Below are 72089 nucleotides of genomic sequence, written 5' to 3'. Positions count from 1 at the left end.
ACTTAAAATGTTGATCTGAATCCGACTAAAATCTGAAAGTAATCCAACTAAACAAATCTGAATCTGATATGAAAGCACATTTTGGATTTTATTTAATGGATCCAAATTCAGAAATAAATTTTGGACTCAGATAGAATACCCAACATATCCAATCCATTTGCAGTCCTAGTTAGTGCCATGCTTAGGGGTGCAATTGGGTCAGTTCGGGCAGAGTTTGGTTTGGGTCTTATCGGACCCGATTCTAAATCGAGTTTAAAAGTTAGACCCAAAACCGTTCCAATCTAATTTGGGTCTGGGTTCAGGTATGTGTGGAAATTATGGACTTATATGGGTTAACGGGTTCGAGTATGTGTGAGGTCGGGTCTTATATAAACCTGTTTTTTAATTGGGTAAGAAACTTAGACTCAGATCTGGCTCAATTTTATTCATGCTGGGTTTGGGTCTGGGTATGGCTGAAAACTGTAGACCCATGTACGTTAAGGGATTTGGATATGATCAATTCAAGTTTCAACTGGGGTCTCGATATGATTAGTATTTTAGACCTAATTTCCCGCCAATCAAAAAATATATAAATTAATGAAATCAACTGTTCATTAAGAAAACTATATGTTAACAAATGAGAAGCTTATTAACTATTCTAAACAATAGTAGGTCGGGTTTCAACGAGTTCGGTTCAGGTCGGTTCACGTGTAAAATGGGTTTAGGTACATAATTGGTTCAGGTTCGGGTGGATCGATTCATATACGAAGCAGGTTTGGGTTTGGCTTTGGTTCAGTTTGGTTTAGTTATAAAACAGGTTTGGCTATATAATTGGTTCGGGTTTGGTCCATTTGGTTTTACATTATGTGAAATCATTTGTGTGGGGTATAAAACTCGGGTCGGATCCAAGCGAGTTCGAGTCTTCATTTATAATACCCAAGATCCAATCTCTTTTTGTTACTGGTCTATATTTTATACCCGACTCAAATCCATGGGTCAAACAAAATCAGGTCGGTCGGGTATAATCAGATCAGAAAGTTGGGTCAAATCGGGTATACCCAACCCCGTTACACTCCTAGCCATTCTTAAGGAAGATCAGATGACATGATCTACCAATTCACCGACAAAGGGTGATTTGGTAGTCACCAACCGTTCTTTCCATTGCCCTGTCAATTGTGCAATAGGGCACACGATAACAGAGTGCATGATGTCATGGATCCACTGATGGCTGTTGATCACCACTATCAACGGTGATAATGGCGAATCACTTCAGTCAGTGATTTGACAGATCACCTGATCTGTTTTCTGCTTGGGGTGTTTGATTGTGCTCTTAAAACCATAGTTAGCAAAACTCTGTTTAAAACACTTGAACCTTCTGGTAAGAACAGTTTGTGCAAGTCACCATGTGATAGAACTTTGCAAGTTCAAACCCCACTGGTATACGAGTTGTTGAATAGCTGCCTGGTAGTATGAACATTTGGGTGGGCTCCTAATTCTTCCAGCTCTGTTATGGGAAAAAAATCCGTTAAAAACATGCTAGTTTCAATCAAACTTTGAAAAAAAAATTTGAAACTGTCTGCTTTAAAAAATCGGCAAAAAATGTATTCTAGAACATGAAAACTTTTACAAAAAAAACTTTTGAAAAAACTTCAATTACAAATCCAATTGGATTGGATCTTGGATTCAGATCATAATGATTAATTCTTGATCTAAATCTCATTGTTTGTATATCCTACCATTGGGATTTGAACTGGTATTCAGTTGCTTGTGTTGCTCAATGTAAACTGGTATTCAGTTTTCCCTTGGAATGCACGGCAGGTATCTCCTCCATGTGGACAATAGCACATCCCTTCACAAACAGAAAAAAATAAAAATAAAATTTCGTGCAAAAAAAATGTAGTTTATATTGTTTCTTACAATGACTTGCATGTGGACGTTGCAAGTTCGAACCCCTATGGTATAGTTGTACAACTGGTAGGGGTCTGCCTAACCCCAGCTTTTTGTGTCTAAAAATAAAGAAAACATAAAAGGTAATTTAAGGCCATATGAAAGATACTGCTCTCTCTCACTCTCTCATGATGAAAAAGCCCTAGTTACAGATTTTGAGTTATTGGGATATTTTCAAAACACAGTATAATCCCTAAAAACTGATATTTTCAAAATATCACCTGTTTTAGAAATATATATTTTTATGTTTTATTCTTTTTTACGTGCTTTTATATATCTCTAAAGTTTAAACATACCAATATTTTCTTGAGTTTTTTTCAAGAAAAACCAACACTTTTTTTAATAAATATTGCAAGATTATACCTTGTCGAAAAATCCCGACTCTGGTGCATGTGATTACAGAAAAACCTAGAGAGTATCAGGCTCAAGGAACCTTGGACAGAAAACTGTGCAAGACTCCTTAGATGCCATTGATCATGGAGATCGGCAGCACCAAGGACTCATTTAAAAGAATGGTGTTTACCTAGGCGGGCTCTACTGTTGGGTTTCTCTTCTTTTGTGGGATTCATTGGTTCGATGCACATTCAATATCGCTGCAGAATTCCAAGCACGATGCTTGATCTTCTTGAAGACAATGTTCGTATTTGCTGGATAACGATTTGTAGAAGTCCTCTCAGCTGAGTGACGATTCATCTGTTCAGAGTTTGAGGATCAGCGATTTGTGGATAACGATTTGGCGAAGAGTGCTTTAACCTGAATATCGATTTGCAGCATCGCTGGATAGCGATTTGTGATATCACTGCATAGCGATTTGTAGTATCGCTGGATAACGATTTGTGGTATCGCTGCATAGCGATTAGTAGTAGTCGTTGGATAGCGATTTGTGGCTTCAGGTGGATAGTGATTTGTGCTAATGTTCTTCAGGCGCATTGTAAGTTGTGTAAGATGTTTACTCTTCCACATTAAATGTGGGTCTCATCCTCTATTTAAGGGATAGATGAGAGAGTGAAAAAAGAAAAAGAGAGAAAAAAGCAGAAAAGAGCGAAAAAGAGTGAAAAACTCTTTTAGGGCACCGAAAGGGTGTGGAGTGAACAAAAGTAAGAAGTGCTGCTACACTTCTTTCAGGACAACTTCGTCAAGCTGGTTTTTCAGATCATTTGTTCTTTGTTCCTCAGTGAAGTATATCCACTTGTTCTTTTCGTTACACCTTGTGTGTTTGTAAGGCTTATGCCTTTTGGCCACTCTGTAATCTTTGTTTGAAAAAGTGAAAATTGTTGACCTATTAGTCGCCGTGGACGTACCTTAGTTGAGAGGGAACCACGTAAATCGTTGTGTGCTGTTTTGTTTTCGTTGTTGGTTTGTTTTGGTTTTATTTCTTCCACTGCCATTGCATTATTGTTTCCATCGATTCACACTTGTGGGGGGACCTGTTACGTCCGTTTTAACCCCATCATCCATAAAAAAATTTTATGCCAGTCACTAGACAGATAAACATCATCAATGGCCCAAAAATAGATGGCTAGAAATCGTCCAAAAACAACAGGCATTGAGTAGGTTTTTAGTGCTATTCATTTCCATGATGAATGGCATCAAGGTTCCTTGGATGGTGTCAGACTATTCCAGATGGATTCAAGATCTAAGTAGACCAGCCACTTAGTAAAACCCAAGATGACCCCTCACCTACGTGACAGTAGTCGATCACATGAGGGCATTGCATGGCACGTGCCCACAGCAACAAATTGCATGCCCCCACATAGAATGATGTGATGTATATAATTGGCTGTGTCACATTAGGGATGGCAGTGGAGCGGGGGATGGAGAACATGAAATGGGGATGGAAGCGGGGATGAAGGTTAAGATCAAAGTCCATGCGCGGATGGAGGCTAGGATGGACTTACGCTTTCCTCTGTCTTGCCCAGGCCCCATCCTTAATCCCTGCCTTGCCCTGTCCCCGATCCTTCTTTAGAGATGGCAGTGGATCGAGAGGAAACGGGGCCCCACCTTGCCTCGCCTTGTTTGGACCGGGAATGGAGGCGGGTATGGAGGTTAAAATCAAAACTTGTGTGGGTATGGAAGGTAGGATTTTGAGAAGGGGTGGGGGTGGAGACCTTGTCCTCCACCCCCGCAGTCCACTGCCATCCCTATGTCACATAGAAAGGCACTTAAATACTCCTTTATTTCTCTCTCACTAGGAATATGCTCTTACCCAATCAATACTATGTTTGGGAGCCTTGCAATGGGATGAAAACATGGTTTGAGTGTTTTGCCAAAATATCGTTTCACCAGTGTATGATGTTGAGAGATGGAGTTGCCAAAAACATCCTCTTGAAAGGTGTTGAAATGTGGTGTTGAGCCAGACAACACTAAGTATCGTGAATTGGTTCAGCAGCACCATTGCTCCCAAACAGCAAGAGAGTATGGAAGCATGGCGAACACCACAACACAACCTCTCATTCAATGCTTCCAAACATAATCTAATATATAGGGCTAAAACAATTTACTGAATATTAATAAAGCACAATAGACAAACTCAACAATTCATCTGTTCAACAACACCATTGTTCCCAAACATACCCATATTATCATGCTTATTTTACATGCTATGCATCTAAACATAGATATGCATCAAATTAGTCTTTATGTGTGTGCAACCAAGGGTCTGCATATAGGCTTTATGTGTGTGCAACCAAGGGTCGTCCCCTCTCTCCTTGAGTAACTGCCCAGAGAGAACTTGTGGATGTTGAATCTCTTGCCAGGTGTTCAGTTGATGATGAGGATGGACCAAGTCTAGTTCACACTGAGTTTAGCTATCCCACTGAAAATGGCGTGGGAGATTTTGGGGACATAGATGGATCCTCATGGGTGGCAAACGATTTGGATGCTACAGTAGGCAATGGTGGTGTCATAGCATGCCCTGTAGTTACTAAGAAACCAAAAGCTAAGAATCTGAAACTGTCGTTTGCAAATATTGCTGCATTAGATCTGTACATAGAGAACTATTTTTGTTCATATGGCTCTTTTGGCATCCACAGGGAGATGCTCAGTGAAAAGGTAGTGTACTATAATTTATTTTGGTTTTTGAGTTTTAATAGGCTTATAGTTTCCTATCAAGTTCCATTCATGATGACCTGCTAGTTTTTGAATTGAAAGTATTTGAACATTTAAATCGGTCTCTAATTTGTTTCATTTATCTTCAAGTTGTTTCCTTGGTATCTAGAAAGAGACTGCATCAACAGTTAAAGTACTTGTAGTTATTATAGACAATGTGTACAACAACAACAACAACAACTACGCCTTCATCCCAAAACATTTGGGGTCGGCGATATGAACCAAAAAAGAAAATCATTTTGGGTCTTCCACATGAATCCTTCTCCTCCAATCATTTCTATCCAATGCCATGTCCTCGGTGAGGTTCAAAGCATTCACATCCTTTCCTATCACCTCCATCCATGTCTTCCTAGGCCTACCCCGACCTCTTTTAACTAATATATTTTCCCATTTCTCCATCCTTCTAACTGGAGCATCATTAGGCCTTCGCCGAATATGTCCAAACCACCGTAAACGATTCTCTCTCATCTTATTTTTAATGGGTGCAACGCCTACCTTCTTACGTATCTCCTCGTTCTGAATCTTATCTTTTATTGTATTTCCACACATCCATCTCAGCATACGCATCTCAGCTACACTCATTTTTTGAATATGATGTCTCTTGGCAGCCCAACATTCTGTACCATATAGTAAAGCGGGCCTAATAGTCATCCTATAAAACTTTCCCTTCAACCGCAATGGCATTCTACGATCGCACAACACTCCAGTTGCACTTTTTCATTTCCTCCACCCAACCTTTATCCTATGATTTACATCTCCATCAATTTCTCCATACTTTTGAATGATAGATCCCAAATATTTGAAACAATCATCCACCGATATTTCTTGCTCACCAAGCTTCACTACACTCCCATCACTACTTCGTTGCTTACTAAACCGACATTCCATGTATTCTGTCTTACTCTTACTCAACTTAAAACCTCTTGCTTCCAATGTCTGTCTCCATAATTCTAACTTAGCATTAACCCCAACTCTAGACTCATCAATCAAAACAATATCATCAGCAAACAACATACACCACGGCACATTTTCTTGAATTGATCTCGTAAGCTCATCCATCACTATAGCAAATAGGAAAGGGCTTAAAGCAGATCCTTGATGTAACCCAACCGTTATAGGAAAATTGGTTGTTACCCCTCCACAAGTGCGGACATTGGTTACTACTCCTTCATACATATCTTTAATTATACTAATGTACTTAAGAGAAACACCTTTCTTCACCATTGTCCACCAGAGAACGTCCCTAGGTACTCTATCGTATGTATTCTCCAAATCAATAAAAACCATATGCAAATCTTTGTTCCTCTCTCTATTTCTCTCAATAAGTTGTCTAAGAAGATATATAGCTTCCATAGTTGATCTTCCAGGCATAAAACCAAATTGATTCTCCGATATCATGACAACCTTTCTCAACCTAGACTCAATCACCCTCTCCCAAAGTTTCATAGTATGACTCTTGAGTTTTATACCACGATAGTTTGTGCAATCTTGTATATCACCTTTATTCTTATATAGAGGCACCAAAGTACTCTTCCTCCACTCATTAGGCATCTTATTTGTCCGCCAAATCTTGTTAAAAAGATTTGTCAACCATTCTAAACCTTTCTCTCCCAAGCATTTTCAAGCCTCGATATGTATACCATCTCGGCCAACTGCCCTTCTTGATTTCATTTTCTTCAAAGCCTCTGCAATTTCTTTCTTTTGAATCTTGCGCATGAAGTCACGATTCATCTCATGAAAAGGAATGGACAAGTCTTCAAAATCCTGAGCATGCCTTTCATTAAATAGCTTATCAAACTAATCTTTCCATCTCTCCTTAATCTCCTCATCTTTGACTAAAACCCTTTGTGTTTCATCTTTGATACATCTAACCATACCCAGATCCCTCGATTTCCTATCTCTCATCTTTGCAAGCCTATATATATCCTTCTCGCCCTCTTTGGTATCCAACTTATCATAAACCTCCTTATATACCTTATCCCTCGCGTTTCGAACTACTTTTTTAGCTTCCTTCTTTGCTATTATATACTTCTCCAAATTCTCATTATCACGACTCTTACTTAGATTTCTATAACACTCTCTTTTAACCTTAATAGCTAATTTGACATCCTCGTTCCACCACAATGTATCCTTACCTAGCGGTGCACCGCCTTTAGACTCACCTAATACCTCCTTAGCCACCTTTCTCATGCCACCCGCTATCTGATTCCACATTGATTCTGAATCCTCCTCGAGACACCAATCAACTTCCTTAACTACCCGCTCTACAAACATTCCTTGTTTAGCTCCTTTCAGTGTCCACCACTTAATTCTAGAATCTATCCTATGTCTATCCCTTTTGTGACCTTGTCTAATTCTAAGATCTAAAATTAAGACTCTATGTTGTGTAGCTACACTTTCTCCCGGTATAACCTTTCAATCGATGCAACAACCCCCATCTCTCTTTCTAAGTAGGAAAAAATTTATTTGACTCGTATTAACCCCACTTTTAAATGTTACTAGGTGAGACTCCCTTTTCCTAAACCAAGTGTTTGCTAAGATCATATCATAGGATAAACCAAAATCTAAAATTCTTTCTCCACTTTCGTTTCTTTCTCCTATACCATAGCCTCCATGGATACTCTCAAATCCATCCCTACCAATGCCTACATGCCCATTATAGACAATGTGTAACTTATCAAAATTTATCAAATTTTTTTCTATGTTTTTGCTTACTTGGAGTGGCTTGAAGGATTTTAAATGTTATGTCGTAGGTCACAATGGATGCGTATAGAGGAGCAAATTTATGTAACCATTCTCTCTTTCCGTCAGGCAACTATTATGGATGGTTGTGGCACTGTACTCGGGTGTGATTTTATATTATTCTCAATCTTCGAGCTTTGTAGCTTCAAGTCCAGCTGCAAGTTATTGAACATTCAACTAGATAGGGTCCATATAGGGTCTGACTCATGAGTTTCATGTTTGGATAAATGTCAGTTGCTAGATATTTGATTGGAATTCTTGAACTACTGGAACTTTGTAGAGCTTGTTGAGATATTGGTAAGTTGCATACTCTTGTTTGCTTTGATACACAATTTCTCTTGTTAACATACTTATATGTTCAATTATTCATTTTTTAAAACTTTGAGATATGATCAATGTGACAAATATCGCAATAATATTGTGAGAAATTGCTTGAAAGTTTAAAACGGCGATTTCTTGCGAGATTTTCAAAATATCATGAGATTTATGAAAGAAACATAAATACCATGATTTAAATGCAATATTTATGTTTTAAACAACTATTTAGTGCAAAAAAAATCATGTATTTTTATTTTTAAATAAATTTTATTAATATTTTCTTATAAAAAGTATTTTTTAATTTATTTTTTTATTGCCAAGATTTTGCTGAAAAAATGCAAGATTTATGATTTTTTTTCAATTTCTTGCGAGTTTTTAAAAAATGAGAAATTGCTGATAAAAACGTTTGTCACATTGATATGATTTCTCCTGTTAGGTAGCCTCTAAATATGTTATTTAATTTATATTATAGCTACTTTGTAAAGGTAGTCCTACATCTTTCAACTACACATGTAAAATACAAGAGGGGTTTGAGCTCGTGTTTCGGCTGCTCAAAGATGATGGTGGCTAGATTCAACCACTATATAGAACGACCCCTTTCTTTGGCTTTCTAGGCATGATGACCACACTCGTCCTCTCTTGCAAGGGGATGGTGTACAACACAACCAAGATCAATGTCGGTGAGGTGTCAAAGAGGGTGATACGGCCAGAGCTCATCATGCAATCGATCATCCCCATTGTACCCCATTGTAAGAGTGATCTCTTGTCCTTCGACCTCGTCGGCCTTTCCAATAGCATGGCGATCGGGATTGTCAGTGACACCGACTTCAGGTATGTGTTTCTGCGATTGATGGGCAATAAGCTTGCTTCTTGATCTCTTTTTTTTTTTTGACATCGCTTGAGAGATCAGAGCACTTGTCTCTTGCGAGTGCCAGCAAGGGGCACACGAGTCGCCCCTCTCCGTTGGTCTTTGTTGTTGGCCGAAAGCCTCCCCGTGTAATGCCCCAAAAATTTTAACCTGAAAAACACAATAAATTTTTTTAAATACTTTTAAAAGCATTAACAACGAAAATCAGTTACGAGCAAAATCAGTTAAAGAAATTAGCAGGGTTACACATCTATCAAACCATACACCAAATTAAATTGAATTTATCAATCACATAAATAATTTAATTCAGTCCCATAAGTTTAAAATAACATTAGAGTTAAATTTAATGTCAATTCTAACAAAATCCCCGATAAAGAAAAATGATTGGCTATCGACTTGTCGCAACATCTCACCATCGCAAGACCTCCTCAATCGGTACCTATATGAAAATTTAGGTCAGACTCATTGAACCCTAGTAAAAGGTACTAAATCAACAGAGATAAACTAAAACCAATATACATGAAACATACTCCAATGAATTCAAACATCATATTGAAATGTGCATATGAATGTTACTAAATTATGTTTATGCATAATATTGTGGTATGCTTGGCATGCATATTATTAATGCAATGAAATCATGCATGATTGTGCCCAAATTGGAGGCATGTAACCTTTAAATTGATTAAATAAGTTTATATATGATTGGTAATAGAATTAATGAATTAAAGATTGAACGTGTATATTAATGCTATTGATAATTATAATGAGAGGGTAAGCGATACTTCTGACTTTGTGAAAAGTTTATTTAAAGCACAAAAGGTTGCTTCTCCCCCACCATGAAGATAGGAGAATTGAGCTTCAGTGCAGCCATAGTGTAAGACCCACAAAATTTCAGGTATTCTTATTATTTTTCTTTCAATTATAATTCAGGTTTTTAAGATCTAGAATAAGAAACTGATAGAACTAATTAAACGCAGAATGATTAGTCAAAAATGGTTTTTTAGGAAAATATAGCCTTATATTTAAATTTAGGAAAAATATAACCTTGTATTTAAATTTTGGAAAAATATAGCCTTGTATGGGAATTTTGAAAAAATATAACATTTTATATAAATTTTGGAAAAATATAACCTTGTATTTGAATATTTGAAAAGTATGACCTTGTAAATGAATTTTTGAAAGTATAGCATTATAATTAAATTTTTAAAAAATATGAGATTCAATATGAGATTTTCATAAAGTAAGCAAGAATATTCCAAGGAATAAAAAGTACATAGTTAGAGTAAATGAAAATGACAACTAAATTGTTAGAATCTAACTACAAAAAATAATATAAAAATTAAAGTAACTAAAAAGTAACTAAGAAGTACACATTAGGTAGAAACTACCAATTAGATTCAAACTAAGTAAGTACACTAATGATTAGATTGATTTTTCTAAAAATCAATGAAATATCTACCAAATCTAAAAATATCTCCACCAAAGCTAGAAAAGCTAGCTTAATAGGTCTTCCTAATAGGGTCAAGGGTTATGCTTGAGAGAAAAATGTTGAAAAAGTAAGATGAGTTAATCTCCATCATTGATTCCTTGAAATTCATCTCAACCCTCCATTTCAAAAGTAATCATGACTCCTATAAATACCCCCTTAATTGGAGAGTTTCATGCATCCAAGAGCTCCTCTCTTCCTTCTCTCCTTTTTGTTTTAGTTTTAGTTTTTGAGTTCGCTTTTTTCTTCACTTAAGAATAGTGAAGGGTGTCTCTCTAGGAACTCTTCCATATTCTCATAGTGTTTTGAAAGAGTCCAAGCAAGAGGAGGTTCAAGCCTAGGTCTCAAGTAAAGGTAGGTGAAATTATCCCTTATGCATCTTGATATTATTCAATTTCTATTCTCTTCCCTAATTCCTATTTTCATCCATATAGGCAAGTGTTTCTATAACACATGTAGGGTTATGAAATGAGTTTTTATTATGCTTTTGATTTTGTCTTTGTTATTATCCCTATTCAAGATATATGATTTTCTTTATGATGCTTCTATAAAATAAGGAATGAATTTCATGTCCTAAGGATAGTCCATCACCATGAAGATGCTTAATTAGTATTACGAAACAATTTCTTGATATATGCATTCATACATTTTAGAATTTTGCAAGTTATGTTTCATTCAAGCTTTTAAAAGATTTTTTTTAAAAATTCATGAGTTAATGACAAGAGATAAATTATACTCTTGGAAATTTGTATGAAAGGATAAGTCATGATCCTAATTCAATTTTTTAATTTGATTCATGTGAATATGGGAGAATGAATGCTCAAAATTCTTGTGATATGAAAATTTGATTTTTTGAGAAATCCGTACAACCATGATCTCTAGAGTCATGCCCAAGCAAAATAATTTGGATAGTTGTGGTTCATTCTAATTAAAAACAAGATTCATGATCTCATCCAATAAAAACCAGATTATTGGAATGACTATTGGGTTTTTGAACTAATAAATTTATGGATCTTAATTGGATCTTGGATTAATCTCAAGAATTTGGATTTCAAAATTTGGATCTTGGATCTTTCTCAAGTATATTTGGTTTTGGATCTTCCTAATTGATTTTGGATATTCCTAATTGGATTTTGATATTATTAATTGGATCTTGGATCTTTCTCAAATGGATTTGGTTTTAGATATTCCAAATTGGATTTGGATATTCTTAAATGGATTTGGATTTCAAAATTTGGATCTTGGATCTTTCTCAAATGGATTTGGTTTTGGATCTTTTTATTTGGATTTGGATATTCTTAATTGGATCTTGGATCCATCTCAAATGGATTCGGATTTCTAAATTTGGATCTTGGATCCATCTCAAGTAGATTTGGATTTCTAAAATTGAATCTTGGACCCATCTCAAATGGATTTGGATTTCTAAATTTGGATCTTGGATCCATCTCAAATGGACTTGGATTTGGATTTCTAAATTTGGATCTTGGATCCATCTTAAATGGATTTGGATTTCTAAATTTGGATCTTGGATCCATCTAAAGTGGATTTGGATTTCTAAATTTGGATTTCAAAAATTGGATCTTGGATCCATCTTAAATGAATTTGGATTTGCATTTCAAAATTTGGATCTTGGATCCATCTTAAATGGATTTGGATTTTCTCAATTGGATCTTGGATCCTTCTCAAATGGATTTGAATTTGGATTTTTCTAAATAAGATCTTGGATCCATCTCAAATGGATTTGAATTTGGATTTTTCTAAATAAGATCTTGGATCCTTCTTAACTGGATCTAGAATTTGAATCAACTCAGATGAAGTTGGATTTATCTAAGAAAATCTTTGTAAATTGACATTTACTTAATGAATTTTAAAGAGTTCGTATTCACCCAACCACACTTTGGAAAAATGTAAAAAATATTCTACCAAAGAAATCTTAAGGTAATATGAGTCTTATGCAAATCCTTAGAAAGGATTCAATGCAATACCACTCACCTTGAGGGTGCAATACTCAAAGAATTGAGGCTACCAAGAAGCCTACTTGGAAGTTATTACGATTTCAATCACCATATGATTTGCGAATATCATTGTCTGGAGAAGGCTAAGGCTTGTCTATACTTAGACTATAGCCAAATGTTGAAAGAAGTTTATGTATGCAAAGATACACTATGAACTCAAGCCTAAGGGCCAATATAACAAAGTTGCATATAAAACATACATACGTGTGCTTATAAATGTGATAAAGGTGCATTGACTTAGACATAAAACTTATACTTGAATTACATGCTTGTCTATATATTGAAGTCAAATATCATGTGATAATGTATGATGCCTACAAACATAAAAGAGTTAGGCAAGCAAAGGTGCACATGACACATGAAATATACAAGTAGCATATGTTGCATATAGGCTAGTGATATGGATGTTCATACTCTCATACATGATGCCTTTGTAAGATGAATTATTGTTGCACTTAATATAACATGCTAATTATTATTGCATTGAGGCATGATGAACATCTCATATGTGTGGAATGAATTAAATTTCAAATGACAATAGTGCTCTATTGAGAGCTGGGTGTCTGCACCCCGTGAGATGAAGTCTTACTACTTGTACTAACTCCCACACATGAAATCTGATATTATCGTCGTCACTGGCAAGATGCCTTTTCCAAGGGGGCACGTGATTTGGGCTGGGCATAAACCCTGTCATGACATACTACCCTGCGGGGAGTATGGGGTTATTAAGCCTTTAAACCTCGTATGGCACGAGAGCATGACTACTAACACCAATAATGAAGATTGAGCTGCCCAAGTCACCCATTCACAAACAGGTTCACCAAGAGAAGGTGGATGGTACACCTCAAGTGACAAATGTCGCATGTAGAGTTTTATAACTACATGTCATACCGACTTGAAAAATGAAGAGCAAAGCATCCTCAGACCTCCGTCACTCGAGGCGTGGAGGTTCAATCACCTGAGGGTATACCTTAGATGCTACAACAGTAGGGATTGCAATCTAATTTGCCCATGAACCGGTTATCTCTCTCGATCCTAGGAGGTCGCGACATGGAAACAGGGATCTGGGCAGCAAAAGCTATGGCAAATTCATCTATTGCATAATAAACATCGTAGTAACTCTCATTGTCGCGATGACCACCTCTGCGTACCCGGAGGAGTAAAACTATCAAAACTTAATACTAACATTACTCACATACTGACATAACTAGCTGCAATTTATTTGATTATATTGTTGAAATCATGATGTTCTTATTATTGTCTTATTATCATCTTGCTATTGTTGTCAATTCATGATAATTACATATGACTCTAGCATGTTACATACTGCATAATAGATATTGATGTCTTATCATAATGCATGATGTTTAATTTTACTTACCTGCTCGCAAGAGTTTGACCTCGTTTGATATGGAGCACAGGTAATGAAGAATGAGGCAGTGCAAGAGCTGGATGTGCGGCGGGACCCTGAACCAAACCTGCCTAACTAAGTTCCGATCTTAGAACCAACTTTTGTTTATCTCATTCTTACGGGATATTTTGATTAAACCTTTATGATGTATAAACTTTAATAACTTATTTTATTTACAATGCATGGAATGTCTTTCATGATTATGCAACTCCATTTCAAACATCTTTCTCATCTCTGTAGCACTGCCGAAATTGTCCGACTCTTTCAAAACCCAAACTATTTTCGTTGTGCTATTTAAAAAAAATTGGGGTTAAATTCTAAGTTTTTAAGTTGAAAATTTTGGAGCGTTACACATAGGGTGGCAGGTATGTAAGTCATGAGTGAAATCTAATATATCAGGTTAGAGGTATTGAGAGCTCTCTCTAAAAAATGATCATCCCTCACTCAATACTGATGAATGATGCACGACTAGGGTTAAGCCACAAACTATTTGAATATACCTAATCATGAGTTGTTGCCCTAATCTAGGTAATAGATCTGTGTTAGTACCACATATAATGGATATTGAAACAATGATTGATTATGCATTTAATTTAAGAATTACATGCATCACTTAAGCAAGAAAACTTAAATAAAAGGATGTTAAAGTCACCCATGAATGAATGAGATATCTGATTCATACTAGTAAGTACATGCATTATTTTAACTGTTTATACATAGTTATTTTAATTGAATTGTGACATGCACTTATACTTGATATCATGTCCTCAATGAGATAACTGCTTAAGTGTTTTAAAATTGATATCATATTTTAATAATTGTTTAGTTTTTACATATATGAATATATGCATGTTCTATATATGTGTGGTTCTATTCATATGTACTGTGCTTTTGTATTTTCTAATGAGACTCGACGAGTCTGACCCCACTTATGAATATGTAGGTACTTATTGAGAGGCCCTTATGATGATGGAATATTGCGACGATATCGAGCGCCAATTATTTTTCTTTTTTGAGATTATTTTTGAAAAACATTGATTGATTATTTTGGGACTTTACTCTGAATAAACTGTTAATTTAATTAGGACTGAATTAAATTTTAATGATGAATGTTATTCATATTTTAATTCAGTTAAGTAATTTTGTTGAGATGTTTGTATGATCTGTAACTCGCATAAAGTTTTAACCAAAAGCAAAAATATTATTTTCGTTGTTTCTAAAAAATGATGTATTTTTCAAATTAGAATTTTGGGGCATCAAAAACTGTCCCTATAGCCTCGTATAAATGCCACTGAAGCAAACAATGGCAGTTCACCAATGACATTGTAGGTGTTGTCTTTGTTTGGTAACAATGACATTTTTTTGATCTATAGCAGCAATTATAATTGTCGTTGCAGGTTACCTATAATTAACAACATTAAGTAATTGCCTTTGTTACCACTACAAGAAAATTGCCAATTAGCGACGGATATTTACGACAGATTTTTTTGTCGCAACATTGCGGTGGATTAACGAGAGAAACTAATTCGTTGCTAAGATTTGTAATATTTATAAAACTATCGATGAAAAAACTTTCGTCGCTACCTCCGTTGCTAGTTAGCGATGGCTTAACGATAATAGGTTTTTGTCGCAACACACACGATGGTTAGCGACAGAAGTTTTTCTGTCGCTATGTAGCGATAGAAATCTTCCGTCGCTAACTGGTCATGTAAATTTACGATGGAGTTGCAACGGAATTAGGCCGTCGCCAAATCCGTCGCTAATTTTCCCGTAAATCCCTAATCAGAGCCCTTTTTTCTCTTTCCTGTTTCGTCTCTCCCGCCCACCCGACGCACTCCTCCGCCGCCTGACGCACTCCCTGGCCTGTCCGTCTGTAAGACCCGCAATTTTTTAGAAAATATCTGAATAAAATTCATGAGGCATTTACCGGTAAAAATAGCATTTCTTCTCAGAATGCAAAACGAATCAATTCCTGCGAGCCAGTTATACTTAGGATATTCGTCGAATCGCGAATATATGCTCAAACACTCTGGAAGCCATAACTTCCTACCTGAATGAAATCAAAGGATTCCTACGAGCCAACTTTCTTAGTTACGTCAATACGAAGAAAATGGCGTACTCAGAATTTTTTCGGAAAAAATCGCCGGAAACCCGAAATTCTTGCGGGACCCACGGAAATATTGGTGGGACCCACAGAAATATTCCTCAGAAAATATCTGGTGGGACCCACAAAAATATCCCATGGAATATCCAAGTGGGCCCCACACCAAGGAACCTCTTGGAATTAAAAAGAAGCCAAGGGGGTAGAAGGGGCATGAGAAAATCCAAGAGGAGGTGGGATTGGGCTATAAATAGCCCTCCCCACTCTCTCTCTTCTCATAAAAATCGACCCCCTCTCTCTCTTGCCTTCTCTCTCTCTCCTAAACCTCCCCTACCTAGCCTAGCCCACCTGAGCCTGCCTGACCTGGTCCTAACCCACCTGACCTGGGTCTGAACCCACTTGACCTGGTCCAAACCCAGTTGACTTGACTTGAACCTAGTTGGGTTTAAAGTCAAAGTCAAAGTCCTTTTTGGTCCAGATTCCGGTTTGGATTTCTGAACCCAGACTTAGCCTACTTGAGCTGAGTTCGAACCTGCTGAACCCAGTTGACTTGGATCGAACCCTGTTTGGTTCAAACCACTTAGGTTGAGTAGCTTGACCTACTCTACCTCTTTCTCAACTAAGTCAGCTTCATCTGACTTAGTCTGACCTCTCGAAGGAAGGCTCGAAGCCAAAGAAGCAACCCGGAGCCGTTTCTTCCACGATTTGAAGTAAGTTCGCTTCGTTGATCCATCTCTCTCAAGTATTTGATTGTTTGTATATAGAATATACTTTCTGAAGTAGTATCTTGCTTTAGTTCTTGATTGAGCCCTTTTTGGATACTTCGGTGTTCACCCGCTCGTCTCGTAACTATCGTCGGATATATCTATGTTCAAACACGCAGTATATGCGTTCTTCAAAATGGTATCTCGCTTTAGTTCTTGGTTGAGCCCTTTAGGACACTTCGGTGTTCACCCGCTCACCTCGTAACTATCGTTGGATGCGGATCTAGGTGTATATCTGCTGATTCTGCCGACGCGTCTTATATCGCACAGGCTATGTAATTTACCTTTGCCGTCGCGTCGTATGATGCCAAGGCTCCCTGCTTTCCGCACTTCCGATTACTGCACTTCCGATTATGCATTTACTTACGCCGTCGCGTCGAACGATGCCAAGGCTTCTGCTTTGTTATATATGTAGAATATTTCGTTCAGTTACACACCCTGAACAATAGTATATGCATTTCTTTACGCCGCCGCTGTATAAAGCACATGCTTCTGCTTATACTACATATATAGCGCATAAATGAGCGTTCAAATGAAGATCAACTCTAAATCGCCCATGCGATTCCTTGACCGCTCCTCGTTCAAGATTCTGCTTGACGAATGAAGCCCCTATTGGAAAGGCTTCGGTTTTTGGCAAAATGCTCTTTACGTAATGACTAAGTCAATTTCGTATGGCCTGACTATGGCCAAGGGTTTCTGCAACCTTGATGGATGCAAAGTTCACACAACGGTGTACATCCATTTCCCGAATTAAGCGTGGCGATTTCCTACCAAAGAGGGGAGATGCCGCTGAAATGGATAAAAGAAACGCACGCTTTCTCCGTAAAAGAGAGGAAGTGCTGCTGAAATTTCTGAAGAAGCTATGAATAGCTCAGAAAGAATGTAGCAGGATACTCTGACATATAGCAGAGTGCTACCCAGTTCATGGTTTGCCCTCTACAACGTAGAAGGGTTCGTCGCACCACTGCCGGTAGAGCAGGGGAGGTGCTGACGAAATGGTTGGCAGAAGAGCTGCCGGAACCAATGGAACGACATAATGATGTCCGTTGATGGAACGATGCCAGATCGGCTCGTATCCTTATGCCTGCAAGGGCACCTTGCTCGTAAGGGCCGCTGAGCCGGAGTAGAGGTTGCGCCTTGGCTAGGTTTGGACTCGTTGCGTAAAAATACGCCGAGTAGCCGATCTATTTAGATCGAGTCATATGCATGCTCATTGAGAACGGTTACACAACCAGACTCGTAAGGGTCGAAGAGCCAGAGTGTGTTGTTTCCACCCAAAGAGGTGTGATGCTCGTGGTGGCCGAAGTGCCAAAGAGCGGTGTTCTGCATGCATATGAATAAGACTTAAGGTCGCACATACCCCGCGGTTGAAAATCGTGTTAGGGGTACCTCCTCAGTAATGACTGTGTTGGGGAAGACTGAATGGGGTCGGGTACATACTCCCGTAGTGCTGAAAGCACGGGCTGCCTAAATGGCATGCAGATTCTGTCCAAGTAATTGTAAGACTGGCAGACCCCTTCAGGAATTATGCTCACTGTGGAATGACAGTGATGGTACAGCCTTGAGTGACATGTATTTTACTTTGGACCTGATAGAGTCCACGATGGCCTCAGTCACTCATGGGTTTTGGGGTCGTGGTTATCCTTAAGATCTAAGGATTGAACCCAACTACTGCAAGTAGAGGATGCATCCGAATATGGGCCTAGTAGGATTCTCCCAGTTGAAACACACTGCCCTACTATGGATAGGGTCAACAGGCCTCTGGGGTATCTAAAATACATAGAATAATCAACCCCCAGAACGTCGCGTTGATGCCCGGACAATAGCTCTACCTGCGTACCAAAGGCGGGAGCGGTTAATTATCAAACAATGCATTAGTTCTAGGTACAGCGATGCTTTGAATGTATGAGTGGATGACGTGTTGAGTCAGTCCTGCATAACCTTTGTGAAGGTGTCATGTTCGGTATACTACTGGACCGACTGGGCAAAGACCCGTGTTGTATCCGCACGACTAAGCGAAGCTCGAGGAGTTGTCCTTAGATGCGTGGGATACAGATGTGCCAAGTATGAAGACTTGAGCTAGACATCACTTTGAGACCCGGAAGAGGTCATGGCTAAGTCGTGGAGACTTATGCGGCTATTCAAATCACAACCCTGAAAAGGCTTGCTCTAAGTCATGAAGACTCGAGCGGATGTTCAACTCATAGCCCTGAGGAGGCTCCTGCGATATACGCTAAGTCTTGGAGGCTTGAGCGTCGTTATTGCGCATTGCGACCCTGAGTGGTCATTATCGTGCTTGAGTTGAATGGTTACATGATTGCATGCTTACCAGACCATCAGTGGTTCTGACCCCGTTTTATGGGGATTTCAGGTGTTGGACCTGCGTGGCGATATGCGGAGCAAGGCGGCATCGAGTTCCAGGGTTTCTCTAGACAGAGTTGTACTGCTTCCTTTTATTGAACCTACACTGCTTTTCTAAGCAGTAGTGTTGTAATAAACATGAGTTTTCGATAAAATGGAACACTTTGGTGGTCAATGAGTTGCTTGGCCACATACCTGCAACGTGCTCGGAGTTTTCTAAAACTGACGACTCATTATCGTCTGATTCCGCTGCTAAAAGCTTTTCTAAGTTCCGCTGCAAAGAAAAAAAAAAGAAATTCATGAAAATTTTAACTTAGCTTTGTTTTGGAAATCCGGGGCGTTACAGAATTGGTATCAAAGCATGAGTCTGAGAAACCTGGTTCAAGATCCGTCATGGTCCCGATATCGCACTGTAAGTATATGTTTTTATACTTTGGTTCTGATCTGGGTGCATCTTTGTATAGATGGCAACTCATGACTCGCGTGGATATTGCTATCGCTGCAAGGTCATGCACGATGAGTGAACATGCTCGTATGAAGTCCAAGACTGCCAATATTGTGGCGAAGATGGGCATTCCGCCAACGAATGCCAAAGGAAATATACCGCCGATATGGGTCGGCGGGCTTCAAAGGGTCTCAGGGATGAGACTTCGCGTGTCAGTGGACCGCATCACTCTAGTGTTGGGAGCAACCATACCCCAACATCTTTTGATGAATTACCAAGGCTGAGGGATTTTGATTTGAACTTCCCTGCAGAAGTCTATCACTCGCCAAGCTACCATCCGGCATCACATATGCCGAGCGTAAATGGCAGGAACAAAAGAGGGGATTCTTTCTGTTCGCCAATCATTATTCCAGACTCCCAGAGTCTTGATCTTGCTGACTGGGAAAGTGGACTGGAGTCTCTCATATATCCCCAGTATTCGCTTGCTAGTGCGGAAGTGCCGCCCAAGCCAAAGCTAGTAGTACCTGCACCAAGGCCATGTGGCAATAGATGGACCTTATGGAGTTCGTCTTCATCAAAGAAATCCAAGTCATAAAGAGACTGGTGATGCTTTGGAGTCAGTAGACTCATGTATATAGTTTCTCAACGCCTAAAGTCTGCCAGTGCGGCATGACGTTTTGTTTAAGGCGATGCTTGTGTAAATGTGATGTATATTAAGTAAATAAAGCTTTTACTTCCTCATATACATCGAGAAACTAAAAACAAGTGCTTGTGTGTGCATAGATAAATGGCTCCTACGACGAGGAGAACCATACCAAGCGAGGAGTCCCATACGCAAGGATTCCTGTTCATAAAATGTGGCTAAATGGGCTTTAGGGTTGCCAGTCCCGTCAAATTTGAGAAACTTGCGGGGAAGATTCTCCAGGTTATCATCCCCATCTAGACCATCGTAAAAATCCTCGCCGGTGTAAGTCTGCTTGCCCTTACCCTTGGCTTGAATGTCTTTAATAGCTCGATTCATCTCCTTCATCTGTTTACTCATCAGGTCCTCTGCTGGAGCCCCAGACTTGGGCTTGTTGACGGATTCAGGCTCTTCTGCAGCTATTTTTATGGACTGTCTTGGAGGATTCTGCTTGTAGACAATCTGCTCTTCTTCTTCTGATTCTTCCTCGACTGACTCAGATTCTTCCGAAGTAGTGTCCGGTTGTACCTTCTTCCTGATGATTCTGACTTGCTTCTTTGCAGGCTTCTTCCTCAGCTTGCTTTTAGGAACTGCCTCTTTCAGCTTGGCCTCGGCTTGCTCTGACATCATCCTTGCCATCATCTTTTGGAACATGTCATACATAGCGGGGTCGATGTCATCCTTCTTGTTCTGACTCTGTCCCCTGACTGATTTAGGAGAGCTTATCTCTTCCGCCTCACTATCGCTGAGTTGAGGAACTGTTTCTTTTCCCCCTCTCGTCGTGACCATTTTCGGATATCAGTGATCTCTCTGTAGAGGAAAGAGGAGGTTTTTAGATCAGAGAAACTTTTTTGGAAAAATTTTGACAAGAGGAAAGATTTAGGTTTGAAATCTAAACAATTGTGTCCCATTACTAGGGATTGAGTCGCCACAAAATTTGTGACAATTGCGCTGTTTACTCTACGAGGGAGAGTAACCAACTAAAAATATGAAGAAAATATTATTTTGAAAAGGATATCTCTTGACGGAAAGAGATTTTTATGAAAATATAAACAAGAATATAAAATCAAAAGAAAATAAAAGAATAAATGAAATTTGAGAACAAATGGTAAAGATTTAAAATTTTAAGAACTTGCAGGCAGGATCAGAAGAATTTTTTTTTGAAGAATTTTTAGAAGAAGAAGAAAAAGAAGAGAAAGAAAAATACACCTGGGTTTTAAAAGTAAAGGAGAAATTTTGAAGATATATACCCAGGTTTTTGGAAAATATAAGGAAGATATAAAATATCATACAACCACAGATATACAAGCAAGGATGCGCAAACAACATTCCCTAAAGCTGACTCTATATGCAATATTTGAAATGGCACATAGGATCGTAATCCTAACTCTAAGACTTAGATCACCTGATTCCAATCAAGGTACGCCGATATACTCAAGCCGAAGCTCGAAGTACGTGGCATATAAGATATCTCTTCGGTTCTAAGGTAATGGCTTCCCAACATCCTTGAGCACCTACCGATATACCTCAGACTATGGCCCTTAGGTACGTGGTAGGGGGGCACGAACCCAAATAAGTGGTCCAGTTGTGAGGCTCTCTCCCGAACTATGGTTCAGTGAGACAGCCCAGCAACGTGAAGACCGGGTCAATGTAGGTAGGGATGTTTTCAAAATATGATCAACATGCAATAAAATCAGAAGGCTCTAATGCAAGTCCTAAAGAGATAGATTTAAATAAAGAGAAGCATACACTTGCATACATTGTTTTGCATTCAATCCCTAAAATTGAGGAGAGTTGTATTTAAGGCCTAGATCTAATGTGAACATGGATATAATCTCCTCAATATGGTCCTACCAAACCATACTTAGATCCTATATGCAATGATGTCAGCTTAGGACAGAGTCTAGGCTCCTAAGGTTTGCATGGAAAATTTAGCTGACATAGAAGAATAAAGACTTTGTTTATATAAAAGCAAAGCAAAGGCATAGATTCAACCGGACGAAGACGAGTCCCATCACGGTCGCCAAAACTGTGTTCATTGCAAAAAAATTTCCTCTCTTGTGGTTTCTCTCTCTTCCTTCTCTTTTCCTTTTCTAACCTCTATTTTCCTCCTTTTTGAAGGGAGAAGAATAAAAGAAAGAAAAGAAAGAGAGACGAGAAAAGAAAGAAAGAAAGAGAGAAGGGGAACTCTTTTGCGCAGTCTCACTTGACCTTGATTTGAAAAATATTTAGAAATTTAACTCGCCTCCGTTTTGAAAATTTGCGGGAAAATGGAGAGACGGGATTCGCCCGTCGGTACGAGGTTCGACCGTTCCTGGCGCCTTTACCAGGGGTAATCGAACCAAGGATCGAATCTATGCCTTTTGCTTTGCCTAAATATAATCTAAGAATTTATCCTAAATCTAAAATGCACAGAGAATCATGCTTGTGCAATGCAAGGATGTATGCTCTTTTGAAAATTGATTTAGAAATTTCCAAGTATTCTGAGATGAACTTGGTAAAGGAGTGAAGAAATGTTTTAATCTAACTTAGAACTTGAGATAGATCAGAGGAGTTCTAAGTTTTTGAAGTAAATCAGGATTGGAAGAGTAAATGAGAAAAGATGATTTGAAGCTTTGAAATGAAAGGAAATGAAGTTTCGAAGTCGAAATGGACTTTGAATTTGAATTTGAATTTAGGAAAGGAAATGAATATTTGAGATGGAATTGAATTTGGATTTCTGAAGTTTTGAAATTTAGAATGGATTTGAGAAATCAAATGGTATTTAAGAATAGAAATGGATTTAAGAGATTTAGATTAGATGACATTGAAATCTAGAATTGGAATTGGATTCCGGATCCTAGGCAGAATGGGATCCGAGATTTAGAAATCAAGATGGACTTGGGTTCTGGATCCTAAAATTGAGTGGATCTTAAGTCTGAGATCCAAATGTAGAATTGGGTTCTGGATCCTAAGATAGATTTGGATCTGAAGTCTGAGATCCAACGTAGAGCTGGACTCTGGATCCTAAGATGGATTTGGATCTGAAATCTGAGATCCAAATGTAGGATTGGGTTCTGGATCCTAAAATGGAAAATTGGGTCCGAAGTAAAAAAAAATCCAAAGTGAAATTGGTTCTGGATCCTACAAGGAAATTGGATCTGAAGTCTAAGATCCGAAATGAAATTGGAGTCTGGATCCTAAAGAGGAATTGGATCTGAAGTCTGAGATCCAAAAGTGGAATTGGACTCTGGATCCTAAAGAGGAATTGGATCTGGAGTTTGAGATCCAATATGAGTGTTGAATCCTGGATCCTAAAGAGGAATTGGATCTGAAGTATGAGATCCAATATGAGTGTTGAATCCTGGATCCTAAAATGGATTTGGAGTTAAATTCAGAAGATGAATAAAAAACTTCCAAGTTTAATTTGAACTTGGAAATGAATTTTAGAAATCGAATCTTGAATATACAAATAAATTTAAAAGTTGAATTGGATTTTAAATTTAAGATAGAATTTGGAATTTGAAATACAAGATGATTCTGAAGTTTCAAAGTCAAATGGGACTTTGAAATTGAATTCTTGAATCCTTTTGAGAAATAGAATTAAATTTGAATTTATAAATAGGATTTGATCTGAGAAAGGAAAGAATTACTTGGATTTTATGAAAAAGAATTTAGAAATATGATGCAAATCTATCTAAATGATGAATGAATTTAAATTTTTGATTTTGAATTTTTGAAAAGCTATTCCATTCTTTAAATGAATTAAAAATAAGATTGAAAATATAATACATCCTTGACTATGGTCATTGAATGTATTATATAATAATCTATATTTAAATTTAGGTGAAGAATGAAACACATTTGGTGCTTTTATAGAATTTGAAATGAAATTAACTCTCAATATACCCTGACTATGGCCATTGGTATATATTTTGAGTTAATTTTAAGTTAAATTCTGATAAAAGAAAAAAATATTTAAGGAAAATATGATGAATTTTGAAAACGGATCCAGTGTGGATCCGATGTTATTTTGTAAAAGATAAAAATACTAAGTTTTGTCCACACCCTGACTATGGCCATTGATGTGGATCATCAACTTAGGATTGATTTACCTCTTACGAAATGGTGCACGTGCCATTCGTGTTTCACCAATGTGAGATTTTGAGAAATAAAGACAAAAGCATGAAAACAAGTAATTCATGGTATTTTATAATGCTCATTCATTCTACCAAAGACAGGAAATGTAAATTCTCATTAAGATCTAATTATTACAACATTTAAGATACAAATCCCAAATAATGACGTTTTCCACATATTCCCTACAAAACAACTTGATTAGTATGAAAACAGAAAGGAGATCACATCTATCATGTTGATGCAAATGATGAGACATTTATATACCTACCTTGTGCTGAATACCCCATGAAACTGCATTGATGATCCAAAGAAGGATAATTCTTAATGTACTCACATATGTATGTATGTATACATATATATATATATATATATATATATATATATATATATATATATATATATATATATATATATATATATATGCATATATACCTATATAAAGATATATCTACATATATATGTATATGTATATATTTATATAACATGGATATAGAGTGAATATGTGATGACTATATGGGGGCTGTGCAACAGAGTGTGATGTTGGGCATTTGTAAGGGTGAATGGTGTTTACTGTGCAATGAAGTGAAGTGCATAAGGTGATGAGTGTGATAACTTGAAGTGCAGTGGGGATATCAGCATCACCATGGGATGAAGATTGTGTTACCATGTGTGAGTTGCAGCAACATGGTATAGAAAGATGAGATGGGACAGTAAACGATATACTGTTGATGCAACAAATGATGACTGGAAGTTGGAGTGGGTTGGGATGATTGAAGTGGCAAAGTATGGCAGATGGTAAGTAACCGGAAGAATGGTGATAGCAAGGACTGGAGATAAGTGCAGCAGTGGTGAAACCACCATTGCCTTTACAATGATATGACATGATGGTGATATAGTGCAACAAGGGTTGCTGCAAACAGGTGTTGAAATGAGCTGGTGAGGGATGTGCTGTGGAAGATTTTAGCAGGTGGCGATTTGGGGGCTGGGCCATGAGGTGAAGGCACAGTTTACATGAAGACAATGGATATAGCAGCTAACGGGTGATAATGGGAGTTAGATGGAGGGAGGAATGCGAACAGATGATGACTGTTATGAGAGATGCAGGCATTTGATGATGAAGGAACAATGGTATTGACAGATGACTGCTGTGATGGGGTATAAGTACCGGAGGTAGTTAGCACCTCTGCAGGTACCAGGACGGAATCACAATAGTGTTTAAGTATTGCTGTGAAGGTTAATAGGAGAAAATATAGTGGTACACGGGCACTGTGGTAAGTATGCAAGAGGCTTCAGCAGCGCCAAGCACTGCTGTATGGACTGGTGAGGTGTGCTGAATATAGCAAGTGGTTGTAAGAGTGACAAGGTTGATTAGCTGTAGGTGGATGAGGGTGGAGTGTGCACATAGGTGTAAATGGTAGATGATACATTACATGAGACTACAGCAAGTTGTCGAAGATGAAGATACATTAATCAGTGAAATGAAGACAATAAATGTTGTGGTGTACTGTAGTGTAAAAAAAGAAAAAAAAGAAATGGGGTTAGTGGCATATGATTGTAGCAGGGGCTATATATATATATATATATATATATATATATATATATATATATATATATATATATATATATATATATATATATATATATATATATATACAGAAGATTGGGTAGACAGTGATATCATTTGTAATCTTAACATACAGTTCTGATGCCCTTTTGCTAAACTGTACTTTGTGGTGGCATGCCATATCATGATTGATGCAAAAACCTTACTTTATACAGACTTTTTGTATATACCAGCTATCTTTGAAAACTAGAGTGATACCCACCTATTCAGATACTTATACAAGTAAGATCAATTTGGCTCGCATCTTAGGCCGACATTTATGGATAATCTTGTAGACTGTACCTGAATTTCCAATTGTTTTGATGGCTATCTCTGAAACTGACATTGAACTACACATTAGATATGAGTAAAAGTGATCAGCAGGAGGCATAACACAGGTATTCCTTACTAGTTACATGATAAAGCAATCTCAGCAAATGATATATATGTACATATATATAAAATCTGGGTTGGGGCCTAGTTAGCAGAAAGTTACTCAGACAGTCCATAGAATATCATGTCATATAGCTTGAAAGGATTTTTTTTTTTAACCTCAAAAGTCATAGAAACACATAAACAATAAAAGCAGATGAAACCACTACTTTAAAATAAGCGCCCAACATGCCTTCTATAAAGATTCTACCAAACTACAAACCAAGAACATGATCAACCATAGTCCTACATCTTTTTTTTTATATATAGCTAAAGGCACTATTGATCCTACAGTCCTACTTAGTTACATAAATTAAAGCAGGTGCTGGATTTCATTGCAAGGGAACACAAACTCTGCTTAAGCATTCTTCAGAAGCGCTGAAGAGGAACACTGTTCCACGTAGACATCCATTTCCAGATTCATAATTTTGTTTTAGCAGTAAAATGAAGTCCTTAAAGGCTGCAGCACGCGACATCTAACCATCATAACCAACCTGAATCCTAAAGTCATGAGCTATTGACAAGCCACTCTGATCTGAGGATCTTCAAAATCTCCCCAATGTATGACACTACTTCCTCAAGACAAAATTCTGTCGTACCCTCAACATCAACCACTGCTCTTAAGGTATTGTATATGACTAAGCCTTTTGCCTCCTTCATAGGGAATGCTATTCCAAAACAAAACGCCAAGACTTATGCTAATGTGATGCCGTAATGAACACAATGTTAGTGACGATGCCATATACAGGATGAAACGAAGAATTTAAATATAGATCAGAAAACAGAGTGAATCTAAAAAAAATGCAGATATATGATGGATAATCTTGAAAGGAAAACAAGAGACTGGATATAAGTAACACTACAAGAAAATTGTTAATTAGCGACGGAAATTTGCGACGGATTTTTTCCGTCGCTAATTAGCGATATCTTAGCGAGAGATACAATCTGTCGCTAATTCGCGACGGATTAGCGAGGAAACAACTTTTATCGCTAATTTGTCGCTACTTAGCGACGGATTAGCGACTGCAATTTTTTGTCGCAAATTCTTATTACAAGAACACCATTTTAGCGATGGATTTAGAGAGGGAACTCTGTCGTCGCTAATCCGTCACTAATTAGCGACGGCGTAGCGACATAATACATTCTGTCGCTTTTTTGGTATTTTGATTTACGACGGCTTAGCGACGGAATTATTCCATCGCTAAGCCGTCGCTAAATGTCGCGTAAATCCCTAATCCCATCCCTCTTTCTCTTTTTCCTGTTTCGCTGTCTTGCTCCCGCCCGCTGCCCTCTCCCTCCCGCCGCCCGTCGGCTCTCGCCACCGCCCGGCCGCCGCCGCTCGCCAGCCGCCGCTCCCCGTCCACCGCTCGCCAGCCGCCGCTCGCCATCCGTCCACCGCTTGCCAGCCGTCCACCGCTCGCCAGCCGTCCACCGCTCGCCAGCTGCCGCTCCCCGTCAGCCTCCCGCCACCGCCCTCAAGCTAGTCTCACGTCAGCCTCACTCCTTGGCCCCCATCCCTTTGGAACCCTCCCTTTTCACCGCCAGCACCTCCGCTCCAACTCTTCGAGTCCGACCGGTGAAAGCACTCAGGCGACAGCGGCAGCTCTCCGACTGGCAAAAGCACTCAGGCGGTAACAGCAACAGTGTCTCTCTCTATGTGTAAAAGGGGAGATTGAGGTAGTTTTAGATTTTCCATCTTAGAAAGTTTGAAACTAAGCTAGCCGGCTAGCCCCTACCTTTTAACAGGGTTTTTCATTGTTCTATTTTTCTCTGTTATATAACTTAAATTCTTAACATGGAGTAAACATTTATCTATGAAGAACATGCTTTTGGGGGTTTTTCTGTTTTTTAGGGTTCCAATTTTTTTATTTGGCTTGAAGATTTATGATTTGGGCATGGTGATGGGGCTTTGTAACTAGCTGATTATTTTCAGTGAATAATTATGTTTTATTGGATTACAAAGACTTCTTGGTTTTATCATGAACAAGAAGTCTTTTAGTACAAATATTAGTCGTGATTTCTAAATATTTGTTCACATTATGCTATGCTTTTATTAGGAAGATGCTTGAAGATTTTCATATCGATCAACTAGTTGAAATGGTAAAGATCATGTGGTCTGGGCTTTCAATCAATTTCAAGAATTCTCTTATTAAAACGGAAGTTATACAATTGCCAAAAAATCCTCACTAAAATATAAATGAAGCAAAATTTGTTACATAATTTTCAAATGTGTTTACATCCAAACTAGTTTGGAAAAACAAGATTCAGAGTTAAAAACCAACCTAAAAATAATGAAATCTTTGTAATCCATTAATTGAATGAATTAATGTGTATGTGTGTTAAGTCAAGTTATAATTGGATTATGACTAACTCCTTTGTTATTCTCTATAAAAGATTTTGATTGAGAAAATGGGAACAGAGAAATCCTAAAGAGAGTATATCATTATCCCATTTTTAATTGGTTGTGGTTTAGTTTATTGTATATTTTGCAAATGGTTTCTTAGTGTGTCTCTCTTTTTTATAATCTGTTAGGCAAGTGGTTGTTTCGTATTTCTCTGTACTGGTTTATGAAATTTTTGTTTTGTCACCTCTTGTATAAGAATGATCTTCTATAGATCGTCCGTTGAGCAGAGATAAACAATTTATGATCCATTTCCTATTTTTTCTTTGTTCTATTTTTCTTTGTTTAGTCTTTTTGCTTCCTTTGCATAAGTGTTTGTGTTTCCCTAATTAGCTTCAATATTCATTGCAGTACATTACTTGCATACTTTATTTCATCGCATTTCATCATTAGATATATCATCAACAGTTTAGTTGTTTTTTGCATTGCATAAGTGTTTGTGTTTCCCTAATTAGCTTCAATATTCATTTTAACACAGTGTTTTTTGCAGATTTCTCAACGGAACTCGCTTGTGCCCCGCCACCCATGGTAAGTAAGTGACAAAAACAATGCAAATCGGGTAAATACCCGTGGTGAGTAAGTGATGCAAGCGCATCACATGTTATTTAATTTATTGAATGTAACACTTTATTGTTCACACACTCACTTAGTTGTTGATATCTAGGACTGTTTTTTTGGAGTTTGGAGATCATGCTGAGCATGATTTTAATGTATGAATATGGAAGTGTTCTTATTTTTGGAGTACGGAGTCCATGCTATGCATGGTAGTAGTTAGTGGGATATTGAAGTGTGTTTGCTGCAGGTACATGTTTGACATTTGTTTGATATGAATTATTTCGATGTATTGCAATGTTTGATGTGATTGTATCCATGCTTACATGTAGTTACTTTCAATTTGATTATGTCTTCCATGTGAAATTGTATACTGAAAGCATGCTTCAAATGAATGTATCGTGTCATGAATAGTTTGCACATGAAAATATTAAGTTATCAAATGCATGCATCATAATTCTTGTGATTGTATGACATCATATATTGCATGATAAATTTGATATTTTCTTCATCATAGCATTCTGATGGTTCTCTTTTAACTGGTTAGGATACTATTCGTAACATCATACGACAGAATGACTGCAAACCGTGAATGGATGTACCGTAGGATAGTGGACAATGAGTTATCGCATGAATATATGGATGGTGTTGACAGTTTTATTGAATTTGCAACGGCAAGTGTCAGTACGGTAGATCCCACAGGTCAGATTAGGTGTCCCTGCAAGATTTGTAAGAATAATCGATTTGTAGAACCTCATGGCGTTAGACATCACCTATACAGGAAGGGTTTTGTGAGTGATTATCAGAATTGAACGTTTCATGGAGAAGAATTTAGAAACGATTTTGATGCACGGGTGAATGTGGTGCACGATAACCCATATACGAATTTGATATTTGATGCCGCAGAAACAGAACTAGGTTCTGCTATGAGTTCTAGTGATGTAAGAACTGCCGTAGATGAAGAATCACCAAACGATGCAGCTAGTAGATTTTATGATTTACTTAGAGATGCTGATGAGCCACTTTGGAACGGTTGTGAGAGTCACACTATCTTGTATGCAGTTCTTCAACTAATAAATTTGAAGTCCGAGTATAATTTGAGTCAATCATATTTTGACCATTTGTGCATGATTGTGAAGAGTATGTTGCCTAAAGATGAGAAATTGCCACGAAATTTCTATCGTGCGAAAGTTATGGTCAACGCTCTAGGTATGGGTTACAAAAAGATTGATGTTTGTCCAAATCACTGCATGTTGTATTTCAAGGAGCAGGAAAACGACATATCATGCCTGTCATGTGGGCATCCTCGGTTCAAGCCAAAGACAAGAGGCAATGGTAGCACGAGATCAAAGGAAGTTTCATACAAGTCGCTCCGCTACTTTCCTATCACTCCTAGATTGCAGCGATTGTATATGTCTTCAAAGACAGCTAAACACATGAGATGGCATGCAAATAAAGTTTGACACGATGAAAACAAGATCACGCATCCTGTTGACGCTGAAGTTTGGAAGCACTTTGATCGTACTCATCAGAACTTCGCAATGGAAGTGCGAAATGTTAGACTCGGTCTATGTACAGATGGATTTAATCCATTTGGGGGTAGATCAACTCCATACTCATGTTGGCCAGTATTTGTAACTCCATACAACCTTCCACCAAGCTTGTGTATGAAATGTCCAAATCTTTTCTTGTCTCTGTTGATCCCTGGTCCGACCTCACCTGGCCAAAATCTTGATGTATATCTAAGGCCATTGATTAATGAATTAAAAGTACTGTGGGATGACTGTGTTACCACGTATGATGCCCACAAAAAACATAATTTCAACATGAAGGCCGTTGTTCTATGGACAATCAGTGACTTCCCTGCATATGGTATGTTATCTGCTTGGAGCACACATGGGAGGTTGGCTTGTCCGTACTGCATGGAGGATTCCAAAGCTTTTAGATTGAGGCATGGAAGGAAGCCTTGCTGGTTTGATTGCCATCGTCGATTTCTACCCAGCGATCATCCGTTCCGATGTCAAAAGAATGCATTTAAAGCAGGCACAACTGAAACGGAAGGTCCATCCTCAAGATTGTCCGTCATAGAGATTCTAAGAAGATTGTGATACTTTCCAGATGTATTAACAGATGCCCGCAGTCCTACACCCTTCCGTGGATTTGGGAAGGATCACAATTGGACGAAAAAATCTATTTTTTGGGAACTACCGTATTGGCCGACCCTATTGATACGACATAATTTGGATGTGATGCATGTAGAGAAAAATGTGTTTGATAATGTGTTCAATACAGTAATGAATATTAAAGGAAAAACGAAGGATAATCCGAAGGCCCGTATGGATTTAAAATTAATATGTAAAAGACCAGAATTGGAACTCAAAGAGTATAATGGCAAAGTACTGAAACCAAAGGCGAAGTACGTGCTCGGACCTGATCAAATAAAACATGTATGTCAATGGTTGAGACAACTGAGATTTCCAGATGGATATGTCTCTAACATTGCTCGGGCTGTGAAGATTGACGATGGACAGTTATATGGGTTGAAGAGCCATGATTGTCATATCTTTATGCAACGATTGATACCCCTAGCATTCCATGATATGTTAGACAAACCTATATGGGGGGTATTGTCTGAGTTGAGCGGATTTTTCAGAACATTGTGCGCATCGGAGGTCGTTGTATCAGATGTAAAGAATCTCGAAGACTCTGTCATCACCACTGTTTGTCTGTTAGAAAAGATATTTCCGCCAGCATTTTTTGATGTTATGGAACATTTGATCATACATCTGCCATATGAACTAAGGGTTGGTGGCCCTGTGCAATATCGATGGATGTACCCATTTGAAAGGTATATGTTTTTTTATATTTGTCTCTTTAATGACAGATATTTAAAATTTGAAATGTATATTCTTGTCAGATGCATGTTCGACCTAAAAAAAAAGGTTCGTAATAAAGCAAGAGTAGAAGGCTCTATTTGTGAGGCGTACACTTTAGAAGAGATTTCAAATTTCTCATCTATGTACTTCGAACCTCATATTCCAACACGTTACACATGCCCGCCCCGTAACGATGATGGAGAACAAGTAACTGTAGCTGACAAGCTGTCAATATTTCAACCACTTGGGCATGCATTTGGTAGTTGCCGATCAAGGCTATTGACAGATCGAGAGCAAGATGCAGCACACATCTATATTCTTTTTAATTGCTCAGCGATCGACCCATACATCGAGTAAGTATATGTATATGCAACTCAATTATAAATCCTTTTATGTTCTATATGTGGATACATGGCTCGGTAATATAAGTATTTGTGGTTTGCAGACGATTTGATCTGGAGTTGCAAAGCGAAGTTTCACATCTCACTGATGCAGAAGTACAAAAAGAACGTGAAACTAAGTTTGTGGAGTGGTTGAAACAGTTGGTAAAGAAGCTAACATAAATTTTGTACTTATAAACAACACTAAGTTACTTAATTGATCGTGATCACAATAATTGTTTATGTCTGTGCGTAGGTTCGCCATGGTGATGTTAAAGATCAAGGAATATGTGATTTAAAAAATGGTCCGACCAAAGTTGTGCAATGCTACAACGGGTATATCGTAAATGGTTATCGATTCCATACAAAAGACTACGGTATAAACAAATCAACGATAAATAGTGGCGTGTGTGTCAAGGGTAGCAGCTACGGTGAAAATGAACATGATTACTACGGTGTTATAGAGGAAATAATGGAGTTGACTTACTTAGGCATGAATAACAGGGTTACGATATTCAAGTGTCATTGGTTTGATCCAACTGCAACAAGACTCGACAAAGCTTCAGGCATTGTGGAGGTGAATCATAAATCCAGGTTTGGAACATATGAACCATTCATATTAGCCTCGCAAGCTCAACAAGTTTATTATACTTCATATCCGAGTCTAAAAAAGTCAGATAGAAATGAATGGTGGGCAGTTTGCAAGGTGAAATCCAAACTATACCCCGAGTATGATCAGTTACAGGAAGATGAGTTAGCTGAAGACAGTGATTACTATCAATCAGATGATGTCTATGACTTCGCTTATGGTCACGATGTTGCGCATGATATGCATGTCATATCTCCATTGGCCGATGAAACATTCATAGAGGAATGTGATCCAAATGATGTACCAAGTGGATGGGCAAACAATGAAGAAGAAGAAAGTCAAACTAGTGACGATGAAGAATTCTCAAGCTAGTGAGCAAAATCTTATACTACAAACCTCTATTTAAATGCATTGTAATACTTGATGTGAGTTGTATTGCAATACTTGGTGTGAATGATTAAAAATTTTATTTGAATGTATATTAATACTTGATACGAATGATTCGAATGCATTGTAATACTTGATGTGAATGATTTCAATTATCTGAATGTATTATAATTTATTCAATTAACGAATGATTTGAATTAGTGCAATACTTGATGTCAATGATTTGAATTATTTGAATGCATTGCAATGCTTGATGTGAATGACTTGAATGCATTGTAATACTTGATGTGAATTATTTGAATGTATTGTATGACATATGTTATTTGTTAGAATATGGTTCGTGGAGGTTATAGTGGTCGCTCATCCAGTAGTAGCCAGGCTCAGCCTTCATCTTCACGGGCTCCTGTGATAGGTATATCATATAACTAATTAGATGCTTGATTAGTTCAAATGCACATTCTGAGAATTTCTAATGTATTTTTTTACAGATGATGTTGCGCCTGTACATGACCCACCTACACCAGTTGATCACACAAGTCAACAGCCAACACAGGAAACAGGGTCTTCTCAGGCTGGCACAAGAAGACTCATTCGAATAGTGTATATCGATAATCGACCGTAAGTATTTTGTTTTCAATTATTGCATATCTTTTAAATATTTTATATTGATATTTACTGTGTAACAATTCATGTGCAACACGAGGTTTGAGCCACAAGAAGTAGTACGAGAGATTAGGAATTCACTTCTTCAACATCTACCAGGACTAGTTGCTCAATGGAAAGAGTACCCAAAGGAGGTGTTAGACAGATTGTGGTCCTCATTCATGGTATACAGTTGTTCCTCATAGTTAATGTGTTTCATATTTAATTTATTTAAGCAATGTCTACTAACTTTCTGAAAATATTTGTAGGCTTCGAATCGCTTCGCAACTACGGTGGAAGAAAATGATGCAAGGAAGGTGTGGCAGAAGGTGGCTGCCAATCGATTTGCAGACATGCTGCACACTATGAAGACTGTAGCAAAAAAAGCATCTGGCGTAGTAGATGATCCATTACTGTGGAAGGGCCATGGTCCTATTACTATCAGGAGAGATTACTGGGATGAAATGTGCGATAAGTGGGCGGAAGATGCATTTAGAAATCGCTCTGCGAAGGCTGCACAAAATCGATCGAAGATGCCCGAAGCCCATCTACACACAGGTGGATCTAAGACATTTGGGAGCCACCTAAAGAAAATGGTAACTCATCAATATATAATATTAATTTTATAAGTATTGTTGCAAACTTCTGTATTAAATCTTTTGTCATTTAACTTCGCAGGAAGCATAAAAAGGAGGCAGTGTACCATATAAGGATGTGTTTGTAGAAACACATAAACGGAAGACCACGGGAGTCTTCGTATCAGAGAAGGCGAGAACGACAACGGTATGTATTAATTCTATTAATAATCATTGCAATATATATGCAAGTTATCATAATGTTATCATTAATTATTAATGAATACTTTAAACATTATTTTGTAGGAGGCATATGAGCAACAGATGGTAGAGCGATATGGCGATGACGCTACTCAGCATCCATCATTTGATCCTACAGCATGGGTGACTGCAGCAGGTGAACCCAAAAAAGGTCGCGTGTTCGGGTTTGGGAGTAATATGAACACTTCACCAGTTATTGGTTCTTCCAGTTACGACTCATCGACTTCTTGCGCCGACATAAGCTCCAAGCAGCCGACTATTCTTTCCGGTGATGATGTACGTCAGATCATTAATGAATCACTGAATAACTACTTTTAATACACCGTCGCCCCCTTTCTCCGAAATGAGATCAAGGCCGCTGTTCGGGATAGGGGATCTTCGATTCCAGGTCCCTCTCAGGTATAATCACATATTCAGTTTTTTGACTGCCTTAGAGCACATATGAGCATGCTATAATAACATATAGAGTTTTTTTATTGCATTAGAGCACATATGAGCATGCTATAATAACATATAGAGTTTTTTTACTGCCTTAGAACACATATGAACATGCTATATATCATTTATGATAGAATCACATATAAAATTTTTTGCTTTGCCTGCCTTAGAGCACATATGAGCATGCTATATTCACATATTCAATTTTTTGACTGCCTTAGCACACATACGAGCATTATCGAATCACATATATAGTTTTTTGCCTGCCTTAAAGCACATCTGAGCATGGTAGAATCACATATAGAGTTTTTCTAGATGCCTTAGAACACATATGAACATGCTATAATCACATATTCAATTTTTTGACTGCCTTAGCACACATATGAGCATGATAGAATCACATATATATATATATATATATATATATATATATATATATATATATATATATAAAACTTTTTGTCTTCCTTAGAGCACATATGAGCATGATAGAATCACATATAAAGTTTTTTTGACTGCATTAGAACACATATGAGCATGCTATAATCACATATTCAGTTTTTTGACTGCCTAAGAACACATATGAGCATATTATAATCACATATTCAGTTTTTTGACTGCCTTAGCACACATATGAGCATGCTATAATAACATATAGAGTTTTTTTACTGCCTTAGAACACATATGAACATGTTATATATCATTTATGATAGAATCACATATAAAATTTTTGGCTTTGCCTGCTTTAGAGCACATATGAGCATGCTATATTCACATATTCAACTTTTTTACTGCCTTAGCACACATACGAGCATGATCGAATCACATATATAGTTTTTTGCCTGCCTTAAAGCACATCTGAGCATGGTAGAATCACATATAGAGTTTTTTTAGATGCCTTAGAACACATATGAACATGCTATAATCACATATTCAATTTTTTGACTGCCTTAGCACACATATGAGCATGATAGAATCACATATATATAACTTTTTGTCTGCCTTAGAGCACATATGAGCATGATAGAATCACATATAGAGTTTTTTTATTGGCTTAGATCACACATGAGCACATGATAGAATCACATATAGTGTGTAATTTATTTCATTATATTTTGTTTATCAATACTGACTGTTCTTTTCTTGTGTAGGCTGCTAGCGATAATCAGGGTAGTGGAGCTGAAGGGACAGATAAAGACAATGAACAAGAAGACGCACAAAATCTTGGCGATGATTAGAGGACTGTGTTGAAGAAGTTCTATTTTTTTTATTTTTCCTAATTGTAATTGTTGAATTGTAAATAATTAAACTTCTTAATTTTAAGGTGGAACGATTAATTGTTGTAGATTCTTGTTATATGAATTTTTTGTGTGGTTTGTTTTTTATTTACAGGAAATATAAATTGTACAGGAAATAGAAATTGTACAGTTCTCGGTATTTAATTTTCAAATAATTTTTTTAAATTTTTTTTCTTGTTTGCGATGGATTAGCGACGGAACCATCCGTCGCTATTCATATTAATCTAGCGACGACATAGCGACGGAAGTAAATTCGTCGCCAAGCCGTGGTCGCCGTTTAGTACCGGCGGATTGGCGACGGAATATAGCGCTCGTTATTCCGTCGCAATTAGCGACGGACCTGGCGACAGAATAATTTCGTCGCCAGTTAGCATCGAAATATTCGCGACGTAAGCATACTGTCGCCTCGTTGTCGCTAATCCGTCGCTAACCATGTTAGCGACGGATTAGCGACGGAATGTGGTCGTCGCTAATCTACTGCTTTGTTGTAGTGTAAAGGCTCATAACAGGTAAAAGTCATAGATAAATTGAGAAATAAACTACAAAGAAAAAAAAAGGAAAAAATGAAAAAAGGAAGAGTGTTGGAACAGGTCGTTCCGTTTGTTGTTGCACAGGAGAAGGGCTGAGATCGCTAAAAGCAACCCAGCGCCCCCAGCAATGCGTTAATAGGTACAAAATCAGAAAATCAGAAGTGATACAAAGAAACGAAAAAGGGGAAATAACAAACGACTGCAGATATAAAATCAAAATCCAGATGAATCGACGATGCCATTGCGAGGCATCGTCGATCATCTATGCGTAAGGAAAGATATCCAACGAAATAAAAAAAAATCCACAGCAACAAACACTAGAAGAATAAAACGCAGATGGAGAATTATGTGTAATGGATCATGAAAAAAAATGAAAATAGGAAAAATCAAACTAAAATGTGCATTAAAATCCATGAAAATCACAGAAATCGTGTGATTGAATGATGGAAGGGAGGAGAGAGGGTGAACGGCAACTTACCTCAGTTTCGCAGAGTTTTGAAGGAGGGGAAGGAGATACTGATGAAACTTGGTGATGCCGTGGCTTTGCTCTGGCTTGCTATTACTGCTAAGATTGGAAGCCCAGCTGAACGAAATGGCCTTCCACAGATAGGCTTCTTGAGTGGTTTCTGATTTGCTGGGGCTTCAATCTGGGGAAGGAGCAAAGCCTTATGTATGTAGTGGATATATTGGAACTCTGGAGATCGATTGGAAGAGAGATAGTAGAGAGCGAAGGGGATGAAGAAGGCTTTTGCTGCAGTAATGTTTAGAAAAAGAAAGAAGAAGAGGGAAGAATCGGATGAAGCGTGAAGATGGTGGGGGTGAAAAGGCGATCCACTCTCTCTCCTGCGTGCTCCCCTTTTAAAGAAGGAGAGGAGCATTCGAGAGAGACGGGTTGTTGAAGATCAGAGGTTGAGGGAGACTCCAGGGAGGTTCGTTGAAGATCGATGGTGGGAGGCGGAGGGAAGCCGTTGCAAATTTCTTCAAATTCCCCATAGAGGATCCCCTTTCAGGATTTTTCTAAAAAGTGGCTTTTGTTTTTTTTTTTTCAAAAAGGGGGTTTCAAGAAAAGGTTTAAAAAGGAAGGTGGATTGCATAGTTTCTGAATTTTTTTTGAAATTTTGATATATATTTTTTTTGTTCTTTTTCTTTTAAAACATATATTTGTAAAAACAAAACTCTAAAACTAAGAAAAATACTAATTTTACAAAATTTCAAAATATTCATAAGAGAAAGGTTTTCCTGAAAGATCAGGGTTATTTTGGGGAAAATTTCTTCAAAAGAATGGGTTTGGACCCAAGTACTGAGAAAATGTTCAATTTTGACACTCGAATCGAAAAATACAATGTGATGGGCCCAAACGGATGTTGGATGGACTGTCCGAGCTATTTAAAACTATTTTTGGTATTTTCTATAATTTTAATTTAAAATTTGAACAAAAAAGACTCAGATTTGGATCTGGACAATAGATCCAGATCCGAAATCAATTTAAACATATGAAATGAATTTAATTTCAATAAAACTAGAGAAATGAACTGGAATTTAGATTTAAAATGACTCATTTACTCAAAAAATGAATTTAGGGGCAAAAAGGGAATATTTAAGAAGATTTTGAAAAATTTGGGGTGTTCACAACCATCAAACTTGATAAATTTTCTGAGGAGATTATCCAGATTATCATCCCCGTCCAAACCATCATAGAAGTCTTCGCTGGTGAAGACTTTCTTGCCCTTGTCGCGGGCCTGCAGATCTTTGACCATTTTCATCATGTCTTTTAGCTGTGACTGAGTAGGATGGTCAACAGACTGAGTCCGGGACTTATAAGCCGATCCCTGGCCCTAGGTCGACCTTTTGAATTCCTGCTTAGTTTCATATTCCTTGTCAGTATCATCCGCTGATTCTGATTCGTCAGACATTTCCTCATGACGACTCTGCTTTTTGATAATTTTCACATTCTTAGCGGCACGACCCTTCTCCTTCTGCTTTATCTGAATCTGCTCAGTACTGGCTTCAGCTTGCTCTGCCAGCATCTTACTCATCATCTTTTTGAACATGACGTACATCTGGGGATCTACGTCATCTTCTGCTTGCTGACCTTGACCACGGGGTGAGTCCATTTCCTCCTCTAAAGCGACTGAGTATCAATGCCTTCAACTGATAGGGTTTTCTTTCCGGACCTTGTATGAACCATCGAGTATCACGAGTATTCTTTTAGATGTTGCTGATGCTCTCTGCAAGGTAGAACTGATGGTTAGGCTTTTGAAGGAAATTTGGTTGGAGAAAAATATTTGTTGAGAATTTTGATAGACAATTGAAATAATATCCCATTACTAGGGATTGAGTCGTTGCTGGAATTACGACAATTGCGTTGCTATTCTTTGCAAAATAAACAACTAGAAATATGCCTTGTTACCTAGGCGAGGTCGTCAAACCAAGGTGAAATGTAGAATAAAAGAATTTTATTGAGGGGAAAAACATGATTTTATCAATAATACACTTAACAGAGGGGAGGGGGACAAACAATTTTCCACCACTCCGGATAATCAGAAGACACACGAGGGCCAGGAAAAATAGTAAGATTGACAAAGAAATCCCAGCCATGTCTGGCAGAATGGTATGCTCCGGACCACTGATCTGATGTGAGGTCGAATTCTGGCAGAACCCCTTCTAGTGGACGAATCTCTACGTGCTTCTGCCTCTGAGAGAACTGCCTGACACACCACTCTGGATGATAGTATGCGCAGAAGAACGGGCCAAGTAGCCTGAACCACTTGCCATAAGCGTAAGTATATCTGAGAGGTGATTCCTGACGATCAAAGTAGTCTCATACGACTTCTTCCTCCTGAAGGTTGTCGATCAAGAATCGGTATCGCGCAACTGGCAGAAGTTTTTTACCATTGTATCTGAAGGAACTGGCTCGGGCTGGCACATGCCGGAGGAACCAAGACTGCAACGCGTAGGTGCACCCTTCGACTAGAATTGATTCTCCGAGTGCGAAATGAGTCAACCCTCGGTATAGAAAGGCGAGTGCGACTATGGCAATGGAGAGGCGACTGGTTTGTCGACATTCCCATCTCCTTAGAAGCTGAACTATTCTGATATCCATATAATTTTGTCCATCTGGAAAGAGAGCTAATCCCACCATGCACAAAACCATCACATGCTGAATTCTTTCTCGAGCTGTCCTGGACAACGAGCTGACTTCTACGAATGTCCCATACTGTCTGTAGATTTTAAGCAGGTCCACGTATTCGTTTCCATCTTCTTCGATCAGCGGCCAAGACTTACGCTTTGTCATGCGAGCTAAAGCATCTTTAGGGTCCAAACCCTTGACATTAATCAAAAACTGTTTCTCTAATGGATCTCCAGGCTGACCGGCTGGCTCGGGCAATCCCATGATTTCTGAAAATTCATCTATCAGCACTGTCATCTCGCCCCACGGGAACCAGAAGGTAGAAGTGCTCGGATTCCATCATTCTGCTAGTGCATGGATCAAATTGTCGTTGACTGTCTGCTTTCCCACTGCGGACACGAGTTCTAACCCACAATCGTCCAAGTGGTCCGGAAACATACGTGAGAAATTCTTGAACCATAAATAGTACCACCGGGGAAAGAAGGATCCGGTGCTGAGGACTCGATGCTCGGGAAGACTTTGTTGCACCTCGTAGGAGATGTGACCCTCAAGGAAGACTGAATCAAGTTGACTGGATGCCATCAGACTGGAAAACATTGAAAATTGGAATAAGACTTGAGAAAATACAGGAAATTTGAGGAAAATGCAGGGAGGATAAAAATAGAGCAGGAAATTCGAGATCCAAAAGAAAGAAAGGATGGAAAATAACCTGGAGTTTTGAAAAAAAATGGAGGGAAATTTGGAAAATCGTCTAGGGTTTATTGAAATATAAAGTACATCAGAAAATGAAGTATTTGAAAATCGTCCAGGATTTAAAACCTGGACAGTACATGGACATAGATTGGGGAACTTTTGACAAAATCGTCCAGTTTTTTTTTTTTTTTTAGAAAATTGGGAAAATATGGAAAATACAAAGGAAATGACTATAACATATTCAATCACATCCTGCATAAACAAGTATGCACATACAACATTCCCTAAAAGCTGACTCTAGATGCACAAATTTTGAAATAGCTGTAGGACCTTAATCCTAACTCTAAGGTTCAGATCAACTGTATCCAATCCAGTTATGCCTATATACTCAAGCCAAGGCTCAATGTACGTGGCATAAAATCAATTTCTCCGGTTCTAGGTTCAAGTTTTCCAACATCCTTGAGCACCTGCCGATATACGTTGGACTATGGCCCTTGGTACGTGGCAGGGGGGTTTTCACCCAAATAGGTGGCCCAGTTGTGAGGCTTTGTCCCGAACTATGGTTCTGGAAGAGAGCCCAGCAACGTGAAGACCGGGACAATATAGGTGGGGGTGGTTTTTGAAAACATGAGCACATGCAAGCAAATCAGAAGGCTCTAATGCAAGTCCTAAAGAGATAAAATTTAAATGAAAAGAAGAATACACTTGCATACATTGTTTGCATTCAATCCCTAGAATTGATGAGAGTTGTATTTCAGACCTAAGTCTAATGTGAGCATGGAATAGTCTCCTCAATATGGTCCTACCAAACCATACCTTGTCTACATGCAGTCCATGTCAACTGGGTTCAAGCCTAGGCTCCTAGGTTCACATGATAGCATAAATTAAAAGCTGACATTTCATGGAAATCGATTTTGACAACTTGAACTAAATAGAGCATTAAATTGATCAGGCGAAGACAAGTCCCATCACGGTCGCCAAACCTGTTATCATCGCAATTTTTTTTTACTTTTGCGAGTCAAACTGACCTTTGAAATAGTTTTTGAAAATAACTCGCCTCCGTTTTAAAATGCAGGAAAATTCCGTAGAATGGGACTCGTCTGTCGGTACGAGGTTCGACCGTTCCTGCCACCTTTAACAGGGGTAATCAAACCAAGGATCAATCTTATACTCTGCTCTATTCAACTTGTCTAAATCACATTCTAATTCCTAAATGCACATAGAATCAGACATGTGCTATGAATTTCTGAAAATGCATATTTGAAAACATGATGTTTGCATTGAATAACTGAAACACTTAGAATAGGTATCACATGAAAAATCGTGAATTGGGATTTGAAATATACTTCTGAGAAAAGTAAAAATCGATTTCTGGGGAAATCTTGAGATTTTGTGAAAATTGATTCTGAGAAAACTTGGTTTCTCTGAATTCAAACTTGGAATTGAATGTACAACTTGAAATTTCAAATTTTAAACTTGAGAAACACTTGAAACATACTTTGAGATTTTCATATTCTGAGAAAATCAATTTCTCCATATGACTTAGAAAATTTTGAAAAAATGAACTTCTTTGAATTGAGATTTGAATTGGAATTGGCAAATGCATGAAATGAATGAATATGGATTTGAGGAATTGAGAAATACTTTTTGTATTTTGAGAAATGCAGTGCATTTTGAAGTTAGCCTAAGAGTGTAGGCTGAATGTGGCTAATGTGAAGATCATAAATCTGGGTATCATTCATATTCTGACTATGGCCATAAATACGAATTCCACCAAGTTTATAAACTTCATAAAAGCTAGTGTATGTGCCATTCGTGTAGACCATAGTGAATTAATAAAATGTGCATGAATTGGCATACATGGCAGTTATATATCAAAGTTTAAACTATATGAAATGCAAATCCTAATCTATGCAGTAATTTAAATTCTTATTCCAAAGTTTACATTTAATTTACATCACTATTGAAATTTAAATACATGAAATTAAAATCTTCAATGTGCCTACAAAACTAGAAAACTCTGTTAGTAATGATATGTTGGCTTTTCTAGGTTTATCCAGTAATATCTAGAAATTACTGGATTTTGCTAGATATAAGCCTTTTCCATGATTCCCTTAAATAAAAATTGATAAAATATGAAATAAGATTGAATAAATATGAAAATGAAATTTGAAATTTCGAAATTGGGGTCAAAATGACCAAAATACCCTTAATAACAAGACTATGGCCTTGAAATTAGGGTTTTCAGAAAGATATTTTGATAAAATGCAAGTTTTGAAGTTCAAATAAAAATATATCAAACCAAATATGCTATGACATGATTAAAAATATGAAAATTAGGGTTAGGGATTTCGAAATTTAGGTCAAATGACCAAATTGCCCCCGATAGCAAGACTATGGCCTTGAAATCAGGGTTTTTTTAAATAGATTTTGATAAAAACTTGAGATTTATGATGGAAATAAACACAAAATCAAACATGAAACATCCTAACATGATTATAAACATGAACAAACCCTAAAAACATGCACTTATGCACGAAAATCAAGAAATATCACAAAAAATGTGATTTTATCAGTGTTTTTGGATCTTTCGGGTGCCCTGTTTTGCAATTCAAGCCATTCAAGCATCAAACGGATTCTAAAAATACTCAAAATTGGTACCTGCACTTATTATAACCCTAATATCGGATTGAAATTATAAAAATAATTTTTTGACATTAATTTAATCCGAAAATACCATCAAACCCTGAAAATATGTTATTTTTGACCTAGTTCACCAACCAGACTCCGTTTAAGGCCCAAACCAGGGATCAGTTCTCCATAGAAATCTTTGATTTTTTACAGAGACCAAATAGATAGGAAAACAAAACTTTTCCTTTTTACAGATCTGAAAAAGCACTTGGGATTAGGGAGATCCCCTTCCGGCAATCCGGCCTTGAATACATTGATTTTAACTTTGGTCCTAACTGATACTTTCAATTGAAAATTCCGGGATAAATAGCAGTACTCATTCAAAATATATGAGATTTTAACAGTGAACATTTATTAGAAAAATAATAGTACTCACTATTTACAGATCATGAATCGGATCTGTATTTTGGGATTTATGAATAACACAAGTCTGATTAGGGTTTTGGTAAACCCTAACGAGTTTTAAATTAAAAATCAGAGTCTCTCACAGAGGGAAAATACTAAACAATCGTCAAAATTTCTGCAAATTTCACAGTAGATAGATCTAATCAATGTGAATCCATGGCACTTTACAGATCTAAAATCGAATATAGGATGAGAAAAATATCATCACAGCAAGTTACCTTCTTGATTTTAACAACGATTTTAAAGCTTTAAAAACCCGATTTGATTTCTGATTTTTCTGACAAAGTTCCCGAAGTTCAGAATCTCTGATTTTTTAACAGTAATTCATTTACACAAACATATATCACATATAAAAAAATCAGAACTAAATAGCAAGTATTTCAATCCGAAATAACATTATCTTTACTGTTCTAAACCTAAAACACACAGAAATCTAAGAAACTTAAAAAACCATGCATTAACTAATGAAAATCAATAAAATAAACCTTAAAACAGTAAATAGAAATTATTTCTATGGTGTAAAATGTATAATAAGCAAGAATAAACCATTAAATAAATAAAAAATCAGGGAATCAATGGCTGGAATTCGATTGAAAATTCCGGGATAAATAGCATCGCTCATTCAAAATATCTGCGATTTTAACAGTGAATAGTTATTAGAAAAATAACAGTACTCACCTTTTACAGATCATGAATCGGATCTGTATTTTGGGATTTATGAATAACACAAGTCTGATTAGGGTTTTGGTAAACCCTAACGAGTTTTAAATTAAAAATCAGAGTCTCTGACAGAAGGAAAATAGTAAACAATGGTCAAAATTTCTGAAAATTTCACAGTAGATAGATCTAATCAATGTGAATCTATGTCACTTTACAGATCTAAAATCGGATATAGGATGAGAAAAATATCATCACAGCAAGTTACCTTCTTGATTTTAACAACGATTTTAAAGCTTTAAAAACCCGATTTGATTTCTGGTTTTTCTGACAGGGTTCCCGATCTCCAAAATCTCTGATTTTTTAACAGTAGTTAATTTACACAAACATATATCACATATAAAAAAATCAGAACTAAACAGCAAGTATTTCAATCCGAAATAACATTATCTTTACTGTTCTAAACCTAAAACACACAGAAATCTAAGAAACTTAAGAAACCATGCATTAACTAATGAAAATCAATAAAATAAACCATAAAACAGTAAATAGAAATTATTTCTATGGTGTAAAATGTATAATAAGCATGAATAAACTATTAAATAAATAAAAAATCAAGGAATCAATGGCTGAAATTCGATTTTACCTTTAAAGACATAGATTCAACCCATTAAAAGGGTAAATCATATGTTTTATTGGTTAATAATGAAAAGAATCATGCTCAAACCAATTCTAATGGATTAAAATCCCTTGGAGTTGCAGCAATGGAGGAAGGCTGGAGAGGAGAGAGAAGCTCCAAGATTTGCTCAAGAGGTGGCTGGAAAAATCATCCTCCCTATAGCCCCTTTTTATAGAAAATTTTTAGGTTTTAAAAAAAAATGGAAATTTTGGACTCTAAAGGGTGGGCGATTTTGGGGTGTAGTTACTATCCTACCCCTAGCCTAAATTATCCTATTTAATACCTAATTAACCCCTAGACTTTCCTAAAAAATCCCTAAATGTAATGCCACTTGGCATTTTTAACATTTGAGTTTTAAAACACCTTTTAAAAACTTTTAAAAACACTAATTTTAAAAACTAACTTTCAAAATGAGTTTTTAAAATAAATTTTAACTCTTCTAAACCCCTAACACTAACCAAGACACTGACTAACCCTAGTCTAGCCCTGACTTACTCGAATATGGCGCCACTCCGAGTGGGCCCTACTTGAGTTTTTCAAAAAGCGATTTTAAAACTTGAAATTGAAGGAGTTTTCAAAAGGATTTTCAAAAGCAATCTTAAAATTAGAATTTTTGAAATGGCATAGGGTTCTAACCGAGTCAGAACGCCTCTGGATATTGTGCCAACTGAGTGGGCCCCACATCGAAGTTTTGAAAAACTTGAAATAAATACTAAAAATGGCTTTAAAAAAAATGGTTAAAATCAACAGTTGAAATTCAAAGTTTTGAAAATAGAGTTTTAAGCAAACTGGAACTCTGGGCTAGAGTCCAGGATTTTTAGGACTCTGTGATTTTGGTTTTTAAAAGCCAAATAAAGGAATTTTTGAAAAGATTTCATCGAAAATGGTGAAACAAGTCAGAAAATACAGTCAGGGTTAGACTTCTAACTCGATCAGAACTCTGAAATAGAGTCCTGGATTAACTGGACTCTACAAAATGACCTAAATTTTGAAAATAAATGGAAATAAATGAAAAATGGAAATGACAACGGACTTCAAAACAGACTCCTGACTAGACTAGGACTCCGGGATAGAGTCCTGATCGGACTGAAACTCTAGATTTTTTTGGTATTTTCTGAAAAAACAGATGAAAGAACAATGTAAACAATGACAAGTATTGAAATAGAACAGAGTTTTGATTCAACTGAGACTCTGAGAACAGAGTCCTGATTGAACTAGGACTCTCATATTTTTGGATTTTCTGAGAAAACAAATGAGAGGATTTTGAAAAACAGTTAAAAACAGGATGAAATTGAAGTTTTGGTTCAGACTCCTGATCTGATTAGGACTCTGAGAAAGAGTTCTGATTCGATCAGAACTCTAAGAATTTTGGTTTTTCTGGTAGGCAAATGATAAATTTTAAGCAAAGCTTTTGAAAACCAGTGAAAATGAAGCGAGAAAATGAACTTTGGATAGAGTCCTACTTCGATCAGGACTCTGGGGTAGAATCCTGATTTGATCAGGACTCTTAGATAAAACCTCAGAATTTTGAAATTCTTTGATAAAAGTGTAATAGTTTTGGTAGATTGAAAGATTTCTGAAAGATTCTCTCAAAATTGAAATCAGGATCAGAGTCCTGATCCAACTAGGACTCTCTGAACAGAGTCCTGTTTTAACTGAAACTCTGAGTTTCTGACTCATTTTGAAAGTTTTTGAAAGATTTGATTGAAAACAAATAAAATAGCTGTAAAAGATTAGAGTCCCAATCCAATTGAAACTCTGAAGAAGAGTCCTGATCCGACTGGACTCTTGAAGAAGAGTCCTGATCCAACTAGGACTCTAAAATTTTGGCCAAAACAGAAGATTTTAAAAGGTTTTCTCCAAAAACAGGTAAAAAGGTAGTGAAAAGTAGAGTTCTGATCCGACTGGACTCTGGAAAAAGAGTCCTGATCCAACTAAGACTCTGAAATTTTTGGAGATTTTTGACAAGTAAAGGAATCCAGAAGCGACACCACCTAAATGGGTCTTATTTGAGAATTGAAATCAATTGAAATTGAGTTTGAAATGAATCCAGATTGTTTTCTGAGAAAATATTTTGAAATATGAGGTCCTGGGGTTGGAAAATGATAGAATGTTGACTAAAAACCCAGGTTTTGAAATTGATTTTGAAAGAAAGCTTTAAAACTCAAATCTGGATTGAATGTTTTGAAAACAGGAGTGCTGGATCTCGAAAATGAGATGTAATGACATGTAATGATATGCAATGCTATGCAATGCGATGAAATGATATGCAAAAATGTATGCAATGATATGCAATTACATATGAAATGGACAAACACTGGATGAGGGTGAAAATTTGGGGTGTTTACACCTCCCGACAATCCCTAAAAGATATTTGATTAATGCTATCATCAAGAGACCATATTATCAATATAATTCCTGGGATCAAAGGAGACTCGGATCATCTCCAAGTTGAAGGAGCATGTGACATGTCCTTCCAAAGAAAATCAGAACATCACCAAGTTGAAGGTTGATGTGATGAAATTCCCGCCGAATCCCAAGAGAGCTCACTTTTCATGTCTCAAAAGCGTAAAAGAACATCAAGAGATTTCAATCAAAATAGATAACATCATTAATATAATTCTTGAGACCAAAAATGACTCAGATCATCTCCAAGTTGAAGGAGTATGTGATGTGTCTTTCTAGGAAAAATCAAAACGTCACCAAGTTGAAGGCTAATGTGATGAAATTTTTGCCAAACCCCAAGAAAGCTCAATCTCTATATCTCAAAAGAGTGCAAAAAGATCATCATGGGTAAACCATAGATATCAAACTGCCAAGAATCTTTTTTATTTATGTGAAGTTCTTTTACCAATATCCTTTCATAAGTCACTTTTATGATACTAAGAACAAGTTTCCTTTTTCTTCATATCAAGGAGATGGATAGCTTCCTTGAAGAAACCCAACAACAACAAAATTGAAGTTGATTCTGGATTCTACATAGTTATCCCCGTTGGAGTTAATACTCTAGGTAGAAAGATGGAATATATTTTGTACACAAATGTGTTTACATTTCAATCATTTTTAATTAACTATAATTTTTATCATTTTGACAATATTTTCAAGCTATCCTGACATGAAGTGAAGAGCTTGATGTCCATTTTGACATATCCTGACATTGTTGTTATCCCTCTTTAGGACTTGATAACAGGAGTTTTCAAGATCCTTCGCTTCTTTTTTTATAATCTGAGCGCCCAGGCTCTGAGATTCGCACACTTTCTTGTGTTCTCCACTGTCTCGCCATAGAAAGTTCATGCTTTTTTTTCGGTTCGAGGTCAAGCCAACATTTATATTTCTAGCAAAAGGTCATCATCAAAGCTATTCAATCTCAGCAATGAGATGCCCAAGATCAATTTCTTTTCAAAGCTTTAGGGAATTCTCCTTTCATCCTTTTGCAAACCCCTCTCGAATTTATTTTGCAAAATCTAAAGGTCCCATCATGGTTTTTTCATTCGAGGATTCCGTTTTCCATGCTCGTTCAGGTTAAGGGTTACATCTGAGTCTCATTTCATGAGGTATTATTCATGCCTGTTCAGGTTAAGCGTTACACCTGAGCCTCATTTCATGAGGTATTTTCCATGCCCGTCCAGGATAAGGGTTACACCTGAGCCTCATTTCATGAGGTATCTTCCATACCCGTTCAGGTTAAGGGTTACACTTGAGCCTCATTTCATGAGGTATTTTCTATACTCTGACAGTTGTGCTTGACTTGAATTGCACACAAGAGGAGCACTGATGTTTTGCAACTTTCTTTTTGTACTTGTTCCCATCAAGATCAGCACCGTACTATCAGAGCACGAGTGTACAAACCGTTTGTCAATTAGTTATGACAGTGCATCTCTTTTCCTATGAATGTTTTGATGGTAAACATTGTCATGGCATATGTCCATACCATTCTCATTCACTAGTAACTCAAATCAATTAGAACATGTAAATAAACACCAAGTATACCTTGGGTATCTACCTATAAAGCCAGGAAATATAAATACTAAAAAATTCTAAGTTTTTAAAAGAAAATATTTTCTCGCGAGAAATGAACGGATGTTGGATCTGAAAGGAACCCTTACCCAAAGGACTTCTCCAAATCTACACACAACACCCAAGCAGACAAGAACAAGAAAGAAAAAATGGGTAATGGAATTGCAGGATTCTAGGATACGAAAGCATAGATACGATCCAAGTCAAGTTTTACTAGATTCTTTTGAAATCCAATATATGTGACAAACCTTGTCACTAGTTTTGGACCTCAAAAATGACAAATTTTGGAAAAACTAAAGAAAAAAAATAGAAAAATTAGACAGAAATATATTTCCAAGAAACAGGAAAATTAGACAAAACTATCTTTCCAATAACACCTTATTCATTAGAAAACAACCAATGAGTGTTGAGATACAACTCTGCCAACACACCTAAAACAAGGCAAAAAAGGTGCTTCAACACCTATTCTAACTGTTCTATGCTATTTTTGGCCACCTTTACCGTAAATCCAAAAAATAATAAGAACAAAATAAGAATGAGAATGGGTTATTTTTGGAGACCATAGCTTTGGAATTCAAACTTGTGCCAAAAATGAGAATGGTAAAGATGAATGTCTATTTTTCAATGAGCCCTAAAACGTTGAAAAAGATTACATATATAGAGATATGACTATATTAATAAGACAAGATCAGACAGGACAAAATACAGAAAACTAGATTTTGGATCTATAGGAGATCTAATATCCGAAAATGAAAATCAAGGTACTAATCTCATAGCGCTGATTTTTTGAAAATAAAAGTACTAGATGAACTGTCCCATCATAATCACCATTTTGTGGATCACAAATTTTTGAAAACAAAAAAATGGTTTTCACAAAAAAAAATTAAAAAAACGTTCTGAAAATCGGATCAGAATTTGAGAATTATAAGGTTCATTCTGCAAGGTTGTGTGCCTTTCCTCTTCCGTTGAGTAGAGATCATCCACTTTAGGATATCAAAATCTTCACTTGTGGGTCTTCAATTTGAGAGTACATGTACCTTGTACGCAAATCCTAATAATAAAAAAGTGAGTTTGGTGGTGTGAGCCACCAAGACTTAGAAAACAAAGAAATAAACACAAACTGTGAAGGTTAGTGGATTCTAAACTTATAAAATAATGCAATAAATGAATGGAATGGATAATAAAACACACCAAATCTCACTTCGGGCATAGGAATCCTTTTCTATATTGTTGTCGAACGTGGTCGAACATGGGCAGTAGTCTGGCTAGGCGCAAGAACCAAAAAAGGAATGAGATATGGGATCTAAGTCCTAAGCTAGGCAAGGTGGCTCAACTAGCCTAGGCCGGCTAGGTTTAGTTGTGCAACAATTTCAGTAGTGTAAGGGTATAGTTAGGGCTCGAGCTTTAGTTGCTGGAATAAGGGGGTGCCTCCCTATTTATAGTTACATTTCTCGAATATTTAGGATCCATCTTTTCAAATCCATCCAAGATTGAGATGGAGGGCTCTTATTGGTTGGTTTTTAAATGGAGGGTTGTGATTGATACAAGGTATGCTACCTTAGATGTAGGCGTGAAATTTTGTGAAGAGATTTGGGACTTAGAAATTTTTGTTTTGAGTTTGGAAGGAGGGTAGGATAAAATCATGGTGGTGATGCAATTTCTAAAACTAGTGAAAAATACTGACGACAAACAATGATTGTCATCACCAAAAAGGACATGATAATATCGAAAGACATGACATAGTAAACACATACTAAGGGTTGGGCAAAAACATAATTTTATTAATTTATTATATATCATCAATCAGTTCACAAGGTTTCAAAATGTGGCTCTCATAACCATCATAGTTACAAAATGACATGTATATATATATACATATCAAGACAACAAAAACAAAAACCCCAAAGCAGCGCCAAATCCACCATCTAAAAGTTCGCTGAGCTTAGTGTACCTCACTAATCCGCTTAGACATCTCCTCAAAGAAAATTAATAACATTAAAAGAATGAGACTAGAACACGTCTCAATATGACTCCCAAGAACTCTACATGATCCTTAATGATACACTTTGCACACAAAACCACCACATGGGTTAACTCTCAAGAAACTTCACAAGGTAGGTGACTTAATGAGGAAAAGACTAATCAGATCCAAAAGTCAACATTAAGTTATTCAAAAATATACATAGCAAGGGTCCACCCTCCTGACTCTGGAAAGCCTAGCAATATTGGAAAGTCGATCCATCTGGTCACTCTACAAGGAAATACAACTCCAATGCGTGAGTGTTTTATTAGATCTTCTACTTAGTTGTTGTTGCTTAAATGAAATGCAATCGCACATCTTTAGTTCCTCTATCAATTACTCACCACAAGAGGCACCAACCCTATGGGTAACTATGAGCACATTGAGCCACTCAAGGGGATTTTATTCACTTACTAATTTATTTATTTTTTTACCCTAGGATGGACACTGAGAGCCAGCACTAGAGTCTGAGACCGTTTGTTAAGGCATCCCTCTTTCTAAAAGATTGTAGTGCACTACCAAAGCTAATGGCCACAACTATAGTCCCTTAAGCCACTATGGTTGGAGACTGAGTCTCAAACTCAAGAAGCAGCATGAATCCACAGGGTGATTTCCTAATACTCATGGTCGGGGATGGAGTTCTTGACCCAAAAGTAAAGAACAGATGCATGAGATGGTTTCCTCTCCTCCGTGGTAGGGGACCAGTTCAACATCTGAACCAAACTTATGTGACTGCTTCCACAAGCAAGTCAACCACCCTCGGATCCCACAGAGTTGCCCCTAATGTATGTCGTTAGGGACAAGGTCTTACAAAGACATCTTTTGAAACTATTTTCATCAATAGATCAACTGTCATGTTCGACAAAATAAATAATAAATTAAGAGTTTACCTTTCTTAGTATACATAGCTAAAAATCAACCAAATAAAACTTGCATATTTTCAAGAGTTATATCATAATTTAATTATGAGATTTTTCATGCATGTTATGGATTATTTATTACATAATCATATGGACTATTCTATCATATCAAGAACCATCATTCCATGCACGAAACAAAATAGTCATATCTTGATAATATATTTATCAAGTTACCATGCATATATAATGTGACCATAAGACTTATTCATATATTTTATGCTTTATTTATGACATCAATAGGCATTTTGTGTGCATTCCTCCACATGAGTTATGTCACAAAACTATTTTGCATGGCCATATGAATTATTCATCATATGAAGATTTCAATCATAACTCTTAATGTGGAATTTTATGTGCATACTTTCATTTATATCTACTACAACAATTATGCAGTCTTTAGCTCTAGAGCAAACAAATACATACCACGTGGTGAATTAAGAGTAAGACTGAATATATGGAATGTCGGTTTAGTAAGCAACGAAGTAGTGATGGGAGTGTAGTGAAGCTTGGTGAGCAAGATATACCGGTGAATGATTATTTCAAATATTTGGGATCCATCATTCAAAAGTATGGAGAAATTGATGGAGATGTAAATCATAGGATAAAGGTTGGGTGGATGAAATGGAAAAGTGCTACTGGAGTGCTGTGCGATCGTAGAATGCCATTGCGGTTGAAGGGAAAGTTTTATAGGACGACTATTAGACCCGCTTTACTATATGGTACGAAATGTTGGGCTGCCAAGAGACATCATATTCAAAAAATGAGTGTAGCTGAGATGCGGATGCTTAGATGGATGTGTGGAAATACAATAAAAGATAAGATTCGGAACGAAGAGATACGTAAGAAGGTAGGTGTTGCACCCATTGAAAATAAGATGCGAGAGAATCGTTTACGGTGGTTTGGACATATTCGGCGAAGGCCTAATGATGCTCCAGTTAGAAGGTTGGAGAAATGGGAAAATATATTAGTCAAAAGAGGTCGGGGTAGGCCTAGGAAGACTTGGATGGAGATGATAGGAAAGGATATGAATGCTTTGAACCTCACCGAGGACATGGCGTTGGATAGAAATGATTGGAGGAAAAGGATTCATGTGGAAGACCCAAAATGAATTTCTTTTTTGGTTCATATCGCTGACCCCAAGTTTTGGGATGAAGGCGTAGTTGTTGTTGTTGTTGTTGTTGTATTGATTAAGTTGTTTTACTTACAACTAATCATAACATATAGGTCTCATCTTCTTAGTGAGTCATGGGGTTTTTATGGCTCTTTTATTACCATTCTATAGGACATCATCATGTCCACATGCACACTAGTGGATTACTATGAATTTTATTAATTCATGGATTATTCATGATAAAGTATGATTTGCTAAATACAACAAATACTTTTACTTTTTAAACTTTCACCATAATACATACTCACACTATCCATGTGCATTATTACACGCAACATGCTTAAATTCTTATCAGGCTAACTACCACTTGATCATCTTGGATCAATATATCCAGATCCAAATATGATTAACACCATGTTGCATGCCATGTATAAGCTTCTAAAGCATGAAATTATCTCTTCATGCATTCATACCATAAAATCCATGGCTTATGGTGATTATTTATCATCATATAAATACATTCACTTGCATGTGTAAAATTATATAGTTAATTTAGCTCTCACTTTTCTCATGCATTATTTTAAGTCATATTTGCTCAATAGAAGCAATATGTATTCAGACTAAAGCTTAAGTCCTTAAATTCATTAGATTCATATCCAATGACATTTATCTTTTCTTTCTCATTGTCATTTGAATAAACTCATTTATAAGTAGTCAAACTACAAGCCGGTGTACATATGTGTTTAGATATATCATTGGATCCAATCAAAAGACTATATTCAAATCCTACTTGAGATGATATCTATCAAGTCCAACATGATCCATATTAACAAATGAATCTACATGCAAGCTTAAGCAAAATCATGAATCATATAGGATTCATCCATAGTCCAAATGTAAATTTTTATGTTTTAATTTCATACATCTAGCATTGTACTTTTCTAAATCTATTTAGGTCAAACTAGGAACCATAAATAATATATTATTAGGTCTAAATATTTGTCTTTATACTATTTGGATACATCAGTAAAACCTAAATCAAATCTAGATCTAGATCTTATACTCGGGCATCATACTATCCACATCTGACACTAGATCCATTCAATAAGAAGAACCAATTAAGGAACTATCCAAATAATTATAAATATGAACCATAATTGGTTTCATATTATACTACGAGTTTTGAAAAAACTAGATCTCCATGCTTGATTGAGTTATATTGTCACAACTCATACAAGTATGATAACTGGGCAAACATATCTAATAGGTTCAACCATGATATTTTATGGATCTAAAAACATTCAACTGGATCTTATGTAAACACCCCAAATTTTTCTTGTTCATTTTCAGACACCCCCCTTTCACAGATGCCAACCCTGTAGGTTGGTGTAGGAGTCTAACCCTAGGCATGTTCTAGTTTAGGTATCATTTCGCCCCTTTTTGTCAATAAAATTCTCATTTTAACCTTGGGTCACCCTAGACCCTTGTCAATTAGACTCAACCAAGCTCATTTTAAAGCTTAGAACAATTAGAATGTCCGTCATTTCTAGCTTACCTGAGCTCATGATGAGCGAATCCTGTTCATTTCGGTCCATTTCAGTCAAAATTGGTTTATTTCTTGAGAAATGAGCTCAATTCTAGCTTGAATTTTAGTCAATTATTCTCGAGTCAATTAAATCTAGTCAATCTTGTTCTTTTGTGTTTAACTTGAGTCCTGATCTGATTAGGACTCTAAGAAAGGGTCCTGATTCTATGAGAACTCTAAGAAATTTTGGTTTTCTGGTAAGTAAATGATGAAATTTAACAAAGCTTTTGAAAACCAGTGAAAATGAAGTATGAAAACAAATTTTGGATAGAGTCCTGATTCGATCAGGACTCTGGGGTAGAGTCCTGATTTGATCAGGACTCTGGGATAAAACCTCAGAATTTTGAAATTCTTTGATAAAAGTGTATCAGTTTTGATAGATGGAAAGATTTTTGAAAGATTCTTTCAAAATTGAAATCAGGATCAGAGTCCTGATGCAACTAGGACTCTCTGAACAGAGTCCTGTTTTGACTAAAACTCTGAGTTTCTGACTCATTTTGAAAGATTTTGAAAGATTTGATTGAAAATAGATAAAATAGTTGTAAAAGATTAGAGTCCTAACCCGATTAAAACTCTGAAGAAGAGTCCTGATCCGACTGGACTCTTGAAGAAGAGTCCTGATCCAACTAAGACTCTAAAATTTTGGCCAAAACGGAAGATTTTAAAAGGTTTTCTCCGAAAACAGGTAAAAAGGTAGTGAAAAGTAGAGTTCTGATCCGACTGGACTCTGGAAAAAGAGTCCTGATCCAACTAGGACTCTAAGATTTTGGCCAAAACGGAGGAAATGGACAAGGGATATGACTATAACTGGTTTAAAATCAGAATGGTGTTTTAAAAAGATTCAAAAAGATGAAAATACAGAGTCCTGATCCAACTAGGACTCTAAATTTTTTTGAGATTTTGATAAATAAAGGAATCCAGAAGCAACACCACTTAAATGGGTCTCATCTGAGAATTGAAATCAATTGAAATTGAGTTTGAAATGAATCCAGATTGTTTCTGAGAAAATACTTCAAAATATAGGGTCCTGGGGGTTGACAAATGACATAATGTTGATTAAAAACCTAGGTTTTAAAATTGATTTTGAAAGAAAAGTTTTAAAAACCCAGATCTGGATTAAATATTTTGAAAACAAGAGTGCTAAATCTCAAAAAATGAGATGTAATGACATGCAATGCCATGCAATGCAATGAAATGGTATGCCGAATGCATGCAATGATATGCAATGACACTTGAAATGTAAGTACTGGATGAGGGTGAAAATTTAAGGTGTTTACAGATGCCCCTCTTTGCTACTAAGCCGGTTGGAAGCCGAGCTTAGTGGCAAAGAAAACACACCAAATTTGGACTATAAAAATGCCCCAGTTAGAAGGATTTGACTGGATATGAAGAATTAACTCTGACAGTATTCATAATAGGTATGAAATGGAGAGTAAAGACGAAAGATTTATTTTGTGAGATTGAAATTCAGGTTTTGCTTTTATCCTGGATGGGACAAAAATACCTCGTACGGAATAAAGATCAGGTTTCAACCCTTGACCTGATTGGGGAATTAAATACCTCATCAAACGAGGCTCAGGTTTATACCCTTAACCTGATTGGGCAGAAATGAAATACCTCATCAAATGAGGCCCAGGTTTGTACCCTTAACCTAATCGGGCAAAAATGAAATACCTCATCAAATAAGGCCCAGGTTTATACCCTTAACCTGATTGGGCGGAAATGAAATACCTCATCAAATGAGGCTCAGGTTTGTACCCTTAACCTAATCGGGCAGAAATGAAATACCTTATCAAATAAGGCCCAGGTTTATACCCTTAACCTGATTGGGCGGAAATGAAATACCTCATCAAATGAGGCTCAGGTTTGTACCCTTAACCTGATCGGGCAGAAAATGAAATACCTCATCAAATGAGGCTCAGGTTTAACCCCTTATTCTGACCGGGAAATGAAATACCTCCTCAGAGGAAGCTCAGGTTTGTACCCTTATCCTGATTGGGCGGAAAATGAAATACCTCATCAAAGGAGGCTCAGGTTTGTACCATTAACCTGATTGGGCGTGAAAATGAAATATCTCATCAAAGGAGGCTCAGGTTTATACCCTTAACCTGATTGGGCAGAAAATGAGGGTCCAACACAAACCTGAACTCTAAAGGCAAATCCAATACGAAATTGGAATTCTGAAGGTAAGTATAAATTTAAAGTTTTAAAGGCAAGCTTGGCATAAAACTGGATTTTGAAGGTAAGCCTAACTCGAAAGCTGGTTTTGAAAGACCATCCGAATCAAGACTCAGATTCTACAAGGAAAACGGAAAAATTCGAGTCAAAACTCGAGCCTTCGACGGAAAGCTAAGAAGTTTGGTTTCTATGGAGAGAAAATTCTAGTCGAAACCCAAATCTTCAAAGGAAAACTAAACTAATTCAAATTTTTGAAGGAAAGAAAATTTGAGTCGAAACTCAGATATTCAAAGGAAAGGTGGATTGTTCGAGTCGGGGCTCGAATCTCAAAGGAAAATTGGGAAATTTTAGATTTTGAAGGAAAGAAAACTCGAGTTAAGACCCAAATCTTTGAAGGAAAGCAGGAAAGTTCGAGTCAGGGCTCGAATCTCAAAGTAAAACTGGAAAGTTCAGATTTTGAAGGAAAGAAAACTCGAGTTTAAAACTCAAATCTTCAAAGGAAAGCTGAAAGGTTCAAGTCGAGGCTTGAATCTTAAAGGGACATTGGAAAATTCGAGTCAAAATGCGCATCTCAAAGAAAATTTAGAAGTTCGAGTAGAAACTCGAATCTCAAAGGAGAATTAGAAGTTTGAGTCAAGTTCGAATCTTAAAGGAAAATCTATAATAAGAAGATTGAATTTTGAAAATCGACAATGCGAGTACTGGGATTGAAAGTTTTGAGAATGGCCAGTTTGAGGACTGGATTATTGGTCTTGCAATGAAAAAGACCATCATATTTAGATGTATGTGGTCTGATCTTCAGGATTAACCCCTTATCCTGAACGGGGATATGAATAGAAATTGGAGAATTTTGGGGAAATCATGAAAAGTGATTCCGGTTTATCCCTTAACCTGAAGGGGAAGAAAATGGATGCAGAATTAATGCAAAATGAAATGCAAATGCACATGAAATGTAAATGAATGCAAAATAAATGCAAGTGGGTGCATATACATACAAAAAGAGAGATTGGTTTATCCTGCCTGCATACAAGATGTTTTGAGGTAAAGATAGATTTTTCAAAAAAATGCTCTAGTGTAACTTGGGAGGAAGATTTTGAATACAAAGAAGGATAATCGAGGAATAAGGTGACAGACTTCTTGATTGAGAGACATCCTCAAGGACATTCCTCACAAGAGACACATTGTGAAAAGGAAAGAGACGCAAATAAAATGGTGCCAAACTATTCACAAATTTAATAATTTTATTGATGCTTAAAAAATCGAGGAAAGGAAACAAAATTATATTATCCCTTTGAAATGATAAAAGCAAAATGAGAAGTGAGAAAGTGCTTGCACATGGGATCTTTAAAGTAAAAGGAGAATGTTATTTTGAAAGTGAGAAATCATTTTGGGAAGAAAATTAACTGCAAGGTTGATTTTGAAGAATGATCAGCGTGAGAGCTGATCTTTGAAAGGGAAATCAACACGGGGGTTGATTTTGAAGAGAGATCATCATGAGGGTTGATTTTGAAAACAAATTAGTTTAACAATAATTTTGGAAAAGAAAATCGACACAAGGGTTGATTTTAAAGATAATGGTTTGAAACCAGTTTAAGAAAAGAAGATCACCGCGATGGTTGATTTTTGAAAAAGATTGGACCGAAGTATTAAACTTTTGGGTGATCATAATGAAGATGTTCGTAGAAATTTTTAAAATTTCATGATTTTTGAAAAACCCTCATAGGTAATTTCATTTCTCTCATGATGTTGGGATTGCCCCTCATCTCGAAAAGAAAGGGAATTTAATGTGGCTTAATAGAAGCCGATGACAAAGAACATTCTTTAAAATGAAAATGTTATATTTATTTATTTATTTATTTATTTTTATTTTTATTTTTTTTTAAAAGGTGCCCTAATGGGACAAAAGAAAGAAGCATTGGATGAAGAAAATGGACATTTTATTGATAAGCAGGACTGATAACAAAAAGACTACATATTTATAAGTACTCAACCAAAAGGTTGCAAAAACTGGGCGGACTTGCCCCTACGAGGTGACTGGCAAAATGAAAGGAAGAAAGCAGGAAACTTTGGCATCATCAATTTTCTGAATGATCTGGGAAAGGCTTGGTCAGGATGGCCATCTCGTCTTCTTCTTCATCTTCAGCAAAGAGGCTCTTTTCAATGCAGTCCTGAACAATATTTTTGAAGACAAAACAATGATCGATGTCGTGCCCTACTGCTCGATGGAACTTGCAAAACTGATTCACGAGCCTTCCCATGATGGTGGGAGGAGTTGTGGCCTTTGGGAGCTTCACTAATTCCTTGGTCAGCATGAATCCAAAAGCTTCTTCGAATGTTTGTTTGAGAGGAGTGAACACACGATCATTACTCCAACCTTCCTGCTTTATCTTTTCCTTTTGTGAAAAGTTGGGCTGAGATAGCTTGTTATTCTGTTTTTCCTCTTGATTCGCATGGTTACCCTTACTACTTTTGTTATCATTGTGGCTGATGTTGGAAGAGAAGGTGAAATTTGTTTTCTTTTTCGATTCTTCCTGATTGCTATTATTGGTGAAGATGAAACCCTCGTAAGATCCATTTTTCATACTCAACTCGAGTCACTCAGCTCGTTCTGTCAATTCTATAAAGGTCTTGGATGGAGAGGTAGAAATCAGTCCCCTTAGGGGTTGCGAGAAGTTACTCAAGATCAAAGATAGTGCCTGCCCCTTCGATATCGGATCACGCATCTTGTTACAAGCAGATCTCCACCTATGAATAAAATCCCTGGCTTTCTCGTTTTCCTTCTGCTTTAGACTGCAGAGATGACTGAGAGTCGGGGGCGCCTCAGCATTGAATAGAAAGCCCTCAATGAATAGATTGACCACTTTGTCAAACTCTTTCAGCTCTATAGGGTTAATATGTTCTGAATACCACTTTGCTGCAATACCCTCCAGACTGCAAGGGAAACAAAGAAATAAGGCTCGGTTATTCCTCCTGAACTTGGAACATTCTGCAAAGAAAAGGGCAAGGTGTGCCTTTGGGTCACCCGAACCATCGAATTTGATAAATTTCTTGGGGAGATTGTCAAGATCATCATCTCCATCCAGACCGTCATAAAAATCTTCACTTCTGAAGACCCTTTTGCCCTTGTCACGAGCTTGAAGATCTTTGACCATTTTAACTACATCTTGGAGTTGTGACTGAGTAGGATCGTCAACGGACTGATTCCTGGACTCATAAGACGACCCCTGCCCCTGAGTCGACTTTCTGAATTCTTGTCGAGTCTCATATTCTTTATCAATATCATTTGTTGATTCTGCTTCATCAGATGTTTCTTCATGATGACTCTGCTTTTTAGTGATCTTCACATTCTTGGTTGTATGACCTTTAGCCTTCTGTTTGACCTGAGTCTGCTCTGCACTGGCTTCAGCTTGCTCTGCCAGCATTTTGGTCATCATTTTCTTGAACATGGCATACATTTGAGGATCAATGTCGTCCTCAACCTGCTGCCCTTGATTTCTGCTGGAATGCGGGGAGTCCATCTCTTCTTCTGAAGCTGTTGAATGTGCCATGCCTTCGATTGGTGCAGTTTTCTTCCCTGACCTTGTCTGAACCATTGAATGTCTGTAAGACAAATGGGATGGTTAGAATGAGGGAAAATTCTTGAAGGCAATGACTTGGAGAATAAAAGGAAAATAATGGATGAAGATCTGAAATTGGGTTGACAATTTGAAGGATATCCATTTACCAAGGATGTGATTATTGTTGGGATTGTGATAATTGCATTGTTATTCCATGAGAGGAAATGAACAACCGAGATATGCCTTGTTACCTAGGCGAGGCCGTCAACCATGAAGAAAAAGATATTTTTGAAGGAATATAACAAAGTAATACATAATTGGTAATGAGCTTCTCTACAAACTTGGTAGATTATCAGAGAAGGAAGGCAGGAAGAAAAAAAAAAATCAGGGAAAAGCATTCATCATAAAGGGCATATTGTATGAAAGTTCAGAAAACAACATTATGAAGAGAATGACCTCCAAATATAAGGAAAATTGATGATTTTATTGATGTCTGGGAGGAAGGATGACAAATTTAAAGAAAGCAACTGGAGACTACATTTATTTAGAGAAGCAAAAAGCAGAAATGATGGAAATGAGAAAGCATCGACATTTGTCATCTTTATGAATGATCAGGGAAATGCTCGGTCAGAACGGCCGACTGGTCTTCCTCTTTAACAGAGAGATTCTTGTCAACACAGTCTTGAACAATATTTTTGAAGACGAAGCATCGCTCAATATCATGCCCTGTAGCTTGGTGGAATTTGCAGAAGTGATCTTTTCATTTCCTTAGGGCGACCAGAGGATTAGCAATTCTTGGAAGCTTAACCATTCCTTTGCTCAGCATGTATTCAAGGACCTCTTCAAGGGGCTGATCTAGAGGGGTGAGCTTGCGGTCATAACCCCAACCTTCATGCTTTGGCTTCTTTTGACTGCTTGCTTTCTGCTGGGAGCGGGATTGAAGGGGTTTGGCTAGGACAGCCGGTTGGTCTGCTATTTTGCTTTCCCCCAGAATATTCTTATCAACATGATCCTGAATGATATTCTTGAGGACAAAACAATTTTCTGTATTGTGTCCTATTGCGCGGTGAAACTTGCAAAATTCCTCTTTGAATCTACCCATGATTGACGGGGGATCGACGACTTTTGGTAAATGAACCATGCCTTTTGCGAGCAGATTTTCTAAAACAGTCTCGAGCTTCTGATCTAGCGGGGTGAACTTTCGATCAGTGCTCCAGTCTTTGTGTTTTGGTTTTTCTTTCTCCTTCCCCTTACGTTGGGGACTGAGTTGGCGAGGTCGATCATTCCACTTGGCTGGTTCCTTTCTGGTGCTTGACTCGGGTTGCTCTAATATCATTTTTGTTATCATTTTTTGAAACATTATGTACATGACTGGATCAATCTCATCTTCACTTGTCTGGTCCTGCTTCTTGACCGGCCTTAGAGAACTCATCTCTTCTACATTGCTTGTAGTTTGTTCTCTTTCCCGACCTTGTTTGAACCACGGTGAAAAATGCCAATACTTTCTGTAGAGTAAAAGAATGGTTTAGACTGAAGATTTTTGAGAGAAATAGAGACGATGTTGGAGATGTCAAGGACTCGAAAAGAGACGAAAATCCGGCAGACATGGAGAATAGAAGTTTGACAAGATTTCAACATTTGAAAAATTGCAGGCAGGATCAAAATAAGGAAGTTCGAGTTCCAGAAGAAAGAAAGGATGAAAATCACCTGGAGTTTTGAAGAAAATAAAGAAGAATTTGAAAAATCGCCCAGGGTTTGAATAAAACAAGAATTTTAGACAGTATATGGAAACAAATGGGAAAATTGGGGATTTTTGAAAATCGTCCAGTATTTTAGAAGACTTGTGGAAATATGGAAAATAAAAAGGAAATGACTACAACATATTCAATCACATCCTGCACAAATAAGTATGCACATACAACATTCCCTAAAAGCTGACTCTAGATGCACAAGTTTTGAAATAACTGTAGGACCTTAATCCTAACTCTAAGGTTCAGATCATCTGTGTCCAATCATGCTATGCCTATATACTCGAGTCGAGCCTCGATGTACGTGGCATAAAATCAATTTCTTTGGTTTTAGGTTCAAGTTTTCCAACATCCTTGAGCGCCTGCCGATATACGTTGGACTATGGCCCTTGGTACGTGGCAGGGGGGCGTTAGCCCAAATAAGTGGCCCAGTTGTGAGGCTTTGTCCCGAACTATGGTTCTGGAAGAAAGCCCAGCAACGTGAAGACCAGGTAAAGATAGGTGGGGTGGTTTTTGAAAATGTGAGCACATGCAAGAAAATTAGAAGGCTCTAAAACCTAAAGAGATAGAGATTTTAAAAATTTTGAAGAAGCAAACATTGTTTTCATACAAATCTTAGATTAAGGAGGGTTGTATTAGACCTAAGTCTATGTGAGCATGAAAATTTCCTCCTCAATATGGTCCTACCAAACCATACTTAGTCTATGTGCAATCCATGTCAGCTAGGTTCAAGTCTAGGCTCCTAGGTTCACATGATATCATGAAATAAAAGCTGACATTCCATGGAACACAATTTTGACAATTTGAACTAAGTTAAGCACATAATTGATCAGGCAAAGACAGGTCCCATCTCGGTCGCCAAACCTGTTATCATCGCAAAATTTTTAGTTTTGCAAGTCAAACTGACATTTGAAAAAGATTTTGAAAATAACTCGCCTCCGTTTTAAAATGCGGGATAATTTCGAAGAATGGGACTCGCCTGTCGGTACTAGGTTCTACCGTTCCTGGCGCCTTTACCAAGAGTAATTGAACCAAGGATCAAAAGTGTGCTTAGCTTTGCTCAACTTGTCTAAATCGTGTTCTATTTCTTAAATGCACAAAGAATCAGGTTTGTGCTATGAATTTCCTGAAAATGCATATTTGAAAACATGATGTTTGATTTTGAATATTGGAAAATATTTGGAAATTCTTGAAAAAGATAACACTTGGAAAATCGTGAGCTTAGTGAGAAAATATTTCTGAGGAAAGTGAAAATCGATTTCTGAAGAATTCAAGTGATTTAGGAAAATCAATTTCTGAGAAATTTCTAACTTTGTAAAAACTTGATTTCTTTGAATTCAAACTTTGAAATTGAATACATAACATGGAAAATCGAATTTTGAACTTGGGAAAATACTTGAAATACCATTTGAAAGTTCAGAGTTTTGAGAAAATCGATTTTAGAATAATACTCAGAGATTTTGGGAAAATTGATTTCTCTGAATTGAAATTGGAATTTGCAAATGAATGAAATGAATGAATATGGACTTGAAAGACTTGATTTTGAGAAAATCCTTTTTGTATTTTTGAGAAATGCAGTGCATTTTTGAAGTTAGCCTAAGAGTGTAGGCTGAATGTGGCTAATACGAAGATTACAAATCTGGGTATCATTCGTATTCTAACTATGGCCATAAATACAAATTCCACCAAGTTTGTCAACTCTATAAGAGCTAGTTCACGTGCCATTCATGTAGACCATGGTGAATTTGTAAATATATGCATGAATGACAAACATAGCAATTATATATCAAAGTTGAAACTATATGCAATGCAGCCCTATTCTAAGTAGAAATTAAAATTCTTATTCCAAAATTTACATTTAATTTACATCACTAATTGAATTTAAATGACTGAAAATAAAGTCTTCAATGTCCCTGCAAAACTAGAAAACTGGTTAGTGAAGATCTGTTTGCTTTTCTAAATTTATCCAGTAATATCTAGAAATTACTGAATTTTGCTAGATATAAGTCATTTTCCATATGATTCCCTTATATAAACTTAATAAAATATGAAATAAGATGGAATAAATATGAAAATGGAATTTGAAATTTCGAAATTGGGGTCAAAATGACCAAAATACCCCTGATAGCTAGACTATGGCCTTGAAATCAGGGTTTTCAGAAAGATATTTTGTAAAATACAACTTTTGAAATACAAATAGTGATAAATTAACTCAAATATGATATGACATGATTAAAAATGTGAAAATTAGGGTTTAGAATTTTGAAATTGAGGTCAAATGACCAAATTGCCCCTGATAGAAAGACTATGGCCTCAAAATTAGGGTTTTCTGAAATAGATTTTGATAAAAACTTGAGATTTATGATTGAAATAAACATAAAATCAAACATGAAACACCCTAATATGATTATAGACATGAATAAACCCTAAAAACACACACTTATGTACGAAAATCAAGAAATATCACAAAAATTGTGATTTTGGCAGTGTTTTGGGATCTTGCGGGTGCCCTGTTTTGCAATTTGATTAATTCAGGCATCAAACGGATTCCAAAATTCATAAAAATTGGTACCTGCACTTGATATGACCCTAAAATCAGATTTGAAGCATAAAAATAAATTTTTTGACATTATTTTAATCCAAAAATTGCATTAAAACCTTAAAATATGCTATTTTTAACCTTGGTCACAAACCAGTTTCATAGTTAGACCCGAATCAGGGGTCAATCTTCCATGAAAATTTCTGAATTTTTATAGAGGCAAACTAGACATTAAAACAGAGATTTTCAGTTTTACAGATCGGAAAAATCTTCTAAGACGAGGGAGATCCTTTTCCGGCAATCTGGACTTACATATTGCGAATCAAACATGAGTTAAAACAGACACTTCTGATTGAAAATTCATGAATAAATAGCAGTATTCATCTAAAATGTTTGATATTTTAGCAGTGAACAGGGATTAGAAAAATAACAAGACTCCTTTTTTACATATCATGAATCAGATCTGTGGTTTGGGATCTATGAGCAACACAAGTTTGATTAAGGTTTTGGTAAACCCTAACGAGTTTTAAATTTGAAATCTGATTCTCTGACAAAGGAAAAATACTAAACAGAAACCAAAAATTATCAAAATTTCACAGTAAATAGATCTCATTAACATGAATCGATAGCATTTTACGGATCTTGAATCGGACATCGGATGAGAAAACACACACAACTGCAAGTTACCCTTTTGATTTTAACAACGCTTTTAAAGATTGAAAATCCCGATTTGATGTCTGATTTTTCTGACAGGGTTTCCGAATCCCAAAACCTATGATTTTTTTACAGTAGTATTTACACATCCATGTATCACATATAAAAAAAGCAGAAATTAACAGTGAATATTTCAATCCGAAATAGCATGCTCTTTGTTGTTCTAAGCTTAAAACACACAGAAATCTAATAAAATCTAATAAAGCATGCATTAACTAATAAAAACAATAATAAAAAATAGTAAACGGTAAAACGATATTGATTTCTATGTTAAAACACATGTAATAAACATAACTAAGTAAAAATAAAAACAGGGAATCCATGGATGGAATTTGATTTTACCTTTAAAATCAAGGATTTAACCCATTAAAAGGGTAAATCACATGTTTTATTGGTTAATAATATGAAGATCGATGCTATAATCGATTCTAACGGATTAGAATCCCTGTAAAAATAGTGAAACCATGTTAGATCATCTTCTTGGACCGTTCTTGATGGTTCTTGGGGTTGAATCATGGTTGAATCCACATAAGGAGGGGCGGCCAAGGCTAAATCCATGCTTAAATCAATAAAACATTAATTAAAACTAAGAAAAATCAAAGAACTAATTACCTTGGAGTTGCAGCAATGGAGGAGGGGCTGGAGAAGAGAGAGAAGCTCCAAGAATCCAAAGGAGAGAGAGTTGGGAAAATCGACCTCCCTTATGCCTCTTTTTATAATAAATTTTTAGGTTAAAAATCAACAATTTTGAAAACTTTGGCTCTTTAAGGGGGGGGGGGCAATTTTTGAGTGGAGTTACCTAACTACCCCTAGCCTAGATTATCCTAATTAAGTCCTAATTATCCCCTATCTAAACCTAAAAAATCCCCAAATGTGGCGCCACTTGGCGTTTTCCCACATTTGGTTTTTAAAGTTTTAAAAACCTTTAAAAACAATGGTTTAAAATCAAGTTTTAAAATAGGTTTTCAACATGGATTTTGACTCTTATAAACTTCTAAAACTAACCAAGATATTAACTAACCTAGTCTAACCCTGACTTTCTCAAATGTGGCGCCACCTCGAGTGGACCCCACTTGAATTTTCAAAAACGATTTTAAAACTTGAAATTGAGAGAATTTTCAAAAGATTTTTAAAAGTAAACTTGAAATTAAAAGTTTTGAAATGACATAGGGTTCCAACTGGGTCAGAACTCCTCTGGATATGGCACCAAATGAGTGGGCCCACATCAGGTTTTAAAAAATTTGAAATAAACTTTGAAAATAGCCTTGAAAAGGGGTTAAAATCAATAATTGAAATTCAGAATTTTGAAAGTAGAGTCTCAAGCGAATTGGAACTCCGGGTTAGAGTCCTGGATTTTTAAAAATCTGTGATTTTGGGTTTTAAAAGCCAAATGAAGGAGTTTTTGAAAAGATTTTATAAAAAAAATGGTGAAATAAATCAGAAAATACAGTCAGGGTTAGACTCCTAACTCGATCAGAACTCTGAAATAGAGTCCTGGATTAACTGGACTCTACAAAATGACCTAATTTTTGAAAACAAATAGAAAGGAATGAAAAACGAAAGTAACAACAGACTTCAAAACAGACTCCTGACTGGACTAGGACTCCAGGACAGGGTCCTGATCGGACTGAAATTCTAGATTTTTTTTGGTATTTTCTGAAAAACAGTTGAAAGAACTTATGAAAACAGTGAAAAAAATAACAAATATTGAAATAAAATAGAGTTCTGATTCAACTGAGACTTTGGGGATAAAGTCCTAATTGAACTAGGACTCTCAGATTTTTGGATTTTCTGAGAAAACAAATAAGAGAAGTTTGAAAAACAGGATGAAATGGAAGTTTTAGTTCAGAGTCCTGATCTTATTAGGACTGTGAGAAAGAGTCTTGATTCGATCAGAACTCTAAGAAATTTTGGTTTTTTGGTAAGTAAATAATGAAATTTAAGCAAAGCTTTTGAAAACCAGTGAAAATAAAGTATGAAAACCAATTTTGGATAGAGTTCTAATTCGATCAGGACTCTGGGATAAAACCTCAGAATTTTGAAATTCTTTGATAAAAGTGTAACAGTTTTGATAGATGGAAAGATTTTTGAAAGATTCTTTCAAAATTGAAATCAGGATCAGAGTCCTGATCCAACTAGGACTCTCTGAACAGAGACCTGTTTTGACTAAAACTCTAAGTTTCTGACTCATTTTGAAAGCTTTTGAAAGATTTGATTGAAAATAGATAAAATAGTTGTAAAAGATTAGAGTCCTAATCCGATTAAAACTCTGAAGAAGAGTCCTGATCCGACTGGACTCTTGAAGAAGAGTCCTGATCCAACTAAGACTCTAAAATTTTGGCCAAAACAGAAGATTTTAAAAGGTTTTCTCCGAAAACAGGTAAAAGGGTAGTGAAAAGTAGAGTTCTGATCCGACTGGACTCTGGAAAAAGAGTCTTGATCCAACTAGGACTCTAAGATTTTGGCCAAAATGGAGGAAATGGACAAGGGATATGACTATAACTGGTTTAAAATCAGAATGGTGTTTTAAAAAGATTCAAAAAGATGAAAATACAAAGTCCTTATCCAACTAGGACTCTAAATTTTTTTGAGATTTTGATAAATAAAGGGATCCAGAAGCGACACCACCTAAATAGGCCTCATCTGAGAATTGAAATCAATTGAAATTGAGTTTGAAATGAATCCATATTGTTTTCTGAGAAAATACTTCAAAATATAGGGTCCTGGGGGTTGGAAAATGACATAATGTTGATTAAAAACCCAGGTTTTAAAATTGATTTTGAAAGAAAAGTTTTAAAAACCCAAATCTGGATTAAATATTTTGAAAACAAGAGTGTTGGATCTCAAAAAATGAGATGCAATGCCATGCAATGCAATGAAATGGTATGCCGAATGCATGCAATGATATGCAATGACACCTGAAATGTAAGTACTGGATGAGGGTGAAAATTTGGGGTGTTTACATAGCCCCCTCCCAAAACCCTGACCTATGAAGAAGGAAGTGCCAAGTCTCCAAAAGTAGACTGACAACTAAGGACCAGAGATGAACTCCTTCATCTCCTAAAAGATAATTTGACTAAGTCTCAAAATAGAATAAGGCAACTCTATGATAAAAATCGAAAGGATAGAGAGTTTCAAATTGAGGACTCGGTATGGGTCAAAAGAAGATCTAGAAAGAAAATACGTAAGTAAGACCGGGACATTCACAAACTCACTCCTCGATACTATGGTTCATACTAGATTCTATTGTGGATTGGTTCAACCACTTAAAAACTCATGTTACCCTTATCTGTCCAAATTCATCTAGTGTTTTATGCATCTCGGCTTAAGGCACACCATGGGGACCTTCCCAAAGGAGTGAATTTTTTCGAGTTTGATAGAAACCAGGAGGACAATTCAGATTCTAAAAACAAGAAGGTTGCATAAGCGTGGAGTGAAAAGGAATATCGTAGAATGGGATGATAAGGAAACTCCAACTTGGAAGTTTGATTAGAAGCTACAAAGGCAATATCTTGGCTTCTTGATTAGAGGACTAAGATTTTCTGATGGGGGAGGGGATGATGCAGACCAAGTTGTTGAAGACCCATATCCGAATATAGGGATCCAAATACTTAATGCAAACCCATTTTCTACAGTTCTAGCTTCCAGCTCCAAGCACTGAAGCTTGTAGGACCCACCCTATTGTGACACCTTATCAGGCCAACTTTGAAGATTAGGTGGGGCCCACCTGTTGGATGCCCCCTCCTATTTTTGGAGGTCAAGGCTCACTGGGACTCATCCCTTGGGGAGGCCAGTCTATTTCTGGACTATAAAGAACTCGTGTAGCCCTCTTGAAAACTCTCCCTAAAAATGGACAAGAGGGAATCCAAGGGCTAGACCTATTTTTGGAGGTGGACTCTATTTTTAGGGTAAGTCCAAGTAGGCTTAACCAAAGTTAGCCAAAGCTCTCAAGGTATTATCTAGAATTAGATTTTTCTAATTTACTATGACTTGTAACTTGTGTAGTTTTTAAAAGCCCTACCTAGGCCTATATATAGGGTCTCATTTGTAGTGTGGAAGGCATGAAAGAACTTCAATTTGATTTGTCTCTCAAAATTGTCTCATTCTCTCTGTTTATTGTGAGTTCCTACCCCTTAGACTCGTCTTTCTCTCTCTCTCTCACCCTAAGAGCTAATTCCTTCTCTTTAGATGGTTGATCCCCAGTGAGTTTTTTCTTCCAAGTGAACCAAGGCTGGAACTTAGGCCCACGCGAACCAGTGTAGTCAACTACATCATTAATGGTGGTCTCGACCAGCGATAGCTTAAACTGTGGAACCTTTGCCTTCTCCTATTGAACCAAGATTATAACAAACCCCAACCTCTATAAGTCATCACAAACCTTGCCTTAACTCCAGACCTAGTTTTGAAGCCTCGAACCCAAATCTTCCCAAAACAAAAAATCTGATGAACTCTATTTTTTTGTCAGAATTAAAAAAAACACCCAGCCCAATACGTAAGGAGTTTGAGTTTGAAATTCAGACTCAACACATCTTAAGATATCTAGTTTCATCCACCTGAATTTCAAAATTTATAGAAATTTTTATGAGGAGATCTCTAATTTATAAGTCAGGTCTACCTGAACCAAAACTTAATCAACCTACAAAAAACACTGAAAAACCTACCATTTGAACTAATTATATCTCACTAAATATTAACCATCTAACTATGAAATTTTAACAGTAGCTAGTCCTAAGTGTCTAGAGATGTTTTTTAAAATTTAGAAAAATTTTGTTTCATTGTTTGGTCATAGTGAATTTTCTATTAAAACATATCAAAAACACGAAACCCTTTTTTCCCGAATATGACTTTGACCTAATCCTTAACCTGACTGAGCCTGCTTAAGTTCTTAAAACCTAATCCTAAACTCCGCCACACATCAACCCCTTATCGTGATTAGTTTTTTTTAATATGCATGAACCCTATCCAGTCCTCTTCATTAGTAGGGGTGGAATGGTGTTTCACCATTCTTGGGACGTGGCATATGCTTGTTCCTTGACATCCACTATGTTATTGTGGTGGCATCTTGTGAGTCCACAAAATCCCACATGATGTGCATGCTGCACAATCAAACACACGTTAAAAGAACTAGGTTGAATAGATGCTAAACCCGAGCTAGCTACTATGTTCAATCTTAGTCATGCCATAAAGGCTATATGCTAATGAGAAGCCATTTTGGTTGTGTCCCTAGTAACATGCACAAACATACAAACATTGACATGCATGGCCACTATTTTAATATTTTTCTTATATCTTCATATTAATTTTGTTAAAAATAGTTTTTAATATTAAATAAAAAAAATTATTAATTAAATAGTTAAAAAATGTTATGTCCTAGTACCCTATTTTCCTAAATAAAAATTGAAGGTGCAAGTGGAACCCAAATAGTTCAACGATAGAATTTCTAGCTTGACCCAAAAATATCCAATACAAGATGTACATGTTACATTGTTACTATATAGTAGAAAATAATATATAAAGCTTCGTTACAAGTGTGTGAATGGGCATGTGGTTATATATGCTATTAAAAGGTACTTTTCTACCTTATGTCCCAAGTTCAAACCTCTTTAGGATCAACTGTTTGAAATATGACAATTTTTTAATCGAATTTTAATTTTTTTACTGAAACCAACTTAGCGGGTTCAGGTCAGTCGGATATCTAACTTGAACTTGCACCATATACATCCTTAGTGTCTGTGCCTAATGGTGTCAATGGGTGGGATCTCAACCCATACTAGATCTGGTAGGATCAAGGTTTGGTAACAAAAGAAGGGGTCTAATTAACTATTTTGATCACACCCATGAGGTCCATTACTAAATGGGATGGATATGGTTGATGAAATTTTATACCAAACCCAGATCTAACTCTAAGTTTTGATTAAGATTCACAAAATTTTAATTTAAAAAACTAAAAAAAACTTTACTAGGTATGGACTAGGTTTTGTTTGTGTGATTTTTGTGCGATTTGCATATGTTTTTTTATAAAAGATTCGATCAAGTCCGGATTCAGATCTGGCACTGACACCTCATAGTCGGACCAGCGGTTTTAGACTCACTCATTTTGATGGAGTTTCGACCAGTTAAAACCCCTTTCTG

The sequence above is a fragment of the Nuphar pumila genome, chromosome 12, assembly GCF_984573655.1.
Source record: "Nuphar pumila chromosome 12, dmNupPumi1.hap1.1, whole genome shotgun sequence".
In the NCBI taxonomy this organism is placed as follows: domain Eukaryota; kingdom Viridiplantae; phylum Streptophyta; class Magnoliopsida; order Nymphaeales; family Nymphaeaceae; genus Nuphar; species Nuphar pumila.
Note: the sequence above shows the minus strand (reverse complement) of the source record.